Source organism: Lepidochelys kempii, chromosome 11 (genome assembly GCF_965140285.1).
Source record: "Lepidochelys kempii isolate rLepKem1 chromosome 11, rLepKem1.hap1, whole genome shotgun sequence".
NCBI classification, from domain to species: domain Eukaryota; kingdom Metazoa; phylum Chordata; order Testudines; family Cheloniidae; genus Lepidochelys; species Lepidochelys kempii.
The window spans coordinates 70,075,193-70,147,281 of NC_136390.1; the positions used below are offsets into that span (position 1 = coordinate 70,075,193).

At 43.6% G+C, this 72,089-nt stretch overlaps 1 protein-coding gene across 3 annotated transcripts; it reads right to left on the reverse strand.

The window, feature by feature from the left end:
• Window positions 1–17,122: 17,122 nt before the first annotated feature.
• On the reverse strand, window positions 17,123–39,421 carry COPS8 (COP9 signalosome subunit 8). Of its 3 annotated transcripts, XM_073306774.2 has the most exons (9): window positions 39,249–39,302; window positions 38,293–38,480; window positions 36,890–36,960; window positions 34,716–34,764; window positions 32,122–32,254; window positions 25,381–25,488; window positions 23,726–23,788; window positions 20,865–20,906; window positions 17,123–18,799 (listed from the first exon to the last, which is right to left on the reverse strand). In XM_073306774.2, coding segments are annotated over exons 3-9 (477 nt in total). In that variant the 5' UTR covers window positions 36,892–36,960; window positions 38,293–38,480; window positions 39,249–39,302; the 3' UTR covers window positions 17,123–18,719. The 3 variants fall into 3 exon arrangements, with proteins under 3 accessions (XP_073162875.1, XP_073162874.1, XP_073162876.1); XM_073306773.2 differs by lacking the exon at window positions 38,293–38,480 and having other exon boundaries at window positions 39,249–39,421; XM_073306775.2 differs by lacking the exons at window positions 38,293–38,480; window positions 39,249–39,302 and adding an exon at window positions 38,513–39,019.
• Between the last annotated feature and the right edge of the window lie 32,668 nt (window positions 39,422–72,089).

Genomic DNA, 72,089 nt, shown 5'->3' on the forward strand with positions numbered 1-72,089 from the left:
TGAGCAGCTTGTGCCAAATCTGCCCAGGCTCATTCCTTATAAAAGAATAGGATTTGTTTTTAAAAAGACCTTAACCAGTTGGGGCCTAGTCCTGAAAAGTGCAGAGCACCTATGATTCCCAGTCTTCAATCAGAGGAGTGGGTGCCCAGCAGCTCTCAGGATCAGGACATTGGGTCGGTCATTATGGTTATGTAAAGAGACTCTTACATCTGCTGGCTTACCCCAAGCTCTGTGCACTGTAATTATTTATTATTTGAATTACAGTGGTGCCGAGGCCCAAATGGAGATCAGGCCCCCATTATACTTGGCACTGTGAAAAGAGAGAGAGAGGGAAGAGTCCCTGCTCAAAACAGATTACTGTCTAAACGGAGAAGGCAAAGGATGGGAAGGGACATAGAAACACAGAGGTGAAATGATTGCTCAAGGCACACACAATACCTCAGTGGCACAGCTGGGAATGGAAACAAAGCCTCCTGCCTCCCCATGCAGTACCTTATCCATCACAGCTGGCATCAATTTGAAGCCAAGAGCAGCATTTTTGTTTCTGAATGTAACATTTTGTAAAGTAGCCATATATGGTTCTTGTTAATTAATTCATTGGAATTGGTGGTAATAAGGCGTTCAAAGTCCATTCATCTAAAAAGAGCCATGCTAAATGTGGGCCCAAGCCAGTGTTCAGATCCAGATCCAAAAGTACAGGGACTGTTCAGCTCCAAGATGGTGTGTGTGGAGTTTTTAAACTTCATTATTTAGTGAAGGTTCGGGCACAGATCGCAAATTGCCCCAAGCCATCAGGGTGTTCAGGCTTTGAGACCTGGTCATCTCTAATCCAAATGCCTACTTATAACAACATTCAGAAGTGTATTGAACAGAGGGTTCTAACCATAGGCACCCATGGGGAAAAATTAGTGGGTGCTCTGAACCCACTGGCAGCCAAGCTCCCACCTTCCCACACCACATCCCCTCCTCCCCCCTTGGGCATGCCACGTCCCCACTCCTCTACCTACCTCCCAGCGGTTCCTGCCCGGCTGCCGCCAAACAGGTGTTTGGCAGCATTAGCATGCTCCGGGAGGTGGGGAGGAGCGGGAACATGACACGCTCAGCGGAGGAGGCGGGGAAGAGGCGGTGCCGGGGCTGGGATTTGGGGAAGGAGTTGGAATAGGGGCAGGGAGGGGGCGGAGTTTGAATGGGGTCTTTGGGGAAAGGGTTGGAATGGGGGCCTCATGGAAGGGGTGGAGTGGGGGCAGGGCTGGGGGCAGGGCCGGGGCAGAGGGGGGAATCAAGTACCCAGGGGAAAAAGGGGAAGTCAGCACCTATGGTTCTAACAATAAAAGTTAGCTTAAGAAACCTAAAATAAGTACAGTAGATTTAGTTTGTCATAGCTAACCAGCAAGCTCTCAAATTCTGGAAGCAGCTCATAGTTCTTACATTTCAATCTGCTGTGAACGGATATTAGAGCAGTTACAAATCCCTTGATTTGTACACTGCCTAGTGATAGGGGGTACATACTCCTGCACACAAAGAATTCTGCATCCAATGGTAGACCTGATGTGTACCCAATATACATTTCGAAGAAGCTCTGAAAATCTGCTGTACTGAAGTTCTAAACAGTTCCAGAAGCCTTATCATGCCCCATTTCTTAATATACCTAATCCAGCCTACAGAAACATTTGGCTCATCATGAGTCAGAGATGAACTAATAGTACTGAGAGGTGCTAACACCCTCTAGGATTTGAGATGGATGGTGTCAAAGGGATCAGTGTACTATTACCTCTATATTTAGGCAGTTTTAGGCAACTCAGCAGAACATCTGCTTGTACTTACTGTTTCCATTCCTTCTGACACAGTCAGACCATGAAATATACTGAATTGTAACAAAAACAAATGAAATGAATTTCTATTTTTACTTTCAAAAGCTATTCCCTGGAGAAAGCGTCTAAGTTGTTTACTGTAATAATATATGAAAAGGTTTCCATTTCAGATACACTGTATTTAAATATTCAGAATATGGAATATTCAGAAAATATTGGAATATGTCAGTGTGGCACTAAAGCGGGACCTGAATGCTGGTCTGTAGAAAGCTCAAGAGTATTATTGTGGACTGATGCAATGGCTAAAAGCTGTAGGTTTTGTGGGGCTGCCCCTGCTGAAAATAAAGTGTGGGATCCTTACTATTCTTCCCAGTAAGTTTTGGCAGTTAGTTGGGTAAGTTTGGGAGTGATCATTACTGTTGATGCCTTTCCGTAACAATATTGGTACATCCTTTCTCCAACCATCTGTTGGCAGATCTTCTCACCAACAAATCACAATCCTTTCCCCGCTCTTCCCTACCTTACAGCATGCAGCTCCAACGCACCTTTACATAGGTAGTCTGCTCTTCATGATCATGGTCCCACAATGGGTTCATGGATTGCGGGCTGTTTTCTGCTGACTGGCAAATCTTCACCTTCACCTTAGAGGAGCTCCCAGTGTACAAATATTTTGTTTCTGAAGAAACTTTCTTCTGTCCTGCTACTCACCTAGGCATGGGGTCTTCTCTCATCTTTGGCTAGCCTTTGACACATTCAGCTGTGGTAAAGCTCACGGAGGAAGTTGAGGGTGGTTGAATGTGATTCCAAAAACACAAAGCCTCTTTTAGACACACATATAGTGCAGGACCTGGGCCTGCTTTGTCACCATTAGCAATCATTTGATGAAAGCTAAACTGTGATTTAGGGCTTCCTTTTTAAATTGTATATAACATAGAAATTAGTCCACTTTAAAATTCCTCTATTCTAAAGGGAGTTTTTCCAATACTCACGAATGGAAGAGACCAATTATAGTACTGGTGATATAATTCATGCTGCTGGTGAGCACTGCTTGGGAAGCTTTCATTGGCGGGAACCATGGTATTCAGTTCTGATCTGTGGTCCTTGCTGTTCCAGAATTAGACAAATATCTGCTAATCAGGTCAAGTTCCCCTATATTATGCACAGAGTTTAAGAGATGAACCTGACCAAAGTCATAGATCAAAACACTGTGACCACTGGAGAAGTTTAGATCCAGATTTGTACATTAAAACTTGTCTCTCTCTTTTGCAGCTGAGACAGTAAAACATCCCTTAATGACAGGATTTATACCGTTAGACACGCTGGGCCAAGTCAAGCCCTAGTGTAAGCAGAGCTCTACAGGAAGAGCCTTGCCTGTACCCACCCATCTTTTCTAGTTTCACAAATTGAAGACAAATAATTTTTAATATAAATAATTATAATTGGCATCCTTTCGTCTATGAGTGGTGTTGGGAATTGCAGCCTATGATGTAGAGGGTTTGCAATGTCTCATGTGACTGAATAGTCCAATCCGAGATTTGCATGATCTTTGGCAGTTATTGGAAAGGTATGTATCTTGGTTGGGAGCTGCTTACTTCCTACTGACTCGTTTCTCTTCAAGCTGTAGGAGCCAGCTCCTGTCATGGACTTTTCTAGTCCCACCAATTGAAGACAACACTTTAACAAAGCAGGTTCGAGCTGCAGTTAAATGACCAGTATTAACCTATAGCTTGTAACATGGTCTGTACTATGCAGAAAAACTGTATGTTTAATTGCATGTGGGGTGTGGAAAAAGAAATGGAAAACAACCTCCAATGGATTTTTTTTTTTCAAATCCTGCAAGGATCTCTCTGTTCCCAACCAAATTCTTAGTGGTTTCTTAATCCAAAGAGCCTCCCACTTCAGAGCTCCAGCTCTGAAGTCTGCAGAGAAAATGCTTTGTTTGGAAGAACTCCAACCCCCGCATTTCCCACTGCAATTAAACAGCAAATAAAATTAGCAAATGTTCTATTTCCTTTTCTCAGAGCAGAGCTGAAAGCACAGGGTTAAGCGCATCAAGAGCCTGTCTAGGGAGGCATTTAAGTGGCAGCAGATTCTGCTTTAGGAAAGAATGAATCTGCCTACGGTTTTCACCATGGCACAGTTTTGTTTTGACGAGGGAAACATAAAGCTGTGTCCGACTAACGTGAGCACTGGAGACAAATGTAAAGTGCAGTATGTGAACAGAAACCAATCTGCTGTTCATTTCAAGTGAATAATAGGCTAGTGCTCCCATTCAACAGTAACTAGCCAACATGTGTTTTCTCTTCATTATTCAGCCCCTCGGGATCAGCCTGTTACGCTGCCAAACTTTTGGCTTTTCTTGCCCAGAGTCTCCATCTTCTGAACCAAGGAGAGCTAAAACATTACCTCACCAAAATCTCTTGAAGACAGAAAAATGAAATAGTTAGCCGACAGAAAAAGACTTCAGTATATTGGATAGTTCATTCTGACTTGAAAAAAGTCATCTAAAATATGGGATATACTTGATTTTTGTTTCCTTTAAGCCAGCCTAGGTGATTATCTCATACCTTCAGAGATGGCTATCGAATCTACCCTGAAGAGATTGGATAGTCTAGACATGACATCCACCCAGAAAAGATGGATGGCTTAGTTATCATGAAGTCAATGCTGCCATAATGCTAATCATAATAATAGAGGAGCTATTGAAATTCCCCAATTAAACCCAAATGATTCTGTAAAATGGAGCTTTTCCAATTTCTTATTAGCAATATTAATTCAGTGACAATATGTGTGGATATTATTTCTCTATGTCATGTTAAATGTGATTGGTCATGGCCAACCATCTGGACATCACATAAAATACATTTAATAGATGATTGCCTGAAGATCTTTGTTGCTTACGACATACACACACCTGAAGAAAAGCTCTGTGTGGCTTGAAAACTTGTCTCTCTCACCAACAGAAGTTGGTCCAATAAAAGATATGACCCACCCACCTTCTCTCTCTAATACTCACAAAACAGTATTTAAATAACTGCTAACCTTATTCCTAACTAGGAAGTAGAAGGATAGTCTCATGGTTAAGGGAACTGGATTCTATTTTTGCCTTGGCCACAGCCTTCCTGTATGTCCTTGGGTCTAGCCTACCCTGTGTACTTTCATTTTCCTCATCTGTAAAATAGGCACAACGCTTCCTTATATCACAGGCGTGTTGCAAGAATTAGCATGTTAGTGCCAGCAAAGCACTTTGCACTTCTATAGCTAGGGCCCTACCAAATTCACAGTCCATTTTGGTCAATTTCACGGTCATAGGATTTTTATTAAAATTCTAAATGTCATGATTTCAGTTATTTAAATCTGAAATTTCGCAGTGTTGTCAGCGTAGGGGTCCCGACCCAAAACGTAGTTTTTGGGGGGGTCACAAGGTTATTGTAGGGAGGTTGCAGTATCGCCATACTTCTGCACTGCTGCTGGCGGGCTGCTGCCTTCAGAGCTGGGCTCTGTCTGGCAGAGCCAGCAGCAGCAGCGGAGAAGTAAGGACGGCCTGGTACGGTATCGCCACCCGTACTTCTGCACTGCTGCTGGCGGGCTGCTGCCTTCAGAGCTGGGCGCCCAGCCAACAGCCGCTGCTCTCCAGTGTGGAAGTATAACATTGTATAAGGGGACATGCTGGATACATTGTATATGAGAGGGCATGCCAAAACATGTTACAAAGTATCTGAGGGAGCACACGTAGGGACAGTTAGCTTTTGAATGGAGAAGCAATTAAGATAGAGCCAGCACGTCTAAGAAGCAGGCATCAGAATGGAAGGTGTGAAGGGCAATTAGTTAACTGGAAGCTGTTAAAGGAGATTGTTAAGGGTGGCAGGTAATTGAAGATACGTGACTGGTCTCAGGGATCTTGAAGGGTGGTGACTAAAATCTTTTTCTTCTTTTGTCTGTAACTTCTCTGTAACTTGTTCTCCAAAAAACTGTATAAATTAAAAAACACAAGCCCCACTCAGGGGGCTCACTTCTAAATGTATTAGCAGAGCAGCTTTGCTAATAAAACAGAGTGGTCTGATAAATTGTGAGTCTGAGTCAAACTTTAACACCAGCCACCCAGCTCTGAGGCAGCGCAAAAGCGAGGGTGGCAATACTGTGACCAGGGACGGATTAATCTTTTCTGGGCCCTGGTGCCAAACATATTGGTGGGCCCCTGTGTAGTCATTGTGGGCTCCGAGTGTGGGCCTGGTGTGGCAGGGCCATTGGAGCCATAGTATCCTTGGTGCTGAATCTGAGACATTTTTCATTTTGATCACACACCTCTGCGTGACTATAGGCATTGCCATACGCAGCTCCCTCAGCTCCCAGTTCTTCTCATGGAGCTGTACACCCATGTGGGTTTACCAATGTCCACAGTGAGTAGAACTTTCATCGTGATCATGGAAACTCCCCACAGATTTCTCTCTTTCCTCATTCAGCCCTTCTATAGCCACATCTCCAGTACCACCCTGTGTCACTGGTCACTGTATGTGGTCCTAGTCTCAGCTCAGAGTTCCAAAGCCAGAAGATACCTGATCAGTTCTGACAAATCCCTCCCTCAGCACCCATCGTGCCATTTGAGCAAGCCACTTGCAAACACCATTTCCCCAAAGTGAGGACTTAGCCCTTGGGAATCTGAAGACACCAGCCTTTCTCCCTCTGCTCCCAACTACATGCTAGTCTACTACCTGATCACCACCACCTCTCCCCATGTTTGTTTCCTTTCTACTTTGGACATGCTCCCCAACAGGCTGGGGCTACTCTCCCATTGCATGCCTGACCTGCTTCCTCTTTCCCTGCTTCCCTTGACATTCCTTTCCTACTGGTGACTTCTGTTCCTTCAGGTTAATTCAAGTTTCTTTATCTGCTCTAGCTTAATGGCCCCCAGTAGTCACAGAGCCACCTGCAGCTTCTTTGGCTATAGCCATGGAGCCAATTGCCAGAGGCCAGCCTTAGGTAGCTGCAGCTACTAGTCAAGGGAGGGGTGGCAATTCCAAGGCTGAGCATGCTTGAACCTTGCAACGGCGAAACTAGGGACTCTAAATCCTCAGTGCTGGCTGTAGGCAGCCGCAGACTCTGCAGTTAAGTGTTTCCCTCCTCTAGGCCATGGCTTTCAGTACCTGAAATGCCCATCACCTGCAGCAGAGGCCACCAATTCCCCCTCAGCTTGCACATAGTTGAGCAGAAAGTGCAGCCTGAATGATTTTGGAGGCTGGGAGTTCCAGGGGGTTCCCATCCTTGAGCAGCAGCTCTGCAACAAGCTCACATGGCCCCCCGCTGCTGTGGGACCAGGACCCTGTGAAGACAGTGGAGTTACCCTGTGTAAAACCAGTTCTGTCCAAAATCTGTTGAAGCAAGTGGGAGTCTTTTCATTATCTTTAATGGGCTGTGTATAGAAGCAAAGGACCCCATTCTCGACTCCAGGAGCAAAGTGCATTTTATGGTGCACTGCTTTACTATTGTAACAGGAAGGTCTCACATGACCCAGTGAATAAGCAACACCTCCTATACCACCTCACTTTTTCTGAGAGGCTTCCCGCCCAATTACAGTCAAGCAAGTTACAAATCACACCAATGGATGCCTATGTTCATAGAATCATAGAATATCAGGGTTGGAAGGGACCCCAGAAGGTCATCTAGTCCAACCCCCTGCTCGAAGCAGGACCAATTCCCAGTTAAATCATCCCAGCCAGGGCTTTGTCAAGCCTGACCTTAAAAACCTCTAAGGAAGGAGATTCCACCACCTCCCTAGGTAACGCATTCCAGTGTTTCACCACCCTCTTAGTGAAAAAGTTTTTCCTAATATCCAAGATATTAGGAAGATATGTTCTTCCTTTCCTCAATGTAACACCACTGAAGAACGAGAGATGGCTACTCCCAATCAAGTCTGACCTGCACTGTCGCAAGCAGCATCTGTTCAGTGTGCCACAAGAAACAGATATGCATATCACATAAAGATGTCTAATCACCATATGTAGCAAGAGGATTTTTCCCACACATATCTTCAAACTCATTATGTTCTTGGTGTGCCTTGTAAAATATTTACTAGAACTAGAAATACTAGTGAACAGTCATACTTACAACATAATAGCATCGCAGAGACCTGATGAGATAATACACATGACTGGAATATTGATATAGAAGGGTACGGCTGGCTCAGGAAGGATAGGCAGGGAAAAAAGGGTGGAAGTGTTGCCTTGTATATCAAAGATGTACACAATTGCACTAAAAAGAAAAGGAGTACTTGTGGCACCTTAGAGACTAACAGTTGCACTAAGGTAGAGATAGAAGTGAGAGGCAGACCTGTTGAAAATCTCTGGGTAAGGATAAACAGGATAAAAAACAAGGGTGATGTCATGGTAGAGGTCTACTGTAGACCAGTGGTTCTCAACCGTTCCAGACTACTTTCAGGAGGCTGATTTGTCTTGCATATCCCAAGTTTCACCTCACTCAAAAACTACTTGCTTACAAAATCAGATGTAAAAAAAAAATGTCACAGCACACTATTACTGAAAAATTGCTGACTCTCATTTTCACCATATTTATAAATCAATTGAAAAATAGATATTGTACTTACATTTCAGTGGATAGTATATAGAGCAGTATAAACAAGTCATTGTCTGTATGAAATTGTAGTGTATGTGAAGCTGTGATTGTCTTTAATATCCCCCCAGGTGGAGTGGTACGGGATATTGCACCCATCCTTGATGCCATGTGGAATTTTTTGGGGGGAGGGGGTGTGGAGTTTAGGGAGGTCCCGATATGGAGTTCTTTATGAAGGTGAATGAAGGCACATCCACATCTAGGTCCATGTAAGCTGCCTTGCATCGACCTAACTGTGTAGTGTAGATCAGGCCTAAGGGAAAAAGGAGTTCAGGAGAGTTTGCAGTTTTTAAAGACCCATTTTTAAGGGCACAAGAGCGAACTATCCCAAATGTGTAGGAAAGATAGGAAGTATGGTAAGAGACCAGCCTGGCTTAACCAGGAGATCTTCAATGACCTGAAATTCTAAAAAGAATCATGCAAGAAGTGAAAATTAGGTCAATTATGAATGAAGAATATTTAAAAAATCTACACAAACATGTAGGGGCAAAACTAGAAAGGCCAAGGCACAAAATGAGATTAAATTAGTTAGGGAAATAAAGGGTAACATTTTACAAATACATTGGAAGTAAGAGGAAGACCAAGGACAGAGGAGAGTCAATGAGGAGACAAAGAAAATAACAGAAAATACAGCAAGGGCAGAAATAGTCAATGCCTTTTTTTGTTTCAATTTTTACCAAAAACCTTAGCAGTGTTGTCATAAATATAAAGGGAAGGGTAACCACCTTTCTGTATACAGTGCTATAAAATCCTTCCCGACCAGAGGCAACATCCTGTTACCTGCGAAGGGTTAAGAAGCTCGGCTAACCTGGCTGGCACCTGACCCAAAGGACCAATAAGGGGATAAGATACTTTCAAATCTTGGGAGAAGGAAGGCTTTTGTTTTGTGCTCTTTGTTTACCTGGTGGTTCTCTCTTGGGACTGAGAGAGGCCAGACAGAAATCCATCTTCTCCAACCCATCCTAATCCAAGTCTCCAATATTGCAACCAGTATCGGTAAGCCAGGCAAGGCAGATTAGTTTCTCTTTTGTTTTATGTGAATTTTCCCTGTGTTAAGAGGGAGGTTTATTTCTGTTTTCTGTAACTTTAAGGTTTTACCCAGAGGGGGGATCCTCTGTGTTTTGAATCTGAATACCCTGTGAAGTATTTTCCATCCTGATTTTACAGAGATGATTTTTACCTCTCTTCTTTTAAGAACCTGACTGATTTTTCCATTGTTCCAAGATCCAGGGGTTTGGGTCTTTGATGATTTTGTAACCGATTGGTTAGGATATTATTCTCAAGCCTCCCCAGGAAAGGGGGTGTGTAGGGCTTGGGGGGATATTTGGGGGGGGGGAGACGTCTCCAAGTGGTCTCTTTCCCTGTTCTTTGTTTACAACGCTTGGTGGTGGCAGCATACTGTTCAAGGACAAGGCAAAGTTTGTACCTTGGGGAAGTTTTTAACCTAAGCTGGTAAGAATAAGCTTAGGGGGTCTTTCATGCGGGTCCCCACATCTGTACCCTAGAGTTCAGAGTGGGGAAGGAACCCTGACAAGTGTTCAGTTGACTAATAGCAAACATCTGTGTAAATGGGGTAAGAACAAGTGAAGAATTGCTTTGGCAAGTTAGATCTCTTCAAGGGCCTGATGAAATACATCCTAGAATTCATAAGGAACTGACTGAAGAGATCTCTGAGCCATTAGTGCTTATCTTTGAGAACTCATAGAGGACAGGAGAGAACCCAGAAGACTGGAAGAAGGCAAATACAGTACCTATCTATAAAAAGGGTAATAAGGAAAACCCTGTGAATTAAGTCAGCTTAACTTTGGTGCTGGGAAAGATAATGGAGCAAACAATCAAACAAATTAATTTGCAAACACCTAGATGATTAGAAGATAAGTAATAGGCAAGGATTTGTCAAGAACAAATTATGTCAAACCAACCTAATAATTTTTTTTTTTTTTTTGGACAGGGTAACAAGCCTTGAGGCGTGGAGGAAAAGAGGCAGATGTGATGTCTCTTTAGTTTAGTTTAGTAAGGCTTTTGATATTGTCTCACATGACCTTCTCTTTTTCTGCTTCCACAGGTATAAAAGGGGTGTGGTGCTCCATCCACCTCCAACCATTCAGTTCCTCCCTCCTTGACTTTAAGCACTTTTGGTAAGTATGACTCCGAGGCAGTGGAGAAGCTTGGTGAGTCCATCTCAGAGAACCTCAGTTACAGGCAAGTAACATTAATTTTGCCTTCAAACGTCCTCTCCATATTCCCACTCATGGCATAGATTAATAAGCAGTAGACTCACCCTGGATGGTCAGACTACAGAACTGCAGAATTGCTTTGCCAAATCTCGCATCAGATCTAGATTCTAAATCTAAGTAGCCTTTAGTAATGCGTGAACAGAACTCCTTGTTGCAGCTCTACGTTTTTCTGCTAGAGGACTGTGTTTAGAAAAAGCCACGGAAGCTGCGTTCAGCCTAGTAGAATGTGTTCTAATTCTCTGGGGAAGGGACCACCCTTCCAATTCATAAGCTCTTTGAATACACAATTGTACAGAAATAGCTTTTCCCTGGTTCTTTCTTTCATAAGCAATAAACAATTGTTGGGATACTCTAAATTGTTTAGTCCTGTCTAAACATCCATGTTACGTAGCTTTGCCCTCACGAGCTGGGGAAAAAATTATAAAATTTTAAACTAGTTTATATGAGGTCTTGTAAAAACTTTGGGTGTGTGTGAGGAACTACCCCGTCTTTATGAAAAAGAGTAAAAAGCAGATCAGTCATTAGAAATGTAGTTAACTTACATATCTTGCAGAGATAATGGCTATTAAAACACTTCTAATAGACAGAGGAAATAAATTACAGGCTCAAAGGGAGGTCTTATCAATTGTGAGAGCACTACGTTTAAATCCCAAGATGGCATAGTGTATCTTATTGGACGGAATAAATGATTTTGGCCCTTAACGAACCCTCTAACTGCATCACTAGTGAACAATGATTCTCCTCCCCTCCCCCCAGGTACGTGACACGCTGATGTGACAGAGATGAACCTTTACTGAAGATAGTGAAAGATCTACTTTTTCAGGTACATCACTAATTGGTGTTGCGCATATATCATATTGTATACATGGAAATTCACAATAAAAATCTTTTCCACGTCTGGCTAGAACTGTCCCATGGACTCTTTCCTGGAATTCAATACATTCTGCACCTCCAAGGCACAACTGTTTTCTAACATCCCCAGACATGCTGCTAGGTGGAGAGACTGATGAGCCGGGTGATAAACTATCCCCTGTTATAACAACAACACGTCCGGTGCCAGTGGCAGGGGCTACATTAGCTCTCCAAACAGGTGAATTAAGTCTGGATACCCTCATTGTCTGGGACATGCTGGCACCATTACAATGTCTTCGGCTTTGTCTGTCTTATTGTATTTATCACTTTCTGTGTGAGAGGAAACGGAGAGAAATCAAACATTAAGTTTCAGAGTAGCAGCCGTGTTAGTCTGTATCCCCAAAAAGAAAAGGAGGACTTGTGGCACTTTAGAGATTAACAAATTTATTTGAGCATAAGCTTTCGTGAGCTACAGCTCACTTCATCGGATGCATTCAGTGGAAAATACAGTGGGGAGATTTTATAGACACAGAACATGAAACAATGGGTGTTACCGTACACACTGTAACCAGAGTGATCAGGTAAGGTGAGCTATTACCGGAGGCGAGGCGGGGGGGTGGGGGGGAGAGAAAACCTTTTGTAGTGATAATCAAGGTGGGCCATTTCCAGCAGGTGACAAGAATGTCGGAGGAACCGGGGGTGGGGAGAGAAAAAACATGGGGAAATAGTTTTTACTATGTGTAATGACACATCCTCGCCCAGTCTCTATTCAAGCCTAAGTTAATTGTATCCAGTTTGCAAATTAATTCCAATTCAGCAGTCTCTCGTTGGAGTCTGGTTTTCAAATTTTTTTGTTGAAGAATTGCCATTTTTAGGTCTGTAATCGAGTGACCAAAGAGATTGAAGTGTTCTCCGACTGGTTTTTGAATGTTATAATTCTTGACGTCTGATTTGTGTCCATTTATTCTTTTACGTACAGACTGTCCAGTTTGGCCAATGTACATGGCAGAGGGGCATTGCTGGCACATGATGGCAAATATCACATTGGTAGATGTGCAGGTGAACGAGCCTCTGATAGTGTGGCTGATGTGATTAGGCCCTACGATGGTGTCCCCTGAATAGATATGTGGACACAGTTGGCAACGGGCTTTGTTGCAAGGATAGGTTCCTGGGTTAGTGGTTCTGTTGTGTGGTTGCTGGTGAGTATTTGCTTCAGGTTGGGAGGCTGTCTGTAAGCAAGGACTGGCCTGTTTCCCAAGATCTGTGAGAATGATGGGTTGTCCTTCAGGATAGGTTGTAGATCCTTGATGATGCATTGGAGAGGTTTTAGTTGGGGGCTGACGGCGATGGCTAGTGGCGTTATTTTCTTTGTTGGGCCTGTCCTGTAGTAGGTAACTTCTGGGTACTCTTCTGGCTTTGTCAATCTGTTTTTTCACTTCAACAGGTGGGTACTGTAGTTTTAGGAATGCTTGATAGAGATCTTGCAGGTGCTTGTCTCTGTCTGAGGGGTTGAAGTGAATGCGGTTGTATCTTAGAGCTTGGCTGTAGACAATGGATTGTGTGGTGTGGTCTGGATGAAAGCTGGAGGCATGTACGTAAGCATAGCCGTCAGTAGGTTTCCGGTATAGGGTCGTGTTTATGTGACCATCGCTTATTAGCGCCGTAGTGTCCAGGAAGTGGATGTCTTGTGTGGACTGGTCCAGGCTGAGGTTGAAACATTAAGTTGTGAGCCCCATGTGCTAGGAAGGCATCCAATATTGATTCCCCATTTCTGCCTGCTCTCAAGCAAAATTTCTAACACTTCCTCTTGCTGCTGGATACAAAGGGGTCTATTGTCAGAGTCCCCCATAAAGTGAAGAGGTATTTTTCTGTTTTATCCTTCAAAGGCCACTTGTGCATCTGACCTGCTCCAATAGTCTGCAAGCATGTTTCACCCCCCCGTTACATGGATTGCTATTAGATGAACATCTTGATCTAGTCATCAGTTCCAAAGGTCGTTGCCTCCACACAACTGTAAGGAATAAGCCCCCCTTGCTTGTTCAGATAATATAACACTGCCCTAGTGTCTGTAACCACCTGATCTACCTTGTGTTTGACCAGAGGTAGAAATGACTTTAAAGCTAAAGTGATTGGTCTCAGCTCTAACACTTTGATGTGAAAATCCTTTTCTTTTAGTGATCAATGAGATTTAACAGCCTATTGTACATATCCCCCTCCCCCAATGCCAGCGTAGATGTGTCCGAGGTAAGTATTACCGATAGAGAATGGTAATGGAAAGGCATACCCTTCATTACGTTTTGAACATTTGCCCAACATATTAATAATGCTAACACCTGCTGTGGAATTACTAGTTCTTGATACATGTTTTCTAAACCTGGTCCTAATTTATTGCTAACCAGAGCTGAAGATTTCTAATCTGAAGATGAACATATAGCATCACTGATATGGCTGACACCAACAGACTCAGGAACAGTAAAAAAACAAAAATCAGTTATTGTGGAGAGTGAAAAAAGGATAATTATAAACATTTTTATCTTTATAAATCTCTTTGGGAGGGAAAGCTTTTGCCACAGTTGAATCTAGCATTGCCCCAATAAACAAGTTCCTTTGAAACGGGATTAAACGTGACTTCTCCCCCATTTATTTGTAATCCCAGACTGGCAAAGAGGAAACATTTGTTTTCCATGAAGACAGACATCTTCCCTGGATGATGCTTTTATTAGCCAATCATTGAAAATGGATAAACAAACATCCCCTGCCTTCTGAGGAACACTGCTACTACAGATTGACTTTTTAAAAACACCTTGGCTACTGCAGACAAGCCAAAAGGGAGAACTTTACAATGAAAATGAACCTCTGCCACCATAAGCTTCAGGTATTTCGAGTGACAAGGTCTAAATATATGGAAATATTAATCTTTTAAATCTAGAGCTACAAACCAATCCTGAGAGGGAGAGAATGGATTATAGAAGTTAGAAATTCCGGCATGTTCTCTTTCTAGAGGTGCTTAATTTTCTTTGCCTTATTTTGGCTTTAAGGCCCCCCCATCCTTCTTTGAAATTAGAAAATGACTAAAAACCTTTTCCTCCCTGATCTAATGATACTACCTCTACCAAACCTAACTCCCCTACAGACTGAATCTCTACTCTTCATAAATATCTGAGGCCAGCCCCTGGCCAGGGATGAAAGAGGTGGATTTTTTTTTGGGGGGGGTGGGGGGGAGTGGAGGGGAAAGAAAAGGGAAAGTCTTGAACTGAATTGCTTAGCCACATACAATAACATGCAGGATCCACCTGTGTGATGTTAACTGCCATTTGTGGGAAACTGGGACAAACAGTACCCAAACTCTGGGTGAACCATGTCCAACTGGGCTGTTTTATAACTCCAAATCCTTATGTCAAATCTGAGACCTTGTAGGAATCACATATGACAAAAGTGATTCTTTCCATTATTATGGGCTTGTAAGACTACTTCTTCTGATATTAATATTGAGAGACATGATATTTGAGGCTGAGAATAATTCCTTCTTTGGCATTATTAAGGAATCAATGTACAAGACAACATACTATCTTTGGTATCTAAAGTTTGGAGCTGTGAACGATCTCTTATTCATAAAGACCAGAGATCTAGCTGTAGATCTCAGATTTTTCATCTTTTTAGTGCTCCATCTGTCTGTATGCTAAATGGACCTTCCCCTTCAATCATCTTCTTAGAGGTAGGCCTGCTGATCTGATCCATGTATGCCTTCTTAAAACGATGGCTGAAGCATCTGAATTGATATTTAGCAACATGTTACCATTCCAAGAGCAGAGCATTTGCTAATTTCTTATGTTCCTCAGATACTGATGAACAATATTTCCCCCCAGATACGATACTGTTACCTTGCCGTGACAACCTCAATTTGAAACATGCATGGCTAAAGTGGTGGTAGAAAACATTTTCCTACCAATGACATCTAGTCTTTTCCCTTCTACATCAGGGGGAGTGGAGTGCAACTGAGCACCTTTGATCTTTGTAAAGCTGCTTCTACAACCAATGAACTGGGACATGAGTGGGTGTGAAACATGGTGAAATCTTTTCAAGAAAACTGGTACAATTTGTCAGCCTTCTTTGATTGTTCCAGACTGCCTTTGCTAGTTGGAACAACCCTTCCAATAAGGGAAGAGTAATCCTTTGTCTAGTGGCTGCTCCCAATATATAAAAATGGAATGTGATAATTCCTCAACTGAAATAGAGGGAATATCCAATGTCTTCACCATATGATCCACTAACTCATGAATGCCACTGTATTGTCTGAAGCGCGAGGCTCACTTGCCCCTTACATTCTCATCTGGGGATGTCATTCTTCCAGAGTCTGGATCTGACTCACCACTCCATTAATTCCTCCTCTTCCGATAATTCTCTCCCTGATGTAGGAGACACAGCAAGGCTTATAGGTTTTACTGGATCAGTACCCTTCAGGTCCAGTAATTATACCTCCTCTTTGAAGCTAAGTGGAGAAATAGTCCCATACATAGCAAATTCTTAGTAAGGTGCTGGAGAAAGTCATTGTTACCATCAAATCCAAGGTGGTATTTGCTAGTCAGGCCAGAAACCCAGTCAGATCTGATGGTATATATCTTTGCCCAGATGGATTCAAGGTATATAGGTATCTTTGTCTCTAATACATCCTCTACAGATCCTTTCCATGTTCCATACTCTTCCTCCACTCTCAGGTTATTCTTAGTTCAGACATAACTGGAGACAGTAATACCCTTGGCTGAAGAAGGGAAATTGGAGAAAATATTTTCTCTGAAGAACCAAAAGGCATTTTAGGTGATAGCAAAAGAGGAGAAATTCTAAATTCCTCTACATGATCTCTGCTTTCTGGAGAAATACATATCCGAGTCTGTTGTGGTACATCATATTCTTGTTCCTTTACTGTAAATTGATCCTCTCTGGCCAAACAGAGGCTGGATCCAATCTATGAACCTGTGCCTTGACTACTATCTTCTGCAGTGCCACACTGCTACCAGCCTCCGGTGCCATAGTACCTTCTTGTTTCACCGGTGCCTCAAGCCTCGTTTTTTGGAATTGGCTCACCTGGATCCAAGAGCATTGGAAACATCTTTTGAAAACGTGTTTCTTCTTCAGTTCCACCCAATTAACTATATTACTACCCCTAATTAAGCTAACACTTAACTAAGATCTAAATTAGCCAGCTAATCACGGATCTGGAAGGATTCCTGAGCTCCACACAAATCTGTTTAGCTGGTCGTGGTTAGACAGAACTGAGATAGCTGGAGAACCACACCCCGTTTATACCATTGCCTGAAACACTCGATGTTCACTGAAGGGTGGGGCAAAGGAGATGAGTGAGTGCTCCAACAGCTACTGCTATCTAGAATTCTACCATTCAAGACTTCACCAGTCAGAGCATCCCATGAGTGGGAATATGCACAGGGCACTTTATGCTATGTATAAATCTTCATTAAATAACCGCATAAGCATAATGTACAATATTAACCTTCATACAGCTTTACCATTCAAACTGATCAGCTAGCCATCAGATTTGAACATTTACTCTTTGAAGGAAATGAAATCAGGTACACAAGCTTAGTGTAAACATGTTTTAATATCACTGAAATTATATTTGCATCAATATTTATAGAGATCCAAGACTTGGAAGGGCTTCAAATAAATAATCTTTTGAACGTAAATGGTTACATGTAAAAGGGGGTCTAAAAGCAACAGCGCACAATTTAGAACCCCTTTCCCTCGGACCCAAAACAAAAGAATGTACAGTAGGTAGCACACACTGGGAGAATGTCACTACAGATAACAGGAACCTGCCATCTTCAAGTGACAAGCCACTGAATACGTTGACAACCAAATGAAAGGAGAGAGGAAGGTAAAGGCATGCACTGCCCTTTAAAGCACCACTATGTGCCCCGATTCCATTTTTTTAAACATTAGGATCAGGCAAGGGAATGTAAGTTGTTTCCTTTCCAATTCTGAAGTTCATTTTGAATTCAAGGATTCATACAGCAGTACGGGACGTATGCTACTCGAACTGATGGTGCAGCATACTCCAGCCCATCCTCCATAGATTTCTTTTATTCAAAGGCATCTAATTTTTAAATTCTTTTCCAATGAAAAGAGCAGTCCAGAAAGGTAAAAAGGCAGGCAAAAAACTCCTTCCGGTGAAGCCATCACCAGCCTATGACACAAGTAGATCCAGGCTTTAGAGTAGTATTGAGAATCACGGCATAACTTTCTAACAAGTTACAGGGCAAAATATTGGTCTGAGTGCCCCAAGAGTGGCTGCTTTTAAAAGTTAAGCCTTCCAAAACCAAATGCTTTTTCAGAGCAAGTGAAGTGAACATTTGCCTCCCCCAACTCCCACAGCAACTTTCTGAAATGTATTCTCTAGGTGCCCAGGTATATTAAAAATATCAGTCTGCGGTAAAAAAAAAAAAAAAAAAAAATAAGTACACCAGCCTACAAATAGCTTTCATAGAGCACTCAAAACTAACCCTAGGGGAAATAAGACAACTCAAAAATAGGTAAGCAATGATGGATACAAGAGTAACCAGTTATAAAAATCTCACCATAAATGGAAGGAATCTTGCAGGAAAGTACAGTAATAGTTACTGTAACTTAATGTAACTTATAGTTCACAACCAAATATTTATTGTACTTTGCAAGGCTTCCCCTTTACAGATGCAGGTAGAATAACTTTCCCCTCTTTATACTTAATCCATTTGTGACTGATTTTCCTGGTAAGTATTCCACTGCCAGCAATGGAAGCATCAAAGCCACAAGTACAAAGGACTTAATGATTATGTTTATCTCCTTTGCTGATGGAAACTCTTCTTTCCTTCTGCTTGCTGCTTTGCAATAGACTATATCAGTACAGTTGGAGAGATATGTCTTTTCCCACTGAGAGTCATAAGAGAATAAAACTTAACATGTAATACTGTTGTGTACCTAATGGATAAATATTATTGGAGTTAAGGACTATTTCAACTACTAACTTTGCTTTGGCAAAACACATATAGGAACAAAATATATACTATATATATTTTATCAACATATTCCAGTAGTGGGAGGCTGCAACATTCAACAAACAGGATAAAAAGTAAGTTTTAGATAGTAGAACTGCCAGTACACAGAATTTCCGGGTTCTGTCTTGAACACAGGATTGGGGTCATTAATTTTCAAGAAAAGCCACATAGTCAGTCAATCTGGCCAACTGTTGTTCATTAGGAATTGGTGGAACTGTAGCAGGTTCTATAAAGAACACAAACACACACAGCATTAATAAAATTAAGGAGGCAAACCAAAGCCCAACATCACCCATCCCAGCAACCTTGACATTAAAGAAAAATGCATACTAAATTCCTCAGATTGTTTCCTCATCAGCCCGAGAGTGACTCACACTCCTACTCGCGATCTCCTCATATATTCTTTGTTGTGTTGTGGAGAAGGAATTGCTTATTTGGCCCATAACACACCACAACTGCAACAAAAGTTACGAATAGCTAGGATACATCTATCACTACTTCTAGACCTCTTCATTCCTCAAGAGCTATTGGCATACACTGAAGGACTGCCAAGTTTCCAGCACATCATGTCTGTTTGCGAACTCTGGAAATGACTCCTGCAGCATCTTCACCTACAGTAAAGTTCCTATAGGTCTGCTTGCATTCTGCCTTCCTCTAGAACAGGGGTGGCCAAACTTACTAACCCTCTCAGCCACATACAATAATCTTCAGAAGTTCGAGAGCCAGGCGTGCCAGCTAGGGCGTGGGGCTTCAGCCCTCCAGGGTGCACCAGCTGGGACTTCAGCTGAAGGCTTGAGACCCGTCTTCCCATAGGGCAGAAGCCCCTAGGCCCCACCACCCTGATGCAGGGCAGAAGCCCTGAGCAACCCCCAATCCCAGTCTGGTAGGTGGAGAAGGGAGTAAGGGAGGCGGGGCTCTGTGAGCCACAAACTGTAAAGTGCCGCCTCTGGCTTGTGAGCTGCGGTTTGGCCACCTCTGCTCTAGAAGCAGCAATAATGAGCATGTCTGCTGAGCTTTGTCTCTAAGGTAAAGTGAGACATACCTAATCAAGGCAGGGTGGAAAAAGCACTGGATGGCTGGCAAGAGAAGGCAGCCATAGTACATGTACCAACTCTACAAGAATGCGGAGTTATCTAGTGGTAAGGGTGAAGTGCAGGTTAGAGAGGAGGATAACTGAAAATGGAAGGGAAAATTAAGAGAAACAGAGAATGAAATTTAGGGGTAAGAGAAAAGGAGAGTAGAATGAGAATAAACTGAAGGGACCGTCAAGAATAGAGGCAAGAGATAATTAGGAGGAGAAATGAAAAACAGTGTGAAGAAAGGAAAACAACACAAGGAGTCAAAACTGAGGAAAGGGAAGGAAGAGAAACAATGTGTTATATTGAAGTGATTCCTCCTGTAAGGTCTTCTCTGAGGGAAAGTACACTGGGGAGATATTCACCTAGCCTTTGTATAAAAAAAATGAATCCTCAACCCCAAATATGCAAAGCACCCCACTTCCAGATGGGGAAAAACAGAAGGCTATTGCTTTTTGAAAGCATGTTTTTTTAAATGAGAGACTTCACACTGGCTTGGAAAGACAAACCTCCACTAAATGTAAGTTCACTTGGAATCTATAATACATGTATCAAACCATCAAATCAGATGTATTCTGAATATACTCAGTTGTATCATATGGAGAACAGAGTTTTAGGTGCCAGCATCACCAATGAAAATTGTACAGTTTAATCCATTATGAAGCCTTCAGTTTAATTAAAAAAAATAAAATGAGGAGGAAGAAGCTGGAAGAGTCACTTCAAATTTTTTGTCTAAAGGAAAGTTTAAGATAATACATTCTTTGCATCATACAGAGGCTATAAAGCCATTTAAACACTTGGGACTTGCCTACTTGAGAGGTAACTCTCCTTATGACAATCACAACTGAGATGCTTGAGCTGGATCCTTCTCAATTTAAGAGAGGGGACTGGCAGTTCTCAGAGGGTGTTTCTATTCTGGAACCAGTTCTCTACTTGGTCTGAACTAGCCTGGGTTTTACTGGTTCCTGGGCATGCTACAGTGCTCACCCTCACTCAGACGTCTGTGGGAGAGAAAAGCTGAGGAGGGGGTTAATTTTGCCTGGTCAGTGAGTGATTTGCTGGAGGTTGTGTTTCATTTGACATTGCTGGGAAGGTGATGCTGAGTTAGCTACTTGTTTTGTTTACGTATGTAAAGGGCACATAAGAGTTTCATAAAGGCAAATTGTGTATTTATCTATATTACACTTTTTAAAATAAATCAAAATGAGCAAATACCTGGTAAAGGAATAAATCTGTTAAAGGAAGCTTCCAGTGCCCCTAAAGGAAAAATGCAATGGAAATGTTAAGGGACCCATTCTGCTAAAAATACAGTTCTAATGTAAAAAGAAAAGGAGTACTTGTGGCACCTTAGAGACTAACAAATTTGAGCATAAGCTTTCGTGAGCTACAGCTCACTTCATTGGATGTGATGAAGTGCGCTGTAGCTCACGAAAGCTTATGCTCAAATAAATTTGTTAGTCTCTAAGGTGCCACAAGTCCTCCTTTTCTTTTTGCGAATACAGACTAACACGGCTGCTACTCTGAAACCTGTCATTATGCAAAGTTCTAATGTACTAAGCCAAAATTGTCTAAAACTCTATAATCCATAGGGCTGGTCTTCACTATGGTGAGATCGATGCAGCAGGAAGCGGGACCTGCTAAATTGATGGCAGAGCACGCTCCGGTCAACCTGGTACTCCAGCTCTCTGAGAAGAGTAAGGGAAGTCGACCAGAGAGCGTCTCCTGTCAAAGCAGCACAGTGAAGACACCGGGATAAGTCGACCTAAGCTACGTCGATCCCAGCTGTTATTCATGTAGTTGGAGTAGCGTAACTCAGGTCAGCTTACCCCCGTAGTGAAGACAAGCCCTTAGAAACAAACCTATTACTATTTTCTTTCATGGAAATTTTTATTGTATAGTATAATATCGGTCCATTTAAACTCCTAAGCATAGTGAATGACAGACTGAAAATGACGACTGGCCTCCTGCCGATTTCATTTGTCTCACAATGGAAGTTCAGCCCCACGCAGCACTTTTAGTTATATGCACTAGTTAGCACAGTGTGGGTTGCAAACTGTTTTGCTGTAAACATCATCATATCACAGGGGGAAAAAATGGAGGATACGCCTGTTCAGCTGAGTCAGGTGGTGTGTGTTCAAACCTCAGGTCAGTCAATACACCCAGGACTGTAAGTGAATTTCACCACCTTGTCTGGAACACATTAAATCATTATTTTTTGTTCGGGTGAGCAGGATTTTAATTGTTCAGGAGCCCAAGACAGTAGGACTTTTTCCTAGCTCGTTAAATGTAACAGTACATTTTAGGAGCAAGATATATTCTGGCCGATCTAATCACCTCTCTTCCTTGTTTTTATGGTGCTGTTTAAAACTAGTATTTAAGAAGTTTAGAACAGCACTCTCTGCTCTTTGCAAAATTTTACTCAAGTTTTTACATAAATAGAAATTAATTAGCATTACTTTTGTTAAAGACAAGCATTTCCCAGTGTGCTGTTTGCAAAAACTTGCTTTATCTTTTCAATACCGTATCACAATTACGATTTAAAAAAAGTAGTGGAGTGTATAATCTTGTCTCAAAACACAGACACATAAATACATGATCATGCTGAACTACACCGTACCACTGTCTGCCTCCTTACACATTTGAAGGATCTGCACAAAGTGTTTGCTTTCTTTTTTACACCCAGCACTGTTCATACTGAACATAGAATCTACTTTGTGTAAAATGAAGTAAGTATTAACTTTTGGTTAACAGCAACATTTTGTCAGGAACCAGTCCCGTCCCATTGAGTTTAATGTTAATGGGATTTGGATATTAGCAATGGCATGCCATTTATTCACAATATCTTTTGGAAGAGAGACCCCAGTTGCAGGCAGGTTTGCTAGGCTGCAGCCAGGAAGGGAGATGCTGGGATGGGTCTTTCCTAGCTACAGCCCTGCAAACGTTCCTGCAGCCTGTGCTCAGTACATCCCAGTGCTTCCTTCTGGGGCTGCAGCCCTGCAAACCTGCCTGTGCACCTGGACCGCACAGGAGGGGGAGATGCTGCAGGCTATGGGGAGGCTATGTGCAGAGCAGTAGCTAAAACTTGGATACTAGAGCTGCACAGTACCTCATCCTGTGCTCTCAGCATTGTACCCTGCCTGGGGGCTGCACCCAAGGAAGGAAGGGTTTCAGAGTAGCAGCCGTTAGTCTGTATTCGCAAAAAGAAAAGGAGTACTTGTGGCACCTTAGAGACTAACCAATTTATTTGAGCATATTCCAAGCTGACACCAACTTTCATGTCCTCCTTCAGCATTTCGAACCATCCTTTTCCAGGTCTTCCTTGTCATCTTTGTCCCACAATTACTAGCTCTTGCCCTCCCTGTCCAATGTAACCCACATCATCCCACAGGACTCGGCCATCTAAGTCGATACTCCCTCAGCTTTTTCATAATGGAGACTTTCTGCCTCCCAGCTTGTACCATTTCATTACGTAACGTACCAGCTCTGGTCTTACCCAAGTGTTCCCCTGATCATTCTCATTTCAGCAGCATGAAGCAGAAGTAGTTCTCTCGCCCTTATTGGCCAGAATTCCGACCCATACACCGTGGCTGGCCTAATCATGATCTTACACACTTTGCTCTGTAGTTTACTTGGCATACTCTTATTGCAGAGAATTCCCATCAACTCTCTTCATTTATACCAAACACTATTCAAGTCACATTCTCTGAATGGCTCAACATTGAACCGAGGTACTTCAACTGTCGCACATACTAACTAATTTTACTGGCTTCTTGTTGTCCCTCTCAATTAAGTACTGCACGTGTTCCATCTTTTGTTGGCTGATCTGTATACCATTTTCTTACAATGCAGCCCTAGGTCTCTTTCCAGTTAGTATTTATCTTTACGGAACAGCATAATGTCATTGGCAAAAAATAAGCTCTGTGAAGCCGCTCCCCTAATCTCCTGTGTCAAGATGCCCTTGCTATACAAAACAAACTCAAATTATATTAGGCATAATTTTAATTACACTAAAGGATACAATACTAGAAATATCAAGCCAGATCCAAAATGCATCATGGAATAACAGCTCCACCTACCTGGCTTTTTAGGCATTACCATACGAGTTGTTGAGTCTGCTTGCCATCCTTGTTCTAACACACCTGAAAATGCATTTTAAAAATTCATAAGAACGAAACAATTACTATTATTACAATTTATTATATGTATTACCATAGCACCTATGAGCCTCAGCCATGGACCAGCACCCCATTTGCTAGGCGCTGTATAAACACAACACAGACATGGTCCCTCCCCTGAAGAGCTTACAATCTAAACAGACAATACAGAGACAGTGTGAGGGAAAGGGTAGGAACACGGGAACAAAGTGATGACAGCAAATGTCATGTTAGATCCACTTTTTGGGGGGGTTGGGGAGGGGGAAGATGCTAGGTTTATTTAGGCGATGATCAGCTAAAGGGAAACAGGTAGGCAGGTTGAAGGGAAAGGGGTGAGGGAGAAATGATATCCTGTGTGTTTGACTCCAGTATCAAATAATCCAAAGTTCCCACTCACTGGAAAATGTCTGAATACACTTTTACTCTGCAATCCAACTTTTTAAAGATTTATTTCTCAGAAGAGCTTATGACAAGATGCACTGCTGGAGACATTTAGTTGTACAAATGCATGACCTTTGTAGAAGTGATAGTATCCTGAGACTTATTCAGTCAGGCCTGATGCAAAGCTTTACTTTCATTTCTTGTCCTGCAGCGTGGGCTTCTCGCACTCTTACGAAAAATGGAATTCCTCCGCTATTTCAAAGGAGGAAGGTTTATTGTGGATCCTAACCTAGTAAATGGTGGTAATTGGAGAACTCAAATACATTTCCCATCCTAAAAATTAAGGAATTTGCTTTTACTGTTTCCCTTCTCAGTAATCATCTGCTTTCATAATAATCTCAACCTTACGTATATTTTTGGATCCTCCCCCCACTTTATTTTGCTTTACCCCTCTACTCCCCATCCCTTTGCCTTAAAAGGAGTTACAAGAGCAGCAGCGGCAGAAGTGGGACCTCATTGAGCAGAGAACTGAGCAGGGTGAAACCTACTCCACATGATGTACTTCACATGTTACAGATATTCCTAGATTATTAAAATGGAAATTTTTTTGAAATGTTATTTAATGTATACGTTTATGTTTTAATTTTACTTTATTTTAATCTGACAAGATGAGTGAAATACAGACTAGGAAATGTCACTATGGTTTCTAACCAGTATCACTTTCCGATTCTCTGGTACAAGCAGTTGTTGGCAATATTCACATTGTAACACTGCTTTGAAATATTTAAATTCCAAGAACAGATTTACATTAATGGAAATCCTATTACTTAGGTTTTGTAAAGGTTTTCTTTTACAGACAAGACTTCAGACCCAAGCTGTCGAACAGCACTCCATTAAAAATCAGGAACGTACAAGAATCCATTATTAAAATTTCATAAAGGTCAACTTTATCTCCAGTTTTCCTTCAATTTATTTGAAACATTTTCACCAAAATCTGTTAGGCCTACAATGATGAATTTTCTAAATACAGAGGGCCCTCTGACCTTTTCTTGACTTGGTGTAAGGAAGGGAAAGTGTTCTTAAACCCCTTTTATTTTATAATGGGATTCTTTAGTTGGTCAATTTAATTCTGGTCTCAGCCTCAAAACAAAATTGTCTGTTCAAAGATAATCTAGAAAGTAAAACAGTAAGCTTACCTTTCACAGCTTCTTCTACAGGAAGTCCAACAAAGGCTGAAAAATCATCTGCAATTATTGAGGTATATGCCTGAGAAACCAGTCCAAAAGCTCGTCTCCTAGTTGCATCTATTAAGGGGAACACATTTTTAAAAGATACAATTGTCTCAGTCTTCAAAACACACAGCAAGTCTGAAAATGCTTTGTGTTTCCTCACATAACAGTGGAGAGCCACATTTCTGCAAATCTTGTGCTTAATACTAATAGTTTATATTTACACAGTATGTTCCATTGAGTGCAAGCTTAAAAGAGGCTTTGTAAATATTAGTGGAGCTTCAACACACCTGAGGCAAGCAGTAAGTATCATGACTTACAGATAGAGACATTGAGGCAAAGAGATTAAAAGAACTTGCCCAAGTCTGTGGTAGAGCTAGGAACAGAACCTAGATCACCTAACTCCCAACCCTGTGCCTTAACAGTTAACATTTAAGCACAAAGGGCATGAGGTACAGTCTAGTCACTTTGCTCTTGAACCCAGGACTAGGCTCATTCAGAATGACAGGATCTGGATAACATGTTCTGAAAATCATCTTAGTATTTTAAAACATTTTGGTGCAACTCCAGAAAGTGCTAAAATGCTTCCAATTTTACTGTAAGTAAAACTGAAATGTTCATAGCTAATTAGCTATACAATTTTATTTCTGCAAAATTCTAAAAAGTCAATTACTAATTTCAGTTTAAATATAATTATTCAATAATTAAAAATAAATAATAAATGTTTAAATAAATGACAGATTCATGTCTTAAATGATGCTTTAATCCCAATATGGCTCCAAAGTAACACTACATCAAATTGTTTCCTTATTAGCCCAAAGAATGAACTGGAATTCATGTTTTGAGAGGGGATAGTGAAATAGCCGGCAAAAAAATATTTTCACAGACTCTAGTGCCCTCTTGCAGTGAAAAGCTATTAGTACATTAGTGTTAAACAAGATGTTACCACTCAGAAACATCTGCACTAAGTGTCTTTAATTTTCAAAAAAGAAAAAGTAGAATCTTTGCCGATAACTGCTTACGTTAGGCAAACTCCAAATAAGATTCCTTAGAATCCTGCTAGCTGCAAGACTAATTTTAAAGGGACATTGTCAAGCTTGTGGAATCCAATAAGAGGGACTTATTTTGAAAGGTGTGTCATATCAGAAGCTTGATCATCAGCATTCCAGATATGCAATTAAAACTAGACTATAATGTGAAAGCAAAAGAGGCCCATCATTCTATTTATGGTACATCACGGTGTTTATTAGAAGAAATCATTTAAATCTAATGTTGAAACTGATGTGTTCCTGTAAAGGTTTTATATTGGAGCTTCATATTTGAAATCCGTCAGTTAAGATCTCTGAAGGCTATGGGACAATCTTCAAGGTTGATTTTTATTCTTAACAAGTTGGAAATATCCCTTCAACACAATGTGGTTGTGATACCCTCTGTATAAATTTCAATTATTCAGTTAGATCACGGGTGGCCAACCTGTGGCTCCAGATCCACATGCGACTCTTCAGAAGTCAATGTGCGGCTCCTTGCATAGGCACCAACTCCAGGGCTGGAGCTACAGCCGACAACTTTCCAGTGTGCCTGGGGGGGGGTGTGTGTGCACGCACTCACAGCTCAACCCCTGACTCTGCCACAGGCCCTGCCCCTACTTCACCCCTTCCCCCAAGGCCCCCCCACTCCTTTCTGCCCCCGTCCCTGAGCCTACTATACCCTCGCTCCTCCCCCTCCCCCCAGAGCCTCCTGCATGCCGCAGGAGGCATGGGGAAGGAGGGAGAGGTGCTGATCAGCAGGGCTGCTGGCAGGTGCAGAGGAGCTGATGGGGGGCTGCTGACATATTACTGTGGCTCTTTGGCAATGTACCTAGGTAAATTCTGGTTTCAGAGTAACAGCCGTGTTAGTCTGTATTCGCAAAAAGAAAAGGAGGACTTGTGGCACCTTAGAGACTAACCAATTTATTTGAGCATAAGCTTTTGTGAGCTACAGCTCACTTCATCGGATGCATACTGTGGAAACTGCAGAAGACATTATATACACAGAGACCATGAAACAATACCTCCTCCCACCCCACTGTCCTGCTGGTAATAGCTTATCCAAAGTGACCACTCTCCTTACAATGTGTATGAAAATCAAGGTGGGCCATTTCCAGCACAAATCCAGGTTTTCTCACCCCCCCACCCCCATACACACACAAACTCACTCTCCTGCTGGTAATAGCTCATCCAAACTGACCACTCTCCTTACAATGTGTATGATTATCAAGGTGGGCCATTTCCAGCATAAATCCAAGTTTAACCAGTTATAACATTCATAAACCAGTCGGAGAACACTTCAATCTCTCTGGTCACGCAATTACAGACATGAAGGTCGCTATCTTACAACAAAAAAACTTCAAATCCAGACTCCAGTGAGAAACTGCTGAATTGGAATTCATTTGCAAATTGGATACTATTAATTCAGGCTTAAATAGATACTGGGAGTGTCTAAGTCATTATGCAAGGTAGCCTATTTCCCCTTGTTTTTTCCTACCCCCCCCCCCCCCAGACGTTCTGGTTAAACTTGGATTTATGCTGGAAATGGCCCACCTTGATAATCATACACATTGTAAGGAGAGTGGTCAGTTTGGATGAGCTATTACCAGCAGGAGAGCGAGTTTGTGGGGGGGGGGGGGGGGGGGGGGGGGGGCTGGATTTGTGCTGGAAATGGCCCACCTTGATCATCATGCACATTGTAGGGAGAGTGGTCACTTTGGATGAGCTATTACCAGCAGGAGAGTGAGTTTGTGTGTGGGTTTGTTTTTTTTTGGGGGGGGGGGTGAGAAAACCTGGGTTTGTGCTGGAAATGGCCCACCTTGATTTTCATACACATTGTAAGGAGAGGTTTCAGAGTAACAGCCATGTTAGTCTGTATTCGCAAAAAGAAAAGGAGTACTTGTGGCACCTTAGAGACTAACCAATTTATTAGAGCATAAGCTTTCGTGAGCTACAGCTCACTTCACTTTCACTAACAAGGTCAGCTCCCAGACTGCTGCGCTGGGCATCACAAAATGCGGAAGAGATGGCCAGCCCTCTGTGGAGATAGAGGCGGTTAGGGACTATTTAGAAAAGCTGGACGTGCACAAGTCCATGGGGCCGGACGAGTTGCATCCGAGAGTGCTGAAGGAATTGGCGGCTGTGATTGCAGAGCCACTGGCCATTATCTTTGAAAACTCGTGGCGAACCGGGGAAGTCCCGGATGACTGGAAAAAGGCTAATGTAGTGCCAATCTTTAAAAAAGGGAAGAAGGAAGATCCTGGGAACTACAGGCCAGTCAGCCTCACCTCAGTCCCTGGAAAAATCATGGAGCAGGTCCTCAAAGAATCAATCCTGAAGCACTTGCATGAGAGGAAAGTGATCAGGAACAGCCAGCATGGATTCACCAAGGGAAGGTCATGCCTGACTAATCTAATCGCCTTTTATGATGAGATTACTGGTTCTGTGGATGAAGGGAAAGCAGTGGATGTATTGTTTCTTGACTTTAGCAAAGCTTTTGACACGGTCTCCCATAGTATTCTTGTCAGCAAGTTAAGGAAGTATGGGCTGGATGAATGCACCATAAGGTGGGTAGAAAGCTGGCTAAATTGTCGGGCTCAACGGGTAGCGATCAATGGCTCCATGTCTAGTTGGCAGCCGGTATCAAGTGGAGTGCCCCAGGGGTCGGTCCTGGGGCCGGTTTTATTCAATATCTTCATAAATGATCTGGAGGATGGTGTGGATTGCACTCTCAGCAAATTTGCGGATGATACTAAACTGGGAGGAGTGGTAGATACGCTGGAGGGGAGGGATAGGATACAGAAGGACCTAGACCAATTGGAAGATTGGGCCAAAAGGAATCTGATGAGGTTCAATAAGGATAAGTGCAGGGTCCTGCACTTAGGACGGAAGAACCCAATGCACAGCTACAGACTAGGGACCGAATGGCTAGGCAGCAGTTCTGCGGAAAAGGACCTAGGGGTGACAGTGGACGAGAAGCTGGATATGAGTCAGCAGTGTGCCCTTGTTGCCAAGAAGGCCAATGGCATTTTGGGATGTATAAGTAGGGGCATAGCGAGCAGATCGAGGGACGTGATCGTTCCCCTCTATTCGACATTGGTGAGGCCTCATCTGGAGTACTGTGTCCAGTTTTGGGCCCCACACTTCAAGAAGGATGTGGATAAATTGGAGAGAGTCCAGCGAAGGGCAACAAAAATGATTAGGGGACTGGAACACATGAGTTATGAGGAGAGGCTGAGGGAGCTGGGATTGTTTAGCCTGCAGAAGAGAAGAATGAGGGGGGATTTGATAGCTGCTTTCAACTACCTGAAAGGGGGTTCCAAAGAGGATGGCTCTAGACTGTTCTCAATGGTAGCAGATGACAGAACGAGGAGTAATGGTCTCAAGTTGCAGTGGGGGAGGTTTAGATTGGATATTAGGAAAAACTTTTTCACTAAGAGGGTGGTGAAACACTGGAATGCGTTACCTAGGGAGGTGGTAGAATCTCCTTCCTTAGAGGTTTTTAAGGTCAGGCTTGACAAAGCCCTGGCTGGGATGATTTAACTGGGAATTGGTCCTGCTTTGAGCAGGGGGTTGGACTAGATGACCTTCTGGGGTCCCTTCCAACCCTGATATTCTATGATTCTATGATTCTCATGAAAGCTTATGCTCTAATAAATTGGTTAGTCTCTAAGGTGCCACAAGTACTCCTTTTCTTATTGTAAGGAGAGTGGTCACTTTAGATAAGCTATTACCAGCAGGAGAGTGGGATGGGAGGAGGTATTGTTTCATGGTCTCTGTGTATATAATGTCCTCTGCAGTTTCCACAGTATGCATCCGATGAAGTGAGCTATAGCTCACGAAAGCTTATGCTCAAATAAATTGGTTAGTCTCTAAGGTGCCACAAGTACTCCTTTTCTTTTCAGGTAAATTCTGGCTCCTTTGGCCACCCCCGAGTGAGAGGGATATTCAAGAAGTAATAAGAAAAGGAGTACTTGTGGCATCTTGGAGACTAACACATTTTGAGATTTTTTGAAACAGAAGCACAGATTTTAAAAGGAAATTTTTTTTCCCTTGGGCTGCTGGAAAGCAGGTTTTAAGCTGAAAGCAGTTAAGAGGTTTTTTTGTGTCTGCTTGGGGGCCAGAGCAGAGACAAAACGGAATTGTCTTTTGTGAGCCGGAGTTTTCTCTACCTAAAGGCAGGGTACTTAACCTCCTGCAGGGAAATTCACAGGTCTTCATAGACCTGAAGAAGGTTTTTTTTTTTTTTTTTTAACCTGAGAGCAACTAGAGGGGTTTTCTGTCTATTTGCCTGGAAACAAAGGGTTCTCTCTGTCTATGTGTTGCTTTTGCCGGGACCAGAGCAGGAATGCAGGTCAGAACTCCTGTAAAGGGCTAATAAGCAATCTAGTTAGATATGCGTTAGATTCTGTTTTGTTTAAATGGCTGATAAAATAAGTTGTGCTGAATGGAATGTATATTCCTGTTTTTGTGTCTTTTTGCAACCTAAGGTTTTTCCTAGAGGGAGTCTCTATGTTTTTAATCTAATTACCCTGTAAGGTATTTACCATTCTGATTTTACAGAGGTGATTCATTTACTTTCTTCTATTAAAATTCTTTTTTTAAGAACCGGATTACTTTTTCATTGTTCTTAAGATCCAAGGGTTTGGGTCTGTGTTCACCTATGCAAATTGGTGAGGATTTTTATCAAGCCTTCCCCAGGAAAGGGGATGTAGGGTTTGGGAGGATTTTGGGGGGAAAAACGTCTCCAAGAGGGCTCTTTCCGTTATATATTTGTTAGACACTTGGTAGTGGCAGCAATAAATCCAGGGGCAAAACGTAAAATAGTTGGTACCTTGGGGAAGTTTTAACCTAAGCCGGTAAAAATAAGCTTGGGGGTTTTTCATGCAGGTCTCTAAGGTGCCACAAGTACTCCTTTTCTTTTTGGGAATACAGACTAACACGGCTGCTACTCTGAAACCTGTCAAGAATAGTATATTCCCAAAACAATGAAGCCCACAGACTTATTGAATCTTGAACATTTTGAAGACATTTCTTTCCACAAGTGAGTTATTTATGAAACCAGTAGCTTTTGTACACTCAAAATATTTTATTCATCTGTTTACAGTACTAATTAATATTTCATTTGTAAACAAAATTTGGCCCAGCACTGCAATGAGTTCTACATGAGCAAAGGTTTTACTTGCACAGCACACACTGCAGGATCAGGGCCTAATTTTGTTTTCAAATGAAATTTTAAATCAGTAGTATAAACAGATTGATAGACTATTTTGAGAGTACAAAACATATTGGTTTCATAAATAACTTATATGGGTAAAGAAATTTCTTCAAAATGTTCAAGATTCAGATTTTTCAATATTTACTGCTCTACTTAAACAAAAACAAAAACACCTGGGTATTTGCTCAGTTACTCCAGAAAGCATATTTCTATTTATCAAGAACTGTCAAAGTGCTTGGCTGAATGTCCTTGCGCCAAGGAATACACAATCTAAGCAAAATTGTTCTGACAGCAAATTAGCATACACTAAAAATCCAAGCCAAAATACAACCTCCTAGAACTGCACAGTGAGTCTTGAGCAAGGGTTAATGGTAGCATATAGTCCGATATGGCCAACAAAACAAATTCAAATTAAACTTCTCTGCCCTTAATCTGTGTTTAAAAAATTAACAAGTATTTTTGTACCTCTAAGTGCTTCCATGATTGGCTGAATAGTCTCAGACCACTGATGTGCGCCGATTGTTGTGTAGATTCCTGGAAAGTCTCTCTGCCAAATTCTTTGTCCTACTGACCAAATTCCACCAAGTTCAGAATTTGCCTACAGTGACAAAGCAACCAAGCAATCAAAACAGAACATATGTATTATTCTCTGCCATGACCACTCCACTACTAATTGCATTTTGCTGGAAGTATATTTTTTCCCTCTCTGAATAAGTAGGCATCACAACAACAATTAGAATGAAATACCACAATAATCCTGATATTAAGAGTCAGACAGTATGGTACCACATATGTCACTGATACCGGTATAAGAGTGATGATCCAGTTCAAACAATTCCAATTTTTTTTTTTACACTGACAAAGCAGGTAACGCTTCAAAAGACAAGCACCACACAGTAAAGTGTGTTATTTGCTTATTCCATCTTTCTACACCCCCGTCACCATCCAAAAAATGTGGTGCAGAAGGGAGCAAGAAACACACACATCACAATTATACCACACTTTTTAAAAGTGGACTAATTTTGGATGATTAAGGGTACAAACAGATAAATATGCTAACAAATATAGACAGAAAGCAATCAGGTGGACAAGTTAGAAACCAGCTGTATAAATACAAGAAGCAATTAATAGAGATTCTTCTACGTAGCCAAGAAAGTGGATCTTGCTAACTAGTCTCCAGAGCAACATGTCACTAATAATTACATATTAGAATAGAAATAGGCAGCAGTCTGGGTGATAAGAAGAGGAAAGACCTCCAGCATGAAAGGTGAATCTGATTCTCATTCCTGTTGGACAGGTCAATTCTGTTTCAAACCACAAAAGGGCATGAGGATCATGGAAATCACCTCCCATGAGTTTTGTCAGAGGATGCAAAAGCTGCTGTGACAATTACTGTTAATGAGGAGTTACTAAGTGTGGCAAGTTATGTCGCAAGTGTGATACAAAAAAAGGTTTGACCCAGCAATATTACTGAGACCACTAGTTGACTTTTATTATCAAATGGCTGAGCCTGATTGACCTTTCCTTCACTACTAGGAAATTGGTTTTCAGAGGTATCTAAGGATTTATTACCCAGTCTCAGACCTCAAGGACTTCTTGGCAGAGGACTGCAGTGCTACTTCCTCCCTATTTCCTCATGTAAAGCTTTCTGTCCCCAACTGTCTCTTTAGAAACCCAAATCCTAAAGAAAAATCCTACAAACAGGCAAGCATTTTTGGTATTAGAGACCTGACTTCTCAAAAGGTGGTTCTAATTCAAGCAGGGCATTACAGTAAACCTACACTATGGATTCAGTGTGGCAGCCGTGTTAGTCTGAATCCGCAAAAAGAACAGGAGTGTTTGTGGCACCCTAGAGGTGAACACCTTCTCTGTGTGTGTGTGTATATATATTATATATATATCTCTCTATATCTTACTGTATGTTCCATTCTATGCCTCCGAGGAAGTTGGCTGTCGCCCACGAAAGCTTATGCTCTAATAAATTTGTTAGTCTCTAGGGTGCCACAAGTACTCCTGTTCTTGTTATGGATTCAGTAGTTCAACACAAAGCTTTCAGTATTCACTTGTAATCTGTAAACCCAGCCACTGGAATTCATTAAATCATACTTTGGAATGATGGATTAGTCTGGCTTGTGGCCACATATCTCAGATATCTTGGAGAGTGCCTCATATGGAAGCATTCTATTGTTTCTGGTAGTTAGACATCACTGTAGCTATGAGACGCAAAATGTGGAGTCTGGTTCCTGCTATACCTGCTGGCTCTTTTATTTTCAGTCCTCTATCCATTATACCAAGAGGTGCAAGGAGGAAGAAAAAAAGCTTTCTTCTGAGATGCGTCTTTTAGGATTCTACTGCATTCCAGTGTATCATAGGGAGAATAGTAATTTACACTGAACACTGTAGTGTCTCCTAAAGCCCAAGTGGAGAGTCAGACAGAACCTTCTGAAATTCATGCCAATAAGGGGATACATTCACATGTAAATATAACTATAAATAAGATCCAGTGACGTTATCAGCCTCCTCTTTCCAACAGTGACAGAAGTGTTCCCAGACACCATTTTGACCTTTTGAAAAGTTGGTTGAGGTTGTGAATCAACTGCAGGATGTATCTGCCTGACTTTTGGTATCTGGAAGTACTCAGAATGGGTCCTTTGCCTTCTTTCTGCTGATGGCCATTTTTGTCGTGAGGAACTAGGTTTCCAGCAACAACTATTGCTGATTTGCTGAACTCCAATGTATTTTGAGGAGGTGGCCTGAAAGGCTCATTATTTTGGTAGCAAAAGAGACAGAATAAGAGAGCATTTTGCAGGAGCAGACAGATGCAGATGATACCTATCAGTAAAGGGAACAGGCTGGCATGCCTGGTCAGTGCCATCTGCTGGCAAAGTGGTTGAAGAGCTCAAAACTTTGAACCTGGGCCAGTCATCAACCACATAGCTCCGACTAAAAGTGAAGATTTATTTTAAATGCCACATATTGGAAAAACCCTTATCTCTAAACATGTAGAATAGAGCACAGTACCATCTCCAGTCTTAAACTGTACTGAAGGGAGTACTTACAGATTTAATAGCAGGAGGAATTCTTTTCCAAAGATATCGTGCATTATTCCTAATAAACAAAATAAAGATCAGTTAAAAATATTTTTAACAATTATATTCATCAGATAATTACTGCTAGAAACCTACGAAAAGACAGTGATATTAAAGATGTCTTCTGATGTAAGTGCTACCCATTAAGTGTTCCATTAACAAATGGAACCCATTAACAAATCAAGCATTTAATAGCATCACACACTGATTTATGCTATACACGTCATCTTAATACTTAAAAATCTGCAGTAAAATGGCTTTATATCAAGGGAGATACAAAAATTCAACTATGCAAGTAATTTTGAAATAGATGCAATAAGAGGACATATTGCAAGCCTGTGTTCAGAACGTCGTGACATTGAAGTTTAATGAAAACATTCCCCTGCAATATTGTGAACACAAACAGCAGCACGTGATAACACCAAAGAGAAACTGAAGTCTATGTTCATTATTCAGCCTAGTGAAATGCAAGTAGCAAGAAGTAAATAAGAGGTAAAATGCTCAGCCTAAATAATCCAAGATGCTATTTAGTAATATAGGAAAAGGTTGTTCCTTATCTTTAGAGTGCCCACTTAAAACTGACAAGCCCGTTAACGGGAAAGTTTGTGCCGATCCCTCCTCTCCTATGAGCAGCCAAAATACCAATATCACCATTTAGCCACATAGTAAACACAATGGCTGGATATTTCTTTACTTCCATTGTAAGTAAAGAGAAATATTGCGATTTCTGATATCACTCTGTGGTATCCATGGGTAGATACTGACTTCTTAAAACGCTAAAAACTGCATATGTGACCCATGCTTTCAGAAGCCTGAAAGCAGAATTATTCCTGATAGTTCTTATACACCCTCAAGAACAATGCATATCAATATAGTGACACAGCATATGCACATACTGTAAGGCTGAGAAGCAAAGACTTCTGGATTTTATCTATATTGTGGCTCATTTGAAAAAGCTTACAGGATTTTACAGCAGCAGTAAGAAAGTGTTAAATATGATTGAAATGTAACCAATCTCAATAGGTCCAATCTCAATATGGTCTTTTAAATTTCAGACTACGATTAAGCAATTTACCTGGTGTTTACCAGATTGAGACTTGAATTAGGGAGAGCTGGTTGGCATTACAGACAAGATTAAAAGTAACTGATGATTGTTTTGATGCCCAATCAGAAGAACTAGTTAGAGGTTTTCAGATTCTATGATTGTCTACCAGTTGCAATACAGCTTTGCAGTCTGTGGGGGAATCTCATTTGCTTCAATGGCCTCTAATATTTAGGTAGCCAATAGTGGCCAAAAATGTTTTTTCCATCCAGGGTTGTCTAGAACAGTGCTTCTCAAGCTATCCGATGTGGGGGACCGGCAATTTTTTTTCCCAGTGTGTGCACAGACTGGCAGCTGATGGCTCGTGGACCGGCACCAGTCCACGGACCACCACTTTGAGTAGCGCTGGTCTAGAAGGTTGAGACCTTTTCTTCATTACGTGGACCGTGCCAGTTTCCCACCGTCATCTCCAGAACAGATCACAGTATTCACACTACATTGGGCTACGCTGGAAGACTATTTGGAAGCTTCAGCTAGTGCTGAATACAGTCTCTCCCAGAAGGAGGTAAATTACAAGCTGTGCTTCCTGATCTGCACCAGCTGGCAAAGTAACTGGATTGGGTAATGTCTGCTTGAAAAACTGACACTCTCCTTGCATGAAACCATGGCTATGGTACTTGAGAAGATAAGCCCCCTGGTTTAATTGCAAAGAATATGAAGACAAGATATTTCAGCAGAGATGTGGCCACTGACTCTGGAAAGCTACCAGCCATGAGCCACCAGAGCTGAGTAAGCTGAACACTGTAAGACCCATCTGTTTTCCCAGGCTTTCAAGAAGGGGCAGGTGAGAGAAGAAAAAAAAAACTTTACAGGGAAATAGCATTTATTATTCTTGACAAGCTGGAAAGGAAGAAGAGAATCATAAGATCATTAGTTTATCTGTACATTTGCTGCTGTTTTCACATACTTGTGCCCAGTGCACTGGATAATTAACACACAACAGTTTTTAAACAGTTCTGTCAAGTTTAGGTCAAGTTCTAATTATGATACTGAATTCCTGTACATATTTTAAATTTTTAGGATGACAGTAACAGCTACTTACATGTCATTGTGCAGCAGGTATAGCGCTAGAAGCTGACCATAAACTGGGGGTGTTGCAATTCCTCCAGGGGCCTTAAAAAACAAATCCAACTCACTTAATTGGATTATACATCTTAAACAGTTAAGAAGGGAAATTGAAGTAATTTTTTTACTAAATATCTCTGATTCCAACAGGAGAGAATCCATAATTTAACATTTCACATAAGATTAGCTAGTTTCCACATCAGAGCGCGCGCACATCTGTTCACAGCCAGTTTGGCTTTGTTATAAATTATATAAAAGATTACATCAATATTAAGGTCAAAATTTTAATTCCAACAAGTCAGAAACCTTAATCCTGTTCCCCAGCATGGGTATATTACAATAAGGTCTTTCGTTACATGAGCATCAATTAGAACACTGACATTAGCAGCAGCCACTATACTTCAGGATCCAGACAGTTCCCACCCAAGCCCCATCTCCAGGTGTTCATTCATGACATTCCAAGTCCTTTAGTTTCTAGGCAGAACTTTACTATACTTGGTCTCTGCATGAAAGTTTTGTTTCTTTTTAAACAAAGGCTAAGCAAAATTCCTTTGGCCATTTTGGAGATGAATGTACATTCCCGCCCCCCGATTACCAACTGAGAACAAGAACATAAAAACAGCCATACTGAATCAGACCAAAGGTCCATCTAGCCCAGTAGCCTATCTTCCAACAGTGGCCAATGCCAGGTGCCTCAGAGGGAATGAACAGAACAGGTAAACATCCAGTGATCCATCGCCTGTCACCCATTCCAAGCTTCTGACAAACAGAGGCTCGGGACACCATGCCTACCCATCCTGGCTAATAGCCATTGATGGACTTATCCTCCATGAATTTATCTAGTTCTTTTTTGAACCTTGTTACAGTCTTGGCCTTCACAACATCCTCTGGCAAGGAGTTCCAGAGGCTGACTGTGCATTGTGTGACAAATACTTCCTTTTATTTGTTTTAAACCTGCTGCCTATTAATTTCATTTGGTGACCCCACTTCTTGTGTTATGAAGAGAAAATAACACTTCCTTATTTACTGACTCCACACCAGTCAAGCTTTGCAACTTCAAACTTGACACGTACTATATAAGCAGCATACACTCTGCTGAGTTTGAAAAAAAGAAAAAGGTTTTAAAACAAAGTTACAAATTTGAAAATATAGAACTCATTACACATGAAAATTCTGTTAGACTTTCAGTTGTGCTGTGCATATAAGGACAATGCAGCAAGCACATGTACGCAGATAGTTGCACAGCTACTTGATTTGGTTAAAGGGCTTTAACAAACTCATCTACTGAAATACACTGAGACTGAGAACTAGTTGCAGTGTTCTGCTCAAAGTGCAGGAGGAAAGTGGTATGTCCCTAGATCTGATGCTGGGATAACTTACAGCTGCCTTGAGGTTCCTCTAAAATTTATGCTGGCTTGTAACAGCTCCCAAGAGCTCACTAAGCTCCAGCAACTCCCTGCTCCCAACATCAGGGACCTTGGAGGAGATGCCACAGAGCTTTCTCAAGGTGCAGTAGAACTAAGTTGGCCAGCCTTCTCCAGCGTCCACTGCTGCTATTCAGAAGGTTACTGTGCAGAAGTGAAATTGACAAGATACTCACATGGTTGCAGACAAGCACAAAACAGGTACTGAGTAGGACCCCAAAAAACAGGCGGGGGGGGGGTATATTAGGGGAGACCACTTTGCTGTAGCCAGTGGGCTCTGGGATGTGAGGAAAAAGAAAAGAGAATATTCCTTCTTCTAAGCAGCCAGTTTAGGAGAAAGCTTCAAGTTTATTAGAGGCTTTCTAGCCGAAAGCTACAGAAGATTTCTCCTCTAAGGGCCCAGGTATTAAACCCTGGGAGGAACTAGTATTGTTCGCAGGATTATGGTAATGGAGAGAAGGCCCAGCTGAGGTAGCGCCTAGGATGATGGGGCACCACTGTGGGTGCGCGCACACGCGCGCGTAGCCAGGGACAGTCGGGGCTCTGACCAGGTCCACGCTAAAGAGGCGAGACAGGGGGCACCGGGAGGGAACGGCAGAGAGGGAACGCGAGTCGCGCGAGGTCCCTCAGCGGGCCGGCGGCAGCCCCCGCTCCCCCGAGTCCCAGCGCGGGCAGAAGCGGGCTGAGCGGCTCCGCGGGAGGCGGCGGCCCCCGGGCTGAGCCGCGAGGGCGCGGGGGGGGGGGGGGTTCAGCAGCAGCAGCGCCGACCTCCTCAGGCGGCCACTGGTCACCGTCACCCCGCCGCGCCCTCTTCCCGCCCCTGCGGCCACCGGTCTCTCGCGGCGGCTCCCGCCCCTGCCCCTGCCCCTGCCCCTGCCCGCGTGCGGCGAGCCCCAGCGCCCGCCCCGCTACCTCCAGCTCCTGGGTCTCGCACTGCTCCAGCAGCTTCTTGAAGCTGAAGGAGGTGTCCGCCATCACCGCCACTGGCATCTTCCCCCGCGGCCCCGGCCCCGAGCCGCCCCGCTCCGCTCGGTGCCCGCAGCGGCCCCTCCGCGCGCGCCACCCACCACTTCCGGGCCCGGCTCGGCGGGCTACGCACTTCCGCCCGCTGCCGCGGGCCGGAGCTGCAGCCGCTCTGTCTCGCCCGTCTCGTATGCACTGGAGGACTCGGGGGACTGCTGGGCGGGGCGCGGTGGGAGGTGTTTGGGGACGTTGCTGTGTGGGAGAGGTGTATTATTGGGGGTTTGCTGTGGGGGAGGGGGGTGTTGCAGGAGGGGGATATTGGGGGGTTGCTGTGGGGGGGGATGTTGCAGGAGGGGGATATTGGGGGGTTGCTGTGGGGGAGGGGGATATTGGGGTTGCTGTGGGGGGAAAGGGATGTTGCAGGAAGGGGATATTGGGGGTTGCTGTGGGGGCTTATTGAGGATTGCTGTGGGGGAGGGGGATATTGGGGGGTTGCTGTGGGGGAGGGGGATGTTGCAGGAGGGGGATATTGGGGGGTTGCTGTGGGGGAGGGGGATGTTGCGGGGGATATTGGAGGTTGCTGTGGGGCTTATTGGGGGGTTGCTGTGGGGGAGGGGGATATTGGGGTTGCTGTGGGGGGAAAGGGATGTTGCAGGAAGGGGATATTGGGGGTTGCTGTGGGGGAATATTGGGTGGTTGCTGTGGGGGGAAGGGGATGTTGCGGGGGGATATTGGGGGTTGCTGTGGGGGGAGGAGGATGTTGAAGGGATTGGGGGAGGCCGGGTGGTGGGGGTACTGTGGGGGAGGGGCAGAAGGGATGTTTTGGTGGAAGGATACAATGCTATACTTAGACAATCCCAGCATTTCACAAACATATTTAACACTAAAGTCTCTAGCACCCAGATCTCCATTTTTCTATACTGAAAAACTCAATATGTAAAGTCGAGATCCTCTCACTAACTGCCTCCCTATCACCCCATAGCTCTATCGGCTAATTCCACCACAGCATGTATATTTTTATTCTGATTTGTTCCTTTATGATTTATAAAGAAAAGGCCTGCATTTTGTTAAGGGTTCCTCCCACCCCCACACGCCGTCTTGTTTGTAATCATGTTGGAAATTCATGTCTTGTCTACCCTGGGACTCTTTCAGCAACAAGAATGAGTGACATTACGACATCTCGAGAGACTGAAAGCTTTATCTTTACACTCCCTTGTATTAAGGGCTTGTGCTAACTCCACAGTCTGCCCCACACAGATAGACCTTACACCGTACATAGTCCTAGTGAAGTCACTGGGGCTCCATCCTGCACAGGAACCTGCCTGGATCAGATTTCTGGATAGGAGAAGATGGTTCATAAGATGCTAGGAACTATATTCCACTGTGTTTCATACTACCACCCTCTGCTGGGAGTATATTCACAGCTCCATTGTGCCAGGCTTACTTGCTCACCTCCTTCCTGTCCTTCCTAATGTCTTGCTTCTTTCAACTACTGTTCACTTCTCTCCTGATCCATTGCCAAGGAAACAAATATAAAATACAATGCACCCAAGTCATAGAATCATAGAATCATAGAATATCAGGGTTGGAAGGGACCTCAGGAGGTCATCTAGTCCAACCCCCTGGTCAAAGCAGGACCAATCCCCAATTAAATCATTCCAGCCAGGGCTTTGTCAAGCCTGACCTTAAAAACTTCTAAGGAAGGAGATTCTACCACCTCCCTAGGTAACGCATTCCAGTGTTTCACCACCCTCCTAGTGAAAAAGTTTTTCCTAATATCCAACCTAAACCTCCCCCACTGCAACTTGAGACCATTACTCCTTGTCCTGTCCTCTTCTACCACTGAGAATAGTCTAGAACCATCCTCTCTGGAACCACCTCTCAGGTAGTTGAAAGCAGCTATCAAATCCCCCCTCATTCTTCTCTTCTGCAGACTAAACAATCCCAGTTCCCTCAGCCTCTCCTCATAACTCATGTGTTCCAGACCCCTAATCATTTTTGTTGCCCTTCGCTGGACTCTCTCCAATTTATCCACATCCTTCTTGTAGTGTGGGGCCCAAAACTGGACACAGTACTCCAGATGAGGCCTCACCAAAGTCACTAACTTTGGGCTTGATACTGAGAGGTACTGTGTTCTGAATTCTCATCAGTTTCCACATGGTATGGCCCTGGGTCCTTAGATCCTGATCCTACCAAGACATAGGCATGTTTGCAAGATTGGAGCTTATGACTGTAACTTTTGCAGGGGTTACACCTAGAATATCAGGGTTGGAAGGGACCTCAGGAGGTCATGTAGTACAACCCCCTGCTCAAAGTAGGACCAATCCCTAATTTTTGCCCCAGATCCCTAAATGGCCCTCTCAAGGATTGAATTTATAACCCTGGGTTTAGCAGGCCAATGCTCAAACCACTGAGCTATCCCTCCCCTCAACGTCCTGTGTCAAAGCACCATGCAGCACTGTAGTGCTGTATAAAGAACAGTAATAGAATATAAAACAATGGAGAGAGGTGATTTATGGCTGCTGCTTTGTCCGTGTCTTTAATATATTATGCATAATACTTTTACATCAGTAGTCTCTATGCAATATGCAATATTAGGAATGAAGAACAGTCGAGGGGGCAATTTTCTTTAGGAGAGCTGTCTGCATTGGAGGGTTATTTGAATTTCTACCCATCAGTTGCTGCATTTGCTTAGTGAGAAAATTAGAACCTACACTGGGATTTCTGCTTAGAATTTTAATTGACTGGCTTCTCCTTCTCATCTTTCCTTCAGGTGGTGGCGCTGTGCTCTGTGTATTACCATCTGTCCCGGCTTGTGTACCACTCCACAGCATTCCTAAATAAATGCTGACCTTGCCTTCATGCTCTGCATCCCCAGCATCCATATTGATCTGGCTTTCTCTTTGTTTTCTTCAGCTCAGTGCACTTGGTGCCACCCCTACAGAAGCTGCTTTGAAATTCAAACATATGGACACAAGTTCTTCTAGTATCTCTTGTTAAATTTCCAGTAATGCACCAGTTTGTCAGGTCAGCTTATCTAGAGCCTGATCTCATTCCCGTTTAAGTCAGTGGGAATCTTTCTGTTAACGTCAGTGCAGTGTGGATCAGAGGCTTACTTTCTGCCTCATGACTCCTAAACTGTTCCTTCTCGCCCTGATTCTGGAAAGCATATAAGCATATGCTTGGATCCCATTGATTTCATGTGCTTAAATGCTTTCCTGAATTTACTGAATCAGGGACTCTGACAATATGCTATTATTTCACCAGGATAGATTATGAATTCTCTGTTGGTGTAAATCAACACAGCGCCTTTTATATCAGCGCAGATTAGATGAGATCTGTGTGTCTGGATGAGATAGGCAGGGGTTGGTCCAGCAAAGGAATAAATAGGCCACCTGCAGCTATAAACTGTATTACATTTCCATAGCTGCCCTCCTCAGGGGGATTCTGTCTTAAGGTAGTCCTCAGGGTATCTGCTGGCTGCAGGGCCCCTACCACCATGGCTTTGTTGGAGCCTAATCACCAGTGTGGTGCTTGGAGTTTTAGAACCACCATAGATGCCTAATGTCCTCACATGGAAAAGTTTGGCCTAGAATCACAGGGGACCTCAGGAGGTCATCTAGTCCAATCCGCAGCTCAAACCAGAACCAATCCCCAATTTCTGCCCCAGAACCCTAAATGGCCCCCTCAAGGATTGAACTGACAACCCTGGGTTTAGCAGGCCAATGCTCAAACCACTGAGTTATCCCTCCCTAACTGATGTCCAGCTGGCCACACCCCTACCATCCCTCCAGCAGAATGATCAGTGCTAAATCTCCGCAATGAACACTTCATGGCAACTTCTTCCTCTTTACCCCTCCACGCACCGTGGGAGGGTGTGGTCTGACCAAGTATTATTAAAGAGCAGCTAGGGTAGCCATATGAGGCAGTTTCTCCGTAACTGTGTTAGAATAGACTGACTCTCCACAATACATTTATATACCAGGGGTAACGTTTTTGAATGTCAGGGTGGTTGATAAACTAGTCAATATGAGACAGTTGATCCATAATGCTATACGACCATGCCCCTTGATTGCTGCCATGTGGTTTAAATGGACCCAATTGCTTAGGGAAGGCCACAGACCATGGTGAAATTATGCACACCACATTATTGGGTGATAATATTTTTGCTCATCTGTGAAATCCTCTTTCTGGATACAGAATTGAAATATATGAGTCTACTGCATGCAAGGTTTCTCATTTGTGGGATGTGGAATGTGTGGGCCCCTTACTGAATGAGGGAGGCAACCTAGTGACAGAGGATGTGGAAAAAGCTAATGTACTCAATGCTTTTTTTGCCTCTGTTTTCACTAACAAGGTCAGCTCCCAGACTGCTGCGCTGGGCATCACAAAATGCGGAAGAGATGGCCAGCCCTCTGTGGAGATAGAGGCGGTTAGGGACTATTTAGAAAAGCTGGACGTGCACAAGTCCATGGGGCCGGACGAGTTGCATCCGAGAGTGCTGAAGGAATTGGCGGCTGTGATTGCAGAGCCACTGGCCATTATCTTTGAAAACTCGTGGCGAACCGGGGAAGTCCCGGATGACTGGAAAAAGGCTAATGTAGTGCCAATCTTTAAAAAAGGGAAGAAGGAAGATCCTGGGAACTACAGGCCAGTCAGCCTCACCTCAGTCCCTGGAAAAATCATGGAGCAGGTCCTCAAAGAATCAATCCTGAAGCACTTGCATGAGAGGAAAGTGATCAGGAACAGCCAGCATGGATTCACCAAGGGAAGGTCATGCCTGACTAATCTAATCGCCTTTTATGATGAGATTACTGGTTCTGTGGATGAAGGGAAAGCAGTGGATGTATTGTTTCTTGACTTTAGCAAAGCTTTTGACACGGTCTCCCATAGTATTCTTGTCAGCAAGTTAAGGAAGTATGGGCTGGATGAATGCACCATAAGGTGGGTAGAAAGCTGGCTAAATTGTCGGGCTCAACGGGTAGTGATCAATGGCTCCATGTCTAGTTGGCAGCCGGTATCAAGTGGAGTGCCCCAGGGGTCGGTCCTGGGGCCGGTTTTATTCAATAACTTCATAAATGATCTGGAGGATGGTGTGGATTGCACTCTCAGAAAATTTGCGGATGATACTAAACTGGGAGGAGTGGTAGATACGCTGGAGGGGAGGGATAGGATACAGAAGGACCTAGACCAATTGGAAGATTGGGCCAAAAGGAATCTGATGAGGTTCAATAAGGATAAGTGCAGGGTCCTGCACTTAGGACGGAAGAACCCAATGCACAGCTACAGACTAGGGACCGAATGGCTAGGCAGCAGTTCTGCAGAAAAGGACCTAGGGGTGACAGTGGACGAGAAGCTGGATATGAGTCAGCAGTGTGCCCTTGTTGCCAAGAAGGCCAATGGCATTTTGGGATGTATAAGTAGGGGCATAGCAAGCAGATCGAGGGACGTGATCGTTCCCCTCTATTCGACATTGGTGAGGCCTCATCTGGAGTACTGTGTCCAGTTTTGGGCCCCACACTTCAAGAAGGATGTGGATAAATTGGAGAGAGTCCAGCGAAGGGCAACAAAAATGATTAGGGGACTGGAACACATGAGTTATGAGGAGAGGCTGAGGGAGCTGGGATTGTTTAGCCTGCAGAAGAGAAGAATGAGGGGGGATTTGATAGCTGCTTTCAACTACCTGAAAGGGGGTTCCAAAGAGGATGGCTCTAGACTGTTCTCAATGGTAGCAGATGACAGAACGAGGAGTAATGGTCTCAAGTTGCAGTGGGGGAGGTTTAGATTGGATATTAGGAAAAACTTTTTCACTAAGAGGGTGGTGAAACACTGGAATGCGTTACCTAGGGAGGTGGTAGAATCTCCTTCCTTAGAGGTTTTTAAGGTCAGGCTTGACAAAGCCCTGGCTGGGATGATTTAACTGGGAATTGGTCCTGCTTTGAGCAGGGGGTTGGACTAGATGACCTTCTGGGGTCCCTTCCAACCCTGATATTCTATGATTCTATGATTCTATGATTTACCCAAGTGCCTGTCACTGTATGAGGAGATCTACTGTACAGCAGCTATATCTGCTCATTTAAACTCACCACTTGTCATACACATCTCTAAACCCACTGTAATTGTGGAAGTCAGAGAAGTGCAGAACATGATCACTTTTCACCATAAATGTTGATTCATGTATTATATTATGGAGCAATAAAGTTTGCTAGAGAGTTTGCTGTGTCGAGTGATGGAGAGACTTGGGGGAATTATGAGCAGCACACGTTGGGGAGTCGTCATGTTGCTAGTCTTTAAAATTCTCACTGCATAAAATGAATGGAGGGAATGAGACCCACATTTTCAAACTGTCCACTGGTTTTGCGTGCCCAGCTTCAGATACTTTGGAGCTTGGTTTCAGAGGTACTGCAGCACCCCCCACTCCAGTTGCAGTCAATTGGAACAGCAGGTGCTCAGCTCTTGGGCTGAGGATGTCTGATGGGGGACACCCAAAATAGATGGGCACGTCTATAAATATTGATGCAAAGCATTGTGAACAAGTGTCACCCATTCTGCCTTGGGCTCTGCATGACTCATTTGTCCATAAAGATGATCTTTCCCAGATTGGGAAGGATTCACTCAACACACTGGTTGCACAAGTGATCTTCCATTATGGCCCTGAGTTTTGGAGGGGCTGAGCTTGAGCACCGATACTGCTCACTGACTTCAAGTGGAGTTTGGTGTTAGTTGACTATTAGCCAAATGCAGACAGTGTGCTCTGCTCTGTACACAGTGTTAATATAGGCAGGGAGGCTTACCAGCTGCTACTGTTGAATCTCCAAAATCAGTCAACAGAGATGTCCACAAGATTTCTCATAGCATGCTTTGCACGTGTAGCTAACAGTCCTCCAGTGCATTCACATCCACATGGTTTCCTTACAGGACCGTATTAACTCTGCTGACTAGTGTGTTTCCCCAGAGCTGGTTCTTTTGGGAGACATATCAAACCACGATGCCTTATGAGCCTGACCCAAAGCCCACTGAAGTCAAAGAGAGTCTTTTCATTGACTTCTGTGGGGTTTGGATCAGGCCCTGGGTTCTGAACAGTACGTATCACCAAATGGGGTAAGAATTCTGCCTTCTTATACCAGCTGTGAATTAAGTCGTGGAGGTTAGGGGGAATACCTTCTCATACTGGGCACCTGTTCATACAAAGAGAAGGGGACCATATATCCTTTTAAAAAATCAATAAAATACCAGTAATTCCTTTCTCAATTGGAACAATAAAGGTCAGAACGAGTTCCTGGGTGTCTGTAGCATGTATTTATGCTGTATTTATCTCTGTTATTCACTTTAAAATAAGAAAGTGGACAAAATTAACTTGGAGCAGTGATGAAAACTCACCACAAGAGGGTAGTGGTTGCAAGAGAATTTTATAAAGTAGATTTAAAAAAATAAGGGATCTGATTCTCATCTGATGTATGCCAGATTTACACTAGCATAACTCGCTTGAGTTGGTCCTCCTCTACACTACTGTGAAAGGAGAATCAAGCCCAAGGGCTACTTTGTGTCCTTATTGGAACCTAATATTAAATTTGTATTGCCCCTGCAATGCTTGAAGAAAGAGGTTCTCTGTCTCTCTCTCTCTCTCTCTCTCATGCATTGTCCTTTTTTCAGAGTAACCTGGAAAGTAGGGATCTGACTTTGGATGGGCTCGTTTCCAAGGCATTGGCTGAATACTGGCTCTGGTCATTCCAAATAATGAGAAAAAGGCCCTGTCTAACTCAGTGGAAAGCTACCAATCCTCTCTGTTAATAATGGTCCTGAGCTGCCTCGTTTGGGTCTAGATCTGAACCTCCCCAGAGTTTAGGTGTGTTTGGTGCTAGGATTTGGGTTCTGCTTATTTTACAGATATGTAACCCTTCTGCCCGTCAGAGTTGGCAGCAACAAGGGCCGGGTTCAATATCTAGGGAATCCATTCCAATAACACAATGCAAACCGGCTCGAGCCCCCACCCAGTGACCTGGGACAAATATATACCACCCCCGCTGGGCGCCTCCAAGAGGCAATACTTCCCCTCTCGCAAGCACATAGTCTGAGTGTAGCAAAAAGCCTTTTAATAACAGAGAGAAACAATGTGGCATTATGTTGGGGAAACACCACCAACAGGATTCATAACACAACCCATGAGCAAAAAAACCCACCCCAAGCAAATTGGGGCATGCCCCTTTCCCTTTGGTTCTTGAGTCCAGCATCCCCAAATCACCCAAAGTCCCAAAAGTCCAATGACCCAAAAGTCTCTGTCCCTGGTCAGGGCAGCCCCAGAGTTCGAAAGTTTATCTGCGGAGCTTTACCTCCCAACCTGGGTGGAGATGGGACGGGGGTAAGAGGCACCTTACATGATCTGAAGCTGACTGCCCCACAGCTCCATAGGCCTTCGCTTCGCTCCGCTCTGCCAGCCCCACGAACTCCTTCGCTCAGCTCCGCTCCGCGGCCCACAAGCAGCTCCTGCCGTCCCACGAACTGCTCCACCAGCTGGTCCACAAACTGCTCCGCGTCCCACCAGCAGCTCCCGCTGTCCTACGAACTGCTCCACCAGCCTGTCCACAAGGCGCTCCAGCCGTCCCGCAAACTGCTCCACAATATATCTTCAGGCTCCCCCGCTACTTAACACAATGCTCAGTGATTTCAGCTCTTAGTCAGGTCAGCTCTTTGACGAATTCAGCTTGTAGTAGAGGAGCCTCAGTGCTCGTGCACTGTTAGCCCAAAGTGAGCTCAGCAGCCTGTAACTAGACTCCTAATGGAATCAAAATTAGCTCTGATATTCCACAGTGGAGAGAGGAGAAAGTGCAATTAGCATGGAAGGCCCTCACCAAGGGGCCCATGCCACCAAGTATTAATACTTGTCCCTAACCTCTCTCAATTCACAGAGTTTTGGAACCCATGACCCTTGCCTAGCGAGTGCCACTTAGTTGATGGTGAGTCCCTCCATCATAACAGAAGGCCACGTACAGTTCCAAGCACAGTTCCCATAATCAGGGTAATAACAATTTATTCTTCCTGCCCCAATAACAGAGACACTGGGGATCCCACAGCAGCCAAAGTGACCATTTGGGCAGCTATGGCCTCATTCTAGGCGGGGTGGGTGTGCCTATGCAAATGAGATTGGCCCCTGAAGTTCTTTTCCACAACTTGCCACACCTCACCACCAGATGTCAGGGTGGAGCTCATCCTGACACTGCTTACAGATAGAAGAGGCAACCTGGTAACTATGGATCTAAACTTCAAAGACTAGGAGCCTTTGGGCCTGGGGTTTTGGTCTAGGCCCATCTCCAACCTATATGGAATTAGATGATATTGATCATATTGGTAATTAAATGTCCACCTGATTATGTCAGTTATGGAATCCAGCTTTAAAATAGAACTTAGAAACTGATTATGGAACAAAGTGTGCAATAATATTAACAAATCAGCAATGCAATAGCTCAGAAGGCCATTGATGCTGGCTCTGCAACATAACCACCTACCCAGGGGAAAGATCAGCAAACCACATAAACCAAAACTAAACAAGCATACCGCAGTTCCATAGCAGGGAGTTCCCAAACTGAACTGGTCAGGGGAAGGGAGTTTAAGCAAATGATCTCACTGCTTCCCTGCCTTTGTGCAACTCCTGGCTGTTGGGATTGCATGTCTCTTCACTCATGACTTGCAGCCCGTGGGGGCATAGCAAACTTAGGGCAGTGGGAACACCCTGTGTTACACCCAGTGAGGAGATGGATGAACTGCTCTGGCTATGATCATGTTTTTATTGAGAGGGTTGACAGTCCCTTACCACTCATTTCTGAGGAAGATTTTTCCATACTGGTGGCACTCTTGCAATACCGTTTGCATCAAGGGCTAAGGAAGTAATCACAGCACCAGAATGGAACTCTCAGCCAAAGAGAGCCTGCTTTGGGCGATACCTCCTTCAAATTTCTTTCCTGGCTGACTGTCAGTCAGTCAGCTGGAGAAAAATCTGCTCCCCTGTAGGACATCGAGGACTGATAGGACATCTCAGTCTCACAAATGTCATTCCTATCTGGTACCTGAGCTAGATACTCAGCAAAAGGGAGTCAATGAATGTCTAATGTGGCACTTCCCCCATGGAACCTAAACTAGCTTGTGCCACCCCACAGCTCATGAAGGTCACTGACCTTTTTAGAGTCAGGTGGTATGGGCACTCATTCCTGCTAGATAGAGCCAGAAAATATAGAAATAAAAAAAGGATATAAAATGTTGGAACTATGGAAAAGCGAATGGAAGTTGGAAGTCCATATGATTTGGAGTAGTCTCATCGTATATCTTGATTGTAGTAAGGCTTTTGACACAATCCCACATAACCGTCTCGTAAGAAAACTAGGGAAACGTGGTCTAAATGAAACTACTATAAGGTGGGTGGGTACACAACTGGTTGAAAGACAAAACTCAAGGAGTAGTTAGCAATGGTTTGCTGTCAAACTGGAGGGTGTATCTAGTGGAGTCCTGCAGGGGCAGGTTCTAGGTCCAGTACTATTCAATATTTTCATTAACGACTTAGATAATGGAATGGACAGTACGCTTACCAAATTTGCAGATGTCACCAAACTGGGAGGGGTCACTAGCACTTTGGAGGACAGGATTAGAATTCAAAGTGACCTGGACAGATTGGAGAATTGGTCTGAAATAACAAGATGAAATTCAATGAAGACAAGTGCAAATCACTATGCTTCAGAAGGAACCATCAAATGCACAACTACAAAATGGGAACTAGCCGGCGAGGCGGTAGCACTGCTGAAAAGGCTCTGGGGGTGATAGTGGGTCACAAATGGATAATGAATCAACAATGGGATGCAGTTTCAAAAAAGGCTGTATTAACAGGAATGTGATCTATAAGACACGGGAGGTAACTGTCCTGCTCTATTTGGCACTGGCAGGGCCTCCGATGGAGCACTGTGTCCAGTTCTGGGTGCCACACTTTAGAAAAGACGTGGACAAATTGAAGAGAGTCCAAGCACAGCAATAAAAATGAGAAAAGGGTTTAGAAAACCTGACCTATGAGGAAAGGTATTAAAAACTGGGCATGTTTGGACTTGAGAAAAGAAGACCGAAGGGGGACCTGATAAAGACCTTTAAATATGTGAAGGGCTGTTATAAAGAGGACAGGGATCAATTGTTTCCCATGTCCACTCAAGGTAGGACTAAAAGTAATGGGCTTAATCTGCAGCAAGGGAAATATAAGTAAGATATTAGGAAAGACTTTTAGGAAGTAAGTATATATATAAGTAAGATATTAGGAAAGATATTAAGGCAGTTGTGGAATTGGAGGCTTTTGAGAACTGATTGGCAGGGATGGTCTAGGCTATGTCCTGTCTCTGCACAGAGGGCTGGACTTGATGACTTCTTGAGGTCTCTTCTAGCCCTACATTTCTATGATTCTATATTGCTTTAGGATGGAAATTTGCAGAGTTCATTGAAATCTGCACTAAAGGCCATTGCTACCTCCCTGTCTTAATCAACAACTATTTTCACACTGTTTCCAGTATGATTTTATTCAGCCTTTGGGTAGGGACTGCGGCTCTTGGTGGTAGATAAAACTATGTTCTGTTAGAATGAGACATTAAAATAATGATATTACAAAGGATCCAAAATATTTAGTTTGGGGGAGCGGGACAATGCTGGGAGCTGGCAGGTGAACCAGCTTTCTGGTCACTTAGGGTACGTCCACATAGCAATTAAACACCCACAGCTGGCCCAGGTCAGCTGCCTTGGTCTCGTGGGCTCAGGCTTGACTCCAAGTGCTGGGACCCTGGGGGTGGGGGGGGTGGGTCTCAGATCCCAAGCTCCAGTCGGTGCCTGAATGTCTGCACAGCAATTTTTAGCTCTGCAGCCCTAGCTCCCAGCTGGCCGACGGGCCTTTTGTTCCAGTGCAGATGTGCCTTTAGGAATCAATCAGCTCTCCTGGAGAAGGCTGAGTGGGAATGTTCAAGCTAATTGGGTGGTCAGGCTGGGAGGTATGAGCCAATTGGTCCATCAGCTGAAGGGTATAAGGAGGACAGAAAGGAAGCACCAATGGGGAACTCGGAGCTAGTTGAGCCCAGTTTGTGCTTATTTCTGTTTGTCCCCAGCCCTGTGGGAAAGGGCTAAAGGAAGAGAAGCCCTGTATATAATACTGCTGCATGGGACTGTGTTGGTGCTGGTGATGGGAATGTAGATAAATCACATAAAGTTCCCACTCATAAGAATGGCCATATTGGGTAAGACCAACGGTCCATCTAACCCCGTGTCCTGTTTGCCGACAGTGGCCAGTACCAGATGCTTCAGAGGGAATGAACAGAATGGAGCAATTTTCAAGTGATCCATCCCATCATCCAGTACCAGCTTCTGGAAGTCAGAGGTTTAGGGACACCCAGAGCATGGCGTTGTGTCCCTGACCATCTTGGCTAATAGCCATTGACGGAACTATCCTCCATGAACTTATCTAATTCTTTTATGAACCCAGTTACACTTCTGGCCTTCACAACATCCCCTGGCAATGAGTTCCCCTGGCAATATCCTCTGGCAACAACTGTGTGTTGTGTGAAGAAGTAGTTCCTTATGTTTGTTTTAAACCTGATGCCTTTAATTTCATTGGATGACCCCTGGTTCTTGTGTTATGTGAAGGGGTAAATAACACTTCCCCATTCTCTTTCACCATATCATTCCTGATTTTATAGACCGAGATCATATCCCCTTGAGCAGTCTCTTTTCTCAGCTGAACAGCCCCAGTCTTTTGAATCTCTCCTTGTGTGTAACTGTTCCATACCCGTAATCATTGCCCTACTCTGTACTGTTTCCAATTCAAATATATCTATTTTGAGATGGGGCAACAAGAATGGCACACAGTATTCAAGGGTGTGTCATGGATTTATATAGTTGTGTTATGATATTTTCTGTCTTATTACCTAACCCTTTCCTAATGGTTCCTAATATTCCGTTAGCGTTTTTGAATGCCACTATATATTAAGTGGATATTTTTGGAGAACTATCCATGATGACTCCAAGATTTTTTTCCTGAGTCATAAGGGCTAATTTAGATCCCATCACTTTGTTTGTATAGTTGGCATTTTGTTTTCCAATGTGCATTACTTTATCAACATTGAATTTCCTCTGCCATTTTGTTGCCCAGAAATCCAGTTTGCTGAGAGCTCTTTGTAACTCTTTGCAGTCAGCTTTGGTCATATCTATCCTGAATAATTTTGTATTATCTGCAAGGTTTGGCTTTTCACCGTTTACCCCTTTTCCAAATCGTTTATCAATATCTTGAACAGCACAGGTCCCAGTACAGATACTTGGAGACCCTGCTGTATATTTCTCTCCACTGTGAAAACTGACCATTTATTCCTACCCTTTGTATCCTATCTTTTAACCAGTTACTGATCCATGACAGGACCTTCTCTCTGATCCCATGACGGTTTATTTTGCTTAAGAGCCTTTGGCATAGGACCTTGTCAAAGACTTTCTGGAAGTCCAACTACACTATATCAACTGGATCCCCCTTGTCCACATGCTGATTGACACCCTCAAAGAATACTAATATATTGGTGAGGCATTATTTCCATTTACATAAACTGCGTTGACTCTTTTCCAATATATTATGTTCATCTATGTGTCTGATAATTCTGTTCTTTACTGTATTTCAACCAGTTTGCCTGATAGTGAAGTTAGGCTTACCAGCCTGTAATTGCCCAGATTGCCTCTGGAACCTTTTTTTAAAGGTCCGCATTACATTAGCTGTCCTCCAGTCATCTGGTACAAAGGCAGATTTTAGCAATAGGTTACATACCACTGTTAATACTTCTGCAATTTCATATTTGAGTTCCTTCAGAACTCTTGGGTGAATACCGTCTGGTATTTGTACTGTTTAATTTATCAACTTGTTCTATCGACACCTCATTCTGGGACAGTTCCTCAGATCTGTCACCTAAAAAGAATGGCTCAGGTGTGGGAATCTCCCTCACATCCTTTGCACTACAGACCAATGCAAAGAATGCATTTAGCTTCTCTGCAATGTCCTTCTCTTCCATGAGTGCTCCCTTAGCACCTCAATCATGCAGTGGCCTCACTGGTTGTTTGTTGAAGTGAGCCTGGGAGGTTCCTAGGGCACATAAGGGTGGGGTGGAGAGTGTCCCATAATCATGGCTAATAGAATGACAATGGGCCAGATCCTCCTCTGGTGTAATTTGGCATAACTCCACTGATGTTAATAAAGTTACAGGGGTTTGGCCCAATAGCCCCAGTCTGTCTTTTGTTGCTAAAGGCTAAATTCAGTGAACAGACAAATGATGCTGCACAAATGGAAACCAGAAACAAGAGATCGTAATCTTGCAATCCTTTTTCATTCTGAAATACAGCTGGTTGGAAGTTTATTTAAAAAAAATAAATTTAATTTTTTCACCAGCTCTGTTATGATCTATGCAGTGAATGAGGCATTTTGCCCAAATAGGGACTGCCGGATTGGATTGGTCTGAATGTTGTGGAACGATGAGCTGATAAATGAGCTTATTAAGGAAAACTGCATTCTAACCAAATGAAAATGCAAAAAAGTTTCAGGAACTGTGCATTCTATAAAGTAATACCATAGGTCAGTAAGGGGCCAGATGTTCCACTTCTGTATGCCAAGACAACGCCATTGACTTCAGTGGAGCTCTGAGTCAGACCAGCTGAGCATCTGGCCTATGTGTTTGTGACAGTGCTTTTGAGAGCTTGTATTTTGGATGTCGATAAAGGGCCAGAGCTTCAGCTGGTGCAAATTGATGTAATTCATTGAAGTCACCGGCTGAGGATTTGACCCATAATGTACTATCGTATTAAATGTTGGTGTGATTATTTTTGTCAGCTTAGAAAATAAAAAAATAATGGGGACTGACGTTTGTTGTACAAACAATTTAAATGTATCCCACATCCAGCTGTATTCCAGAAACGACAGTACATCCTGGGATGGATGGGATACCTGGCACTGGTTAGGAATACGTAGTTGAGCAGTTACCTTGCCAGAGTCTCAGCGTCATTCAGTTTAATGAGTCCAATGGCCTTTCCTTTTTGTCCTTATGTGTCATGCATCACTTCTGACTCATATTCATTTGCTAGCTTTTGGCTTGATCCAATGATTCTAGGAGTCTATGGATGTCTTTCCATTGACTTCTATGTGTTTTGGATCAGGCTCTTTTTCAGTTTTAGCCCAAGGTGCAAAGTTTAAGGGGTGATCGGATCAGTTTATTTTGTTTTTTTCCCCCCAGCCTATGTTTGGAGCAACATCCAGAGGCAAATTTCCCCCAAGTTTGGGGATGTCTCTATTCGGGGCACTTGTTTAGATCCTTCCCCACTTTTAACTGTTGGCTTTTACGTGGGATGAAGAATATGTCCTTTCTTTATCAAGTGTACATCCTGAATGTTTGGCCCCCTATGACCAGCAGGGGAAGTCAGGGAGACTAGGTTACTCCATTCCAGGAACTGTAGAGTAGATGAGGGCTTAAGGAATGGCAAAAGCAGTGCTGGGTGGCAGGAATGCTTCCAGAATGCTAGTGGGTGTCTGGAAAAAAAAACAGGCTACTCTTTCTTTAAGGGCCTGGGATCAGGAACCTTGTATTGTAGGATGAGACTAGGGTCCCTTCTCTCTTAGCCAACCAGGATAAGTTCTGGGAAAGAGCAGCATATAAGCTGCCTCTTCCCTCATGATGGGAGGGATGGTAGCATGGGAAAGATGGCTGACCTATCCCTGCCGAGGGGAGAAAGGACTGAGGTGATGTGACCTGGCCTCCAACTCATAGACAAAGGCTACAGGGATGCCTTCCTTCCCCCGCCAGCACCCTGGGAAAGCCCAAGGCCCTCTGGCCCAGGGTGCTGGCCAGGAGGAGCCGAGCCCTGCATGGGCCAAAGCCCCACACAGCGCTGGCATGGGGAAGCCTCTCCACCCCTCAGCTAAGCTCTGCAGTGGTGGTGGGGAAGTGATTTCCAGCCTGTTCATGCCCCAAACCTGCAGGCTCCACAGCAGCCCCCCAGGCAGGGGCTTAGCACTTACCTCCCTGCCCTGGGTCCTGCCCCCAGGGAGTGTGGGGCTGCTCCATCCCCCCTCCCTGCTAAGCCACCTCTCTGGCCGGGTTTGCTGAAGCCCCTGCAGTCAGGTTCCCTGGGCCCAGAGGCACAATGCATCCTCAGGGCTTAACCCCTTCCTGCCCATGCTGTAGCGGGGGGACAGAAGGTGGCAAAATAAGTCAGTTTCTAGCTGATCCTTATGAGTTACCCCTTAATGCCATTGAGACTGAAGGATAGTATGGCCGGGAAGGGTTACAAATTCCACCTGACACAAGGCCAGATTTGATAAAATGTCACATAACTGTAGGCCATATCGCAGCCTCCCCCACATTGGAAAAAGCAGGAGAAAGGGCTCAAGGGAGGAGACACCTGTGAGAGTTTCTTTGTGAAGCGCTCTTTCCAACCGTCCCATCAGAAGGGTGGGATTTGCTTCCCTGCAGAGCAGGTTGTGGGATTGGCTTACAAAATGTTTGGCTGTCCTGAGAGAACTCTGAGGGACACCAGGGCACCTGTGTTGAGGCTTGTGCCTTTATGTCCTTTCCTAGCAGGCTTTCCATAATACGGGTCTGTCTGCTTCCTCAACCACATACAGAGAGCTGCAAAAAGATGATGTAACTTGGGGGGTTGTGTTTAGGGAGGAATTTAGCAGGCCTCTCTTCCCAGGCCAAACAGCTGCCCAGGACTTACCCAGTGTGGATTCCTGGACCCACAACAAGCCTTCCATGAGGCATCCCCTCCTGGTATGGACCTTGAGGAAACAGTCTCAGGTAACACTGTGGTATCTGTTGGCAAATGTAGATTCTTTAATACCAACTGTTTTAGTGGCTCCCTGCAACTTTTAGGGTTAGATTCTCTAAAAAGCTCAGTTCCCATTTAGGCACCAAGATTAGTAGCCAGACTTTCAAAGAGCCGAGCACATTCTCTGCTGAGCGCTTTGGAAAATGCAGTGCTCTCTATGGCGCTGAGCTCATGAAAATAGGCCCCAAAATCCAAAATCAACAGCAAAACTCCCATTGATTTGAATGGAGCCAGGATTATACCTTTGGTCCATAATGCTTGTGAAACACTTGCAGATGACATATTTTATGTGGCATTTATTCTATTCATATTAAGTGCTGACTTCCGTTAGGGCAGTCACCATATGAGAATCTTGCAAACTCAGTTATGCCATGTGTGTATTATATTTTACTATAACAATAGAAATGGAATCTACCACTGCAATAGTGAACAAATAAGACATCCCGTTCTTTGTTTTCAAAGTCATATCAAATCATTGTTCTTGGGAAAGATTGCCAAGGGGGTGGGGAGGTGTTCTGTTTTAGTGCACTGTCCAGGATTTGAATTTATTTTCTGGAAAGTTGATTACAAGAAGTTTTTCACTTTCATCTCTTTCTAAAGGGAACTAAAATCAATACAGAGGAAAAAATGATTTAGTTCAATGATAATAGTGGGGAAGTTAACAACATAAAAATTAAACAGACTGTTGCTTTTAAGCCAAGGTTAAGGCTCCCCACACCCTGTCCTATCTCCTGGGTATCCTGTTTTATATTAGTTGTGTCTGTCCTGCATCAAAGGTATAAATACATGATTTCCTTCCACTGCATCAAAGCTTGTTTCACATAAGCCACTGCAATCAAAGTGGACAAATGCCAATTTTTTTTTATTGGTTGTATACAACAGAAAAAGAAACGATGTGACTCTAACATGAATGCAGTACAAGCAAAACAAAGAAAAACAACTATCTTCCTGCCTATCCTTTCCCAAGGGTTTGAAGTAAGCTGTGGAATGTAATGGATTTCCTTTGCCAGTACTATTGTGATGTTATACAAAGAGCTTAAGTTCATTAGTCAGACCCTCAATATCCAAATCAACAAGAGTTAGGCCCTGGGTGCAGCAACGTACTTAACTATGAGCCTAATATTAAGCATGTGAGTTGTTCAATTGACTACAAATAGGTGACTCGTCTGCTTAAAGGTTTAGGCATGTGCTCAGGTATCTTGTCTGTCATTATGTAGCCACACTATAGAAATGCACAAGGTAGACTTTGAAATTAGATGTGGTTGGGAGGTTATTTTTTGCAAAACATGAACATTTTTTCATGGAAGTATTTCTTTGAAAAAATTCCATTTTTAAAAAAAAATAAACAAAATCCACAAATGAGAACTTTGGTTTAGATTTTTTTTCAATAAAACCCCAAACATTTTCAACAAGTAGAATTTCAGCAGGATTTCACCCCGCCCCTCTCAGTTTTGTCAAAGCTTGTTCTAATTAAAAAATGCTTGACTGAACACTTTTGAACAGCTCTATTACGAATGCATTTGAAGTACAGGAGATCATATTATTGTAAGAATATTCTGCCTCTCCTTGTGATTTGGCCCTCGAGCTAGGTTGCCTTACAGTCTCTCCATTTCCAGAGTTGTCAATGGATGGAGACAAGGGGAATTAACACAAATAATCTGAGTTCACAGGTAATAGAGGGGAATGGTTCCTGCTTGAGGTCCATCAGTATCTGGTCCTCCCTTTCCTCAGGAAGGAGTCAGGAGCAGCAGCCAAGCACTGAAAGCCTGCTTTCCTCCCTAGGCTACCATTAACTGAACTGGGGATCTCCTTCTTAAGTTCCTCTCCCTCCAATCCTCACGCTTCTCACAGGTGTGATGGGGCAGAGCCACCTGAGCCCACATTAGCTCATATTGCCCAGTGTGGGGTTTGTATATCCAATCACACACCCTTATCAGGCATTCCTGTGTAGATGTTCGTGCCTCCTCATATGCCATCTTGAATAGCAGAGATCAGAACTGCTAGCTCGTTTTGTCTAAATATGCCCTCTATTTATCTGAAGTCTGCTGTCAGGCCTGGATTTGGCAGAGTGCTGGGCATAGACCATTATTTCCATCCAGAATTCTGGATAACCTTGTGAAAGACACATCACAGTAGTGGCTTCTAGGAGCCAAGGAGTGAATCTGTGTGAAGAGTTCCACCACCGTGATAATCCACCAAGGCAGGTTGCAGTTAACTGGCTTGGTTTTAGTCAGTAGAAGGAGAAGGAGGAGTAAAAGAGGCAGGAATGCTGAAGTGGAAGTTGTAGCATGGAAGATCTTTGACCAGACTCAGACCTGAGGTAAGAAGGTAATTCCACAGAGTCAGAGCCACTGACACCAGATTTGATTCTGACCTCTCTTTGCCAGTCAGGAGGGGCAGTGTGGTCCAGTGGATTGGGTGCTGTGGGGAGAGTCAGAAGACCTGGGATACTGCTGAGCCTGCCTGAGTTACCTATGAGCCTGAGCCTGCTTAAACCTGATGAGCTCTCACAGAGCCAGAGAGTGTGATGAGGCATCAGAGGCAATTCCCTGCAGGTCTCATAATAGGCTCCATGCCATTCAACTAGGATTCAGCCAATCCACAGGTGAGGACCCACCCAGGTGATCCCAAGGCAGGTATATAGGCTCCTAAGTGAGCAGACTGGTGAGACTGCTTCTGTGTCAGTACCTGGCTGGGAGTATTCCCATTGCCAGTTGTTTCAACAGACTGCATCCCTGGGTAGCCCTGGCTTCTGCTCCTGCCTGTGTCTGTTTCCATGCTAGCCAGCCCCTACTTCTCCAGTCCACATCTGCTCCGGTCTCAGTGGCTACCCAGTGTCTCTTGTCTCTGGTCCATTAACTCAAAACTGAGTTAGCTATGTGGACAGACAGGTGGACCATCTTCCCAAGCAACAGGAAGGAGAAGGAGCAGCCTATTAGTCCAAGACTGGAAGGTCCTCATGCAAAATAAAGCTTCCTTTTCAGGAAAAAACATACCACTTCTGAATGGGAGTATAATGCATAGCTCATGTCTCAAGGGACTCATTTTAAAATCTGTTAATCTCGTGTAATTGCATGCATGTTATAAACACCTGCCCATCCAACAAATCCACAAGGATATTATGTGCATGTTTGAGTGGGTGTAACAATAGATGGAATTAGAAAGGCAGGCTTTGATCCATAGATGGTAAGAAGTTCAGACAGCTGCATGTAAACCTCTCGTACGCTATTTTTTTTTTTTTTTTTTACTTGGGCAACATCAAAACAGTGAAGATTTTATATTTGTATCATCTTGTTATGGAATTCTCTGCCAATGATATACCACCTGTCTGTCCACATAGCTAACTCAGTTTTGAGTTAATGGTAAATGTCACATTACTACTACCAGAGGTGGGAGGATCAAATTTCATGCTGCTGCTTTATTCTCAATTACTTGAATATTTTGGAGCAATGGCTTCTTTGTCCTTACACCTTTTCCGGCAAACAGCTGGCTTTTCCATTCAGCTTTGTTTTGGAAAAGCCACTCCTTGCTTTGTCATGCACAGAAGAGACTGTAATTCCTTCTAGAGGCCAGGGATAATCCAGAGCCCATGATACAGAAGAATCTTTTCAAAACAACGTGAGCCAGATCCTCACCTGGTATACATGGGTACATGCCTATTTATTATTTCTATCATGGTAGCAGCTAGGGATCCCAACAGAGATCAGGTATCCATTGTGCTAGGAGCTGTACAGAAATAACAGTCTATACCCTTATGAATAGGGCTCCACCAAATTCACAGTCCATTTTGGTCAATTTCACTGTCATGGGATTTTCAAAATGGTAAATTTCATGATTTCAGTTATTTAAATCGGAAATTTCATGGTGTTGTAAGTGTTGGGGTCCTGACGGAAAAAGGAATTGTGTGTGTGTGGGGGGGTCACAAGGTTACTTTAGGGGGGTTGTGGTACTGCTACCCTTACTTATGTGCTACTGCTGGCGGTGCTGCCTTCAGAGCTGGGCAGCTGGAAAGCGGCGGCTGCTGGCTGGGTGCCCAGCTCTGAAGGCAGAGCTGCTACCACCAGCAGCGCAGAAGTAAGGGTGGCCTGGTACGGTATTGCCACCCTGACTTCTGCACTGCTGCTGGCAGGGCACTGCCTTCAGAGCTGGGCACCCGGCCAACAGCCGCCGCTCTCTAGTCGCCCAGCTCTGAAGGCAGCACAGAAGTAAGGATGGCAATACTGTGACCCCCCCCCAATAACCTTGTGACCCCTCAAACCCCTGTCCACATGACTCCCTTTTGGGTCAGGACTCCCACTTTGAGAAATGCTGGTCTCCGTCTTGAAATCTGCATAGTATAGTATAGGGTAAAATAACACTAAAGACCAGATTTCACAGGGGGAGACCAGATTTCATGGTCCATTTTTCATGGCCCTGAATTTGGTAGGACCCTACTTATGAATGTACAGTCTAAAAAACATTTACACCAGCTGAGGATCTGATCCATGGAAGTTCTAACATTTAGGCCTTGTTATATCGAGTTGAGTTGTGTGTTCTATTTACAAATGTGATGGAAACATTTTCAATGTGACTAAAGCCCAGTGGATATTTCTTAAGTTACACTGGTTTTTCAGGCCCAGAAAGTTTTTGGGTTCATTCTGCTCTATTCTAAAGCCCACTAGCTGAACCAAAACCTCATAACATGTGCACCATGGGCCTGCTCTAGCTATAGGTCCAGATTCTGCTGGTGCAGCTGGGCCAAACCTGAGTGGTACTGTGGCCCTATCCACCAGGATGCAATGCCACTCACTCAGATTTGGCATGGCCATCCCTGTCATGATGGAGGGGCGGCCAGATCAAACCTGAATGAGTGGTGCTGTGACCTGGCACTTAGCCTTCCGACTTCTACCTAACCATTGAACAGAAGACTCGCCATGCTCCTCAGAAGGTCTTTCACAGCCCCCAGGGGGTGCACGTCTCCTTCCCTGCTGGAGAACCTCTGTTCTAAGGGAAGCTGGAGCAGTGCCTAGGGCAGCAGATTGTCTTAAGCGGCCTCACTGCAGGCTAACGAAAGCAATTGCTGAGCTGTACACGGGGTCTGACCCAATGTTCACTGAAGTCAATGAGAGTCCTTTCATTGAGTTCCATAGGCATGGATCAAGCCCTGGAGCTTGTAATGAGGGCAAGAATGAGCCCTGGGCTGTTTGGCTTAATAAGCAGTTGATGCCTTTGTCCATATTAAGCTCTTGTGTTTTTTCCTTTGCTGTAATCCCTTTCCCCCATGTTCACTAGAGCACCCCTGAAGGGGTGAAGTGACTAAGGAGTACAGGATTGCGCCCAAAGTTTGCGAGCGCTTGTGGACTGCGCTGGCTACCAGTGTGAGTGAAATACTCTCCAGGGCAGGGCCAGTGTGTTCATCCCCTGGCTTGGGGAGCAGTGCCGAACGCCCCTCCGATCAACTGAAGAATCCAGCTGGGGGACTCTGGTGGCAATCACAGCTTTGTAATGTAGGGTTTCAAGTAGGCCCAATGATAGCAAAATGTAGCAGTGGAGGGAGGGGAGAGAGGAAGGATACCAGAGGCGCCTCCCCTTCCTCTCTCCTTCGGACATCTATTGTAATAGAATTGTCCAACTTTTCGCCCGTTCAAAGTACAATATTTACCAGGCATCTGTTTTCTCTGGGTTACAAAACCAGCCAAGTCATAACTTCAGTGGCGGCTGCCAATCTTTTTCATGTCAGTTCAGTGCTGCGTGCAGAGTTGGGTGACACATGAGGTAAATATTTGGAGTAAATGCTGGCCCCAGATCCTGTGTTTCCCTCCTTGGACATCCACAAGAGGCTGAGGTCAGCGAAGAACACACTGGCAGTGGAAACAAGCTGAGCACGCATGGAGCTGAAACAAAGAAGAAGGGAAATGTGAAGAAAACCCTGAGCTCTGATAATGGGCAAAGGGGAGTTCCTGCTTACTGAGGGTAGGTTGTGGCAGATGGAGCTGTCAGGATATAGATATTCAGGCCTGTCTGTAAAAGCCTATACTCTAAGAATTTAGGTGTATTCTTATCACTTAGCTAGTTATAGAGGTATAAAAGAAAGAATCAAAATCACTGTCTGCCGGTGTAAGGGCCTTCTCTTACTGCGACAGTCTGAGGCCCTGTTCTTAGGCTAAGGCCTTTGGCTAAGCAACAGAGGCAGCCATAAGCTGGGAAGCGAACGGTCACATCCTTACATTCAAAACTAGTCACATTGAAATAAGGTGCTATTGGGCTGTTAGGAATACATATCCTGTCCTGATAATGCCCATCGCCTCCAGAGAAAGGGAAGTGCCTAGAAAATGTAAAAGGAAACTTAGTTTGATAGCATCCTGTCTGGCAAGAACTCACTTATCAATAGATGGGATGTGAAATCCTCACTTCTGTATTGTTTTGTCATTATAGTTCCCACTTTGCTATTGTTTGTCTGTATAATCTCTGTCTGGTTCTGTGATTGTTCCTGTCTGCTGTATAATTAATTTTGCTGGGTGTAAACTAATTAAGGTGGTGGGATATTCTTGGTTACATAATCATGTTACAATATGTAAGGATTGGTTAGTTAAATTTCAGGAAAATGATTGGTTAAGGTATAGCTAAGCAGAACTCAAGTTTTACTATATAGTCTGCAGTCAATCAGGAAGTGGGTGGGTGGGGGAAATGGGAACAGGGAATGGGGGGGAATTGGAATCCTGTTTTGCTAAGGGGGGGAATGGGAACCGGGACACGAGTGTAAGGCTCTGTGGTATCAGAGCTGGGAAGGGGGACACTAAGGAAGGAAACTGGAATCATGCTTGCTGGAAGTTCACCCCAATAAACATCGAATTGTTTGCACCTTTGGACTTTGGGTATTGTTGCTCTCTGTTCATGCGAGAAGGACCAGGGAAGTAAGTGGGTGAAGGAATAAGTCCCCTAAGAGGAGCCATGACAACTTACTTGGCGTTGACTTCAATGGAGCTCTGACAATTCACACTAACTGAAGATCTGCTCATGTGACTGGGGACCAGCCACTGAAGTTCCTCCATAGTTACTTATTTATAATTATTTATATTGCCCACAGGCCCCAGTCAGGGATCAGGGCCCCACTAGATTAGCTGCTGCATGCACATATAACACTAAGATATTGCCTGCCGAAGAGAGCTTACGTCCTAATCAGTTAATTAAATGTAGGGGATTACTGAACCAACTCAGATCTAAAGTGAACCCGAGTCTCCCTCTAGAACTTGAACTAAATTAGACCAGAACCTAGCTAAATGTTCAAATGTTCAACTAACATTAAAATATTCACACCCCTTTGCACTTCCTGGTATTTAACTAGCAGTGGAAGCACCAAAGGAATTATTCCCATGATATTTCTAGGCTTGTGTCAAGGAAGCCTTGGATTTTTCCCCTGTAAAGCTCTTCTGCTTGAGGCATATGTCTAGGGAAGGGTCTATGGATGTTCACAGATCCCAATTAGAATTGTGATCAATGTTCTTAGTGGGCTTTGAAGTCTCTGGGCCAGAGCCTCAGCTGGTGTAAATTAGCAGAGCTCTATTGACTGCTGATCTACACAAGCTGAGGACTTGGTCGGTTGTGTTTTGTGGACCTGGCAGAAGGAGGTTCATACAGCACCAACTAGCTGGTAGGCCAACTGCCTCTCTGCCCACTGATGGCCATCCTTTGAGTTCCCCTTCTGCTGCCTCCTAACGGTTCCCTCTAGGGTGCTCAAGGGTCACCATCTCTGCCTTACATCCCTCCTCTCGAACTGCAGCCAGCTCTGCTCTGAGCCTCAGAGACAGGGAGCACACCAAAAGGCTTAGCATGGTCGTCATGCAACCTTCCCTAAGAGTGGCTTCCTCAGGATTGTGGGGCTTTGCTTACTAGTGCAGGCTTGTACTGCTAGGGAACCATTGCGAGCTCTGCATTGGTCTAGTCACTTTTATTCCATGCCTAATAGTAGTTTGTTTATTTATCACCTGATAATTTGGCATTGTAGTGGGAAGAGTTGGACCCGTCTGCACTGGCCCTGACACAGGGTATATGGCCTATCAAAGATGCCTTTGCTTCCATTGAGAGAGAGGATCCAGCTACACCGGTGTAAATCCACAGTTAGTCCGTTATTGTTATTGTTAATTTGTACTGCAGTAGCAATACAGGGATCAGAGCCCCATTTTGCCAGGCGCTGTACACTCTTTGTCCCAAGCAGCTTATAGTCTTAGCCTTTGACGAGGAAGAACAGATAGAAAGAACAAAGAGCAGGATGGGAGGAGGGCAAGGTAAGGGCAAGGGGAATAATTGTTTGGTGTAACAAGCAATAGTCTCAGCATGCCAATTGCCTCACCGTTGCCAAGTGTTCTATCAGATATGAGTCTTAAAAGGGATTGAGGAGGACAAAGTTGTGGTTTTATGGATATTTCCGGGCCACTCCTGCCATGCAAAGTCAATGATGGTACTCTGGATTTACACCAGTGTAAATGAAAGCAGAATTTAGCCCTATATGAGGGTCCTGGGCTTTTTACCCACACCTTTTCAGCCCCATTATGGCCCCGCTGGTGGCACAGTTGGTTCAAGGGGACCTGAGTACTTAGAAAGAAGGCTATGCATAGCCCCACATAGAACACAGATTGCTCTTTGTGACTCTGCTGCTCCTTGCTAACTAAAGGTGTGATAGTCCAAAATCATTTCTGAAGCCAGATTTCTGATTTGGTCCAGAAGGAACATGTGTCTCAAAAGTTGCTTCTATAACTCCATGTGAACAGCGTTGCTTTTCACTCTTGATGATCTGGTTCTATAAAACTGAAACTGCTTTTCTGGAACAGCAGTGTACTCGGGGCACTTAAAACTGGAATAGCCAAACCTCTTGAGATTACATTGTAGGGGAAAATCTTGCTTTAGTGGGGGCACGGAAAAATAACCGAACAGGTCCTCTCAATCTCTAATTTCCATGGGCCACGGTAGACAGGACTGTGAAAGGAAGTACGATGTAAAAAAAAAGAAAAGCTTCTGGCCTGTTGCTTCATAGTTTCCATAAGTACTAGAATAAGGTGGGTCTGAAAAGCAAGTGAGGTGGACATAGGACAAGAGAAACATGGGGAAAGAAATTTAACTTAGCCAAGCACACCACGTGGAATAAATATTCCAGAGAGAAGACAGGCACAGCTCATAGTATTCTATTAACAAAAACGAGGAGTCCGTTGGCACCTTAAAAACGAACAGATTTATTTGGGCATAAGCTTTTATGGGTAAAAAACACACTTCTTCAGATGAATGGAGTGAAAATTACAGATGCAGGCATTATCATACTGACACATGAAGAGAAGGGAGTTATTGCATCTGAAGAAGTGGGTTTTTTACCCACGAAAGCTATTGCCCAAATAAATCTGTTAGTCTTCAAGGTGCCACCAGACTCCTCATTGTTTTTGTGGATACAGACTAACACGGCTACTCCTCTGATACTATTCTATTAACAGTCCCTGTTATAACTGTTGAGCCTTCACCTCCTATCTCTTGATCACTTCTTGTGTTAGGACATAAAGCTGTCCCATGCACACCCTTCCCATCATAATCAGGACATGACCCTGGCAACCAGGACTTCATAGATTGACCTTCAGTGAAATATTGACTCCGCCAAAGGGGAAGGATTCAAAATTCCAGAGGAAACACCTTACAGCAGCTGGCTTAGGGTCAAATTTCCACTGAGAAGCAGGATTTAAAAACCATGAAATTGCCATATCCCTTAGGGATCCCCAACTCTTTGAACAGGGTTAAACCAACAGACGGCCTGATTCTCCACTGCCCTTCACTTTGTGTGCTCAATTTCACCACTGCAAAATAGATGCAAAACTCTATCAATATTAGAGTGGCAGGGTCTTATGTCCACTGTGCACAGCTGTCAGTGACTGCAGAAAGTGCAGGGCAATGCAGAATCAAGCCCATAATATTTAGAACAGCAAGTGGCTGATGAAACTTGAAGATCTGATAACCTTGCTGAACTTTTATAATGGTAAATAGAGGTAAACAAACACACAGGAAGCCAATACAGAGTTTTATCATTTGTTAAAACAGTTAAAATGATTTCCCTTAGGTACAGTTCATTTTTTTTCTTCAGGGCAGATTGAGCTGTCCTCTGTATATCTATGCAAAAGCTTTCCAAGCCACTGTGTACAATTCCTTTTATTAGCTTGTTTGCAATAATGTGCTTCCCACTGGAATATCCCAGATCCCACTTACAGTATTAAATAAGCCACGGCTGAGCATCAGACTTCATCCACAAATTGAAAAATGTGCAAGGTTTCTGAAGGTCCCACGCTTCTGGTGAGATAAGAATAACGACTGGCACATCTGCTGGCCTCAGCTACAGGAAGTAATTGCTGAGCAGTCGAGTACATGGTAGGTATGTTTGGTTCTTTTCCTGCCTTGCCTTGACTGCGAGCAAGTCACAACCCCTCATTTCCTCTCGTTTGCCAATAGGGATAGGGGGTGGAGCAGGGTCAAACTGTTTTTATCAAAACGAACTCTCCATTGGATTTTTTTTTAGTCAGCATTTCCTGTTTTGTTTTTTAATGTAATTTAATTTTTTAAAATTTAATTGAAAAAAAAGTGAGGAAATCCCAATAATAGATTGGTTATGATCTGCTCCTGTGACAGCAGCTGGCACTTCTTAGGGGAGTTTAGGTGTGAATCGCTTTGTTTAAAATGGGTCCGTAAAAGACACAAAGGTGGAACACTGGCGCTACTTCCATGATGCTGCTGTGAGCAGAGTTAGTTGGAAATGTAGGTGAAAGCAAAACCAGTTCCTTTTTATTGACACTCGGTGGAAAATTTTGACTTTTCATCAAAAAATTGAAAAAGTTTTTAGCTTTTTTGAAAAAAAAGTGAATTTTTTTCAAGGAAAGCAGACACTTTCTGCAACATTCATTTAGTTGGCAATCCAATTTTCCATCAAAAACAAGTTTCAGTGGAAAGCTTTTGACCAGTCATATTGGTGATGTCTGGAGATGGAGATGGACCAGAAGGTCATGGGGAAGGAGCACAGACACTCCCCTCAAGTTATCTGTTCCCTTTGTCCTTTTTCTGTGAGACTGAGTTTCCTTTCACTGCCTCCTTCATTTTTTGAATCAGTGTATTGTTAATAAACTTTCGTGTGGAACAGTGAGAAATTAATAAGGGCTCGATTCATAGCCCACTGAAGTCAGTGGAAGTCTTTCCATTGGTATGAATGAACTTTGGATCAGATCTTAAGCACAGGACTTGGCTCCTACTGGACAAAGATACCAGACAGAGTTCAGTTTCTCCTCCTAACTTGCTAAAACCCTCCAAGAGTTTAATGAAATGTCCCTCTTGGTTCCTTTAACATATACTTTGTCTTATTCTCGTGCTAGTCTCCCAGGCCAGCAGTGGGTGTAGACACTTAACTGACAAGACTATTGACTTGTACGGGAACTCCTTAACTGCAACACGATCTTCTTTTAGTCTTGGTTAATTTCTCCAGGGAGGAATAGGCCCGCCAGCTGCTCCTATTAGGGGGAGGGATAGCTCAGTGGTTTGAGCATTGGCCTGCTAAACCCAGGGTTGTGAGTTCAATCCTTGAGGGGGCCATTTAGGGATCTGGGGCAAAAATTGGGGATTGGTCCTGCTTTGAGCAGGGGTTGGACTAGATGACCTCCTGAGGTCCCTTCCAACCTTGATATTCTATGATTTCTATGATTTCCTATTCAGGATGCTGAATAAGATCTTGACTCTGTGTAAAGTGAAATTCTGTGGAGCAGATTCTTCAGATCACTGGATCCCATCCCGCATTGTGCTCAATGCCCTCAACTCCCACTGAAATCTGGCATTTCAAAACCATTGTCATAATTGACTTGAGAAGATTAAGTCCAGCAAAGCTTCCTGCTCAAGTCAGGAGCATGGTACAGAAACTTGCACTCCGAAAGTATCTTTGGCTGCTTAAACTATTTCACCTCAAATTTGTGAGTCTGAACTCATGGACATGTCACCTGATGTGGCCTTGCGCTTTAGAGCCCGAGTGAGTGGGTCTGGTCAGGTCCTTGTTGAGTCTGAAGCCATTGAGGAGAAGTGCTGGGGGGGCCTCAGCTGAGACCAGAGTTCATTTCTCTTGGAACCTATCTGGAGTCTGGAGTCAAGACTTGCAGCGGAGAGAGGCAACCTGTTAAACGAACGCACTATGACACTTAGCCAGTGCAGGGTACATTATATTATGGAGTTTAAATATCAAGATAATTGACCTCTTAGAAATACCAGCGATAGAAAGGTAAATATGACAGATTTGGGTGCCTAAAATTAAATACTTAATTCCATATTTAGACAAAGACCTGACTTTTCCACAGGTCCTCAGCACTTACAATTCCCACTGAAATCTGTCTATTCATTCCAGCTTTACGCTAGTGTAAATGGGAACAGAATCTGGTTAAGTGTGTGCTAAATATCTGCAAATATGTTGTTCTATTTAATTGATTTAAAAGATTCTAAAGTTTGACCTTACAAGGACCAGACATTTTCCTGTTCTTCATTTATGTATGACTGAGCTAGTGAATGGATGAAGCTGAGCAAAAGAAAATATAGACTGAATAGCGGACAAACTACAGTCCCCATAAGGTTTACAAGACTGCAAGATAGTTTCCCAGTTAGGCCATTTGAAGTCTACATTGGCAAGGGTTGGACAGATGACCTAATAGGTCCTTTTAATCTGTAATATGATATAGCGAGGTCACTTAAATAGCTTACAGTGCAAGAACCACCCAAAAATATCCAATAGGTCAGACTCCTGTAAACACATAGGCAGCTATTCCTGTGCTTAAGTGTTTGTAGAATTGGGGCCATATTAAACATGCTTCATGTTAAAGGGTGGGGATTCTCAAAGGAAGCCAAGGAACCCAAATCCTCTTGAGCTAACTCTTAAAATTTTGTATTGATTGTATAAACTTTGGATGGTATCTTGAGAGTCCACTAGTCTGTGCTAACTATTGTTCCAGCTACAGCTGTTTGCTGAGTTAATTATTGTTTCCCTGAGATAATGCAATATTAGTATGGCACAGTACTGCAGCCAAAACAATTACTCACAAGAGTGTAACCCCTTGAGAAGATATTACTGCCTTGAACAGGGTGAAGCAAAGGACAAGCATGATGATAGCAGGTATCAGGAATCTAAGGCCTTGTCTACACTAGAAAGAATTTGCTGATATAGCTAAACCAGTGTAGCTATGCTGGCAAACCCGCCTAGCAGATGTAGCTTATACCAGCAAGAGTTCCCAGAGAAAAATAAGCTATATTGCCAGTATAACTGTGCCTACGCTAGGACTTTTGCCGGCCCAGCTATATCAGTTAGGGAGGTGGGGTTTTTTTCCGCATTCCTGACTGACACAGTTTGCTGGCAAAAATTTTTGGAAGCATAGAGCAGCCCTTAGTTTATGAAGGAAGAAAAAGAGACAGCTCTAAAGCGACAGTGACTGAAGTTACGGTTTGTATAACTCAGAAGGGGAGTACGAACATAGATTTGATTGCTGTTCTCTGGGTGGCAGTGTGGCCTAGTGACTAGAGAACTGGCATATGACACCTGGATTCTTGTCCCAGCTCTGTCATTGGTGTGCTGGGTGACCTTTGGCAAGTCATGTCAGCGACCCGTGCCTCAGTTTCCCCATCTGTAAGATGATACTGACCTCCTTTGTAAAATGCTTTGAGATCTATAGATCTTCTGGCATATGGCTTCTGATGGCACAAGCAATGTATTAGGTGGAGGGTAAGCAATATAGCCACTCTATCATGGTACCATCATCTGGAGACGTCAAGCTTGTCCATCCGCCACCAAGATGATACAGAGGGCAGTCCATAATCAGATGGCAGGCTGCTTGTTTGTGAGCTCCACAGGGGCAGGATGGGATGCTCAAGAAGCCACAACAGTAAAGATGTAAGTTAAATCACCCATGACCACCATGTATCCTGTTGTAATGAGGAAGAATTTTTTGGTTCATTTCATTATCCTGAGGGACATGATTTAGAGAGGCCAGGGAATGCAGGTCTGAATTGTCTAACCACCAAGAAATGCACCATTGGTCAATAATATAGTCCCGCACTGCCTGCTGCTGCTGGTCCTTAGAAAGGCCACATCTGAGAGGCTCCACTCTGTCAGAGAAGGAGCATCTTGACTTGAGCCAGCATTTTTCATGTGGCTTTGGGATGAAATTGTGAAGTAAGCCATCATGATAGGTGGCTGCGTGTAGTAATGAGACCAGGGCCCTGCTTTCATGCCTAATTGCCAGGGAAGCAATGTCAGCCGGGACAGGAAGGTTATGGACTGGAGTTGTCTGGGTTGTACCGGTGATGATACGAAGGGCAGAGTGGATCACCGAGTCCCACTTCCCACAACAGCTGGCGCTCCATGCTCCTGCACAGAAGTCAGCTGGTGCAATAACTAGGGCATTGGTAGGTGTCTGTAAAGCTGCCGCACCAGTACCCCATGAATCACTGGCAAGCCTGTGGAAGAGTACAACTCAACTGGACTGTAACAAGTGTCTTCCTGATGTGTTCTCAGAAAGACAGAGCGATCAAGCTTCTTCCTCGCGTAAGGTGGTACGGTTCAAAACCGATTGGCTGATGGTTCAGCAGGGTCTGCAGCTGTCAATGAGCTAACCAGATGGTGAGATGGAAACAAGATAAGGCTGTTTTTAGTCTGGTTAGTTTAAGTCACTACTTCAGAAAGTACTTGCCCAAGGTATCACGGTCAGACTCCAGCTCCTCAGAGCTCCTTCTGGCTATTGGCTGGCAAATGTCATCAGCATCCATGAACATAGCTGCTGAGGTGGATGGCCGGTCAACTATTGGCGTGGGCAAGGGCATGTGCGTGGGGGTGTGTGTGTGCATATGGGGGGACTCGAAATCTCTCCTCACTTGACGATCACTGTTCTGTTAGCAATCATCTGCTTAATAAACTTTGCAAGTTTCTTGTTTGGAACCATGCATGGGTGGCAGGGAACCAGTCCAGACAACTTGGCCACTGACACTTCCAACAGTCCTATAGATCTATTTATAAGAGAGAGGGAGTATTATTGCTCATGCTGATGAAGGAGGGAAATGTTATTTTTAAAAACCCATAGGTCTAAATACAAAATGTAGAAAGAGCAATTAGAATTAATGTTTAGAACAAGAAACCAGAGACGGCTGATCAGGCAAAAAGGGTTAAAGACAGTTTTATTTGTTTCTGGATAAACATATTTTTAAAAATAGTCTAAATTCTGGAAGGTGGGACTGAGATTATCACCAAACCATGCACAAATTTTGGGCCATGTGGCTTTTTCTGGGATCTATGACTTTGTCAGGAGTGGCAAAATTGATATACCTAAAAATAAATAAATTCTCCTATAGTTTTTTTTTAAAGGCAAAATGATCAATATGGATCATAACGCTTCACATTTATACAGACTCTTATGTGTTCAAAGTGATGTTCAGTGACTTGCCCAAGGTCAAATAGTGAGTCGAGGCAGAGGTGGATTAAAATGCAGGAGTGCTTCACTTCTAACCCTTTGCTTATTAATTGAAAAGATGCTGCTGTCCATATCAATTTATTTCTATCAAGGAGAGCTCGTAACTTTTTAATAATTTCCCAACCAGCCTGTTAGAAAGAAATGCCTAAAGGACTTTGGAAATACAGATAAGATTTTATAGGGTCAGATGCCATGCTCAGCATTTTATTGGATGCCATCGATTTTGAATTGGTAATATGACATCAGTGTGACCATTTGGGGAGAAGGGCTTTTATCACAGGCTGTACTACAAACCTAAATGGAATAAAATATTTTATTCAATAAAGAAAAGTTGGGGATTTTCCCCCTTCATGTTAAATGCTTGAAGCAATAGCATTTGGCATTAAAATAATACTCAGGTTGAGTCATGCTTCCACCACAAATCAGCATGATCCATAAGAAC

Bases quoted from the DNA above. Each gene is read 5' to 3' on its own strand.
- COPS8 (XM_073306773.2), bottom strand. From the start codon at position 39,326: ATGCCAGTGGCGGTGATGGCGGACACCTCCTTCAGCTTCAAGAAGCTG. The intron at 34,765-36,889 runs GTAAGTAGCTGT...TTTGTTTATTAG, and splicing joins TACCTGCTGCACAATGACAT to GAATAATGCACGATATCTTT. The intron at 32,255-34,715 runs GTAAGTACTCCC...TTGTCACTGTAG, and splicing joins TTCCTCCTGCTATTAAATCT to GCAAATTCTGAACTTGGTGG.